Here is a 72,089-nt window from a genome sequence, read left to right on the forward strand (position 1 = left end):
ATTGTGCATCTAATCTTTGTTTCCATAAGAAACCTGATCTGCAAACAAAAAAATAACCATCCTGTCGGTAAAATGGTAGACAGTGATGATGAAAGAGAGGCAGTTAGATTAGCAACTGAACTCGCAGCAGCTGATGCTACCATGCAAGAAGCTGACCCGGATATAATACTCATCCCGGTCATTAAAAGGAAATCTATAACCATAAAACTTATAGAAAATGGACTGACACCTAGAGGTGGTACAGTCATATTCGTAATTGAGGCACACGAATATCGGCAGACAGAAGTATACTATTCATGGATAAACTTTCCAGCAGCAAATCCTGTAACAAAGTACTTCCACTATTACAAAATAGAGGAACCTCCTGAAACGTACACTCCTTTCGAGGAGGTGGAAGTACCACTCAAATTTCAAGAGCATTTGCTCTTATTTGATGGCGCCCTAAAACATAATAATCACATCACCAGGCTCGGTCCTTTAGGTAGACCAGGAGCAACGTGGCCGGTCCTAGCCGGATACACACCACATCCAGACATCGACGGGATGTCTGCAGCTAACCTGTTAACACAGCTAAAACAATTAATAAAAATACATAGACAATTAGTCCAGTATGTGATGCGGACTTCTACAATTCAACCAGCAATTAAAATTCCACAGCTGACGCCTCACCAGGGGAACACAAATAAAATTACACCACAGAATATACAATCCTGCCTAGGTAAAGTACCGGCTAAACGGGAACAAATACCATTCTGGCTAGCGCAGAAAATCACCCAAATAGAGGCGGTGTTTCCAGACACCACCCCGCTAGAAAAGCACAGGATTCTGACTATCTGTCTTCCAATGGGAATTGCACCACACATTGAGGACTGTGACACTTGGGGTACAGTCTTTGCTTCCATCTACACAAAAACGCACGGTGTTCCATCCATTTCGGTAATACCAGATGTGCTAAAACAAATTCAAGATGAATATGGTCCAGAACCCGCTTTAACTCTTGGTATGAAATTACTAAAAGACTTCAAGCAGGTCTCGGCTATATTGTTAGCCAACATAAAAGGAGAAGCAGCGAACGTGGCGATCCGCCAGAGGTTAAAGGAGACAGATATAGCAGACCAACCAGCTGAAATTGCCAGAATCATAGAAAAATCCTATGAGGAACTAGGTAGAGATAGTTTAGGTGGAATACCAGTAAAACCACAACTGATTGAAAGTCCTGAAAAAATATTTTTTAATAATAATTCAACATCACAGAAAAAGAGCTGGGATGGAAACAAACAATCCAATCCTAAAGAAAAGAAATTCCAGTCCAGAGGAAGGTCTCCTAGGCGAAGAGAGAAATCTCCGAACCAAAGACACAGGTCACCCCAGAGTGACCCCTCTGGGAAAAGATATAACCTTAGAAACAGGGATAATATAAAAAAGCCTGATAGATATCAAGACATTGATACACGTCCCTCTCAATCTTTTCAGACTTCCTCGCAGAAATCGGAAAGAAGAGGACGATCAGAACAAAGAGAAGAGCACGCCAAGTCCAAAGACAAGGAACCTGCTCAGCTAAAAAAGAAATTACAATTTCCAAAGAAGAAAGTAGCCAGCAATAAAATAGTTAACAATGCCGAGAATTCTGAGGACACAACTGAAAAACGGGGAATGGGCTCAGACAATGCTAGACAGCGCAGCAGAAGTGAGCATAGCTCGCAAATTCCTTATGAATCATCTGGAGACAGTGGACACGAATGAATATCTTCAAGTGGAAACTGCAGACACCAGAGTTAGCAAACCTCACAAAATATACGAAATAACATTGCGTATAGAGGGGGATAAGACTAGAAAAATAAGGGGACTATTTTGGGATAATCTCTCCAAGGGCTATGATATCCTTCTAGCTGAAAAAGACTGGCCACCAGAGTTTGTCAGGGATTGCCCTCATGGCGAAGAAGTAATTATGCCTGCCTTCTCAAATCATATCCCAATTCATAAAAAATACACACTTGCTAGAAAGTGGGCAGTGGCTCTAGCTCCTGCTTTATATAAAAATCACGTGGGATGGGATGAGGACTCTCCTCCTCACAAAATCCAGTTAAAATCACAACCTACTGCACAAAGGCAGTATCCAATTAAGCAAGAAGCTAAAAAACAGGTAAAAGAAATACTAGATCAGCTAGAATACCAGGGGGTGATTGAAACTTGCACCTCACAAATGAACAACCCTTTGTTTCCGGTCTCCAAACCAGACAATTCATATTGTCTAGTTTTGGATTACTGACACCTTAACACATGTTGCAAAACTTTTGCAGTACAAAATTCGCATAGTGCTGCACTAATGAATAACATAGTGCGCAAAAAATACAAAACAACCTTAGACATTTCTAATGGATTCTTTTGTCAAAACATAGCACCAGAGAGCAGATATTTGTCTGCATTCTCAATAAATGGCACTCAAAAACAATTCTGTCGGTTAGCCCAGGGGTACAAGAACAGCCCGGGAGTATTCTCAGCGAGAGTAACAGAATTACTACAAATATATGATGATGAAGCATTATCTTATGTCGACGACATTTACTTAACAGATGATGACTTGGAGACTCACTTGAAGAGAGTGAACACCATAATACTTGGGTTCGCAGCAGAGGGTTACAAATTCAACTTTAAAAAATCCAGAATTGCCCATCTGACAGTCCTGTTCTTAGGATATGAATTATCAAGTATAGCCTGGCTGACAATTTTCTAGAAAAATGTGCCGTACTCCAAAGAACTAGAAGAAATGGAAAATTTAGAATATGAAAGAACATTCCCTCTGCCAATCGACATTCTGCCTTTACGACATTACGCCTGTGTAATTTATACAGACGGACATGCTCAACCCCCCGTTTGGGGAGAACAGGCATACAACCCCACATGTGGGATTACAAAAGAAGTGTGGCGCGGAGGTAAACTAAAACCTCTATTAACAAAAACACACTCAGTAGAAACTAATTCGGAACAACAAACTGAAATACTAGCATTGAAAATGGCGCTAGATAATGCGGATCGCGAATTCCCGACACTTATAGTGTCAGATTCATATTACTGCGTCAAATCATATAACAAGGATTTGCAGACATGGATTCAAAACGGTTACAAAGATGACACAGATGCACCAATAAAGCAGAAACTGCTCTGGGAACAAATAGCTCTTTTACAAAAAGAACTACCAAAGACTCACGTGACACACTCACTGAGTCATCAGCGTGATGGCGTTCACGTTGCAGGGAATTCATTGGCTGAGACAGCCACAGCGGCAGCCACTAAATCGGCTCCCGTAGTTCGAAAAAAGCGTACATTAAAATACATTGACGGTGAAACAGTGCTGGCGGTGAAAACGTCATCAAAAGGCGACTGCTCAGCGCTACCGATCAACTATCCACTCAATTATACATACATAATCGATGCAAACTCCGTCCCTTTTGCTCGAATCCCTGGAGTGGGGGATAAAGTGATTCCAAACATGGACAGGAGAAACTTGTTAATCGCAGACGCACATATGGGCGAGGGTCTCAGACACCTCAAACTAAAAGATTCTCTGGAAGAATTACAATCACGGTACTGGTGGCCAGGCATGAGCCTGCGTCACACCATGTTTGTAAAAAACTGCCCAAACTGCAACAGAGATCGCAGTGGGGAGAGAAACAGTTTAATACCTCGTCGTTTTACTCCAGAAAAAATCAAGAGTAAAAAGGAAGGCTTGCGATTAACATATACAGGCTAGTTTCCACTTATAATGTAGACCACCAGCACTCGGCTGACGTCTGGACTGTTATACAAAGATTTGCGAGTCTAAGTGGCATATACGCTAAGAGCATGCTACGTTTGACCATTGTTTTCACTCTAGCCCTCCAGCCTGATGGGAAACATGGCCAAATGAGCATAGCACAGCGGGAATCTTCTCACTTCCTTCCTGAGGGATACGGGATTGTGTAAAGAAAAAACCAAGGCATAAAGCAATCTATAACAGAAAGGATATTAGGTTCGGGAGCTGGGTGGGTCAAACATCTAATAAGTGTCCAACGTAGTCTAAATAACTTGCCAAGAAATTCTCTGAAGGGATTCAGTGCGTACGAATTATTATTTGGAACTAGGATGTTGATCTCTGCCATTGATAGTCAGACTTCAGTGGTGAAAGAAAAAAGCTTTGATATCAAAGACCGTTTGGCTATTTTGCAGGACTTAAACAAAACAAGAAAAGACCTGAGCAACATAAAGTTGAAACAACAGCCAACAACCACTGAAGAACCACCACCTGTCCCAGCAAGACCTGTCTGGATTCCAAAAGTCGGGGATCTAGTCAGAGAAAAGATCGCGGTAAAGAAGGAATTTGGGCCTTCTTACAGAAAAGCAGTTCCTGTCTTGTCTGTCAACGGGACAAGATTAGTTGTACTACCGCCGCTTGCTGGTAAAAAGGAGAACCGAGTTGTATCCATCGACCTGGTAAAACCACAATCATGTGGCCGATAACCAATAGTAGGCCAAGTGGACTCCCCAATAAGTAGCCGAACACCAAGGTTTGCTACCAGTACAGAGGTCCTAACGAAGAGGCTCATCACATTCGAAACGCCTACAGAAGAACAACAAGGACTATGCAACAATGCAATAGAACTCAGACCTCTGAAAACCCAAATAAAAACATTTAGCAGAGACACACCAATCTATAATGAAGTACCAAGCGAAAATGCAAGAAACAGTAATCCTGAAGCAATTGGAACAATTGACAGAACTGCATCTGGCTACTTCATAAACTTCGATGATTCATCTGAAGGCTTCAGTGAATCAAAGACACAACCATCATCAAAAACCTTTAAAGATAAAGCAAAAGAACTTTTGAAACAACTAAAAGAAACATATCTGATTTCTCCATGGATCGAATTTTGGGTGGGTTTTGGTGCATTTATCCTCATACTTTGGCTCATCATGGTACTTACTTTGGGACGCTTCATTGAGGGAAAATATGCTAAAATGGACACAGCAAGTCAGAAAATCAACTTGATCCTCAAACCACACACATCTTCACACGTCGAGAAAAGAGAACTTTCTTCAGTCAACTTCACAGCCAATCCGATACCGGGTGGGGTAGCCTGGGACAACACTGACTATGAAATTTATGGTCCGGTCGAAATCCTGAAATATCCACACCAAATTAAGATCTCATTGAGTGACTTTGCAAAACCAAGCTCATTTGCTGATGATTGGGACTTCGAAAGCATTAATAATATGATGTCTGACTTAGTAATGTCTGCTAAATTTACCAAACATGATTATTTGCAGGGTTCTACAAATTATGATAGTATGTACTGTTATAACCACTATGGTAACCATTTTTTACATAGATATGCACAACCTAGAAATGTTTTAAATTATAATCAATGGGAACATTGTGCAACCCCTCCAAAAGGAAGCTCAAGAACCTTCTATGACAAATATTCATACTTTTCAGGTTTTAACACAAGTAATGCTGAAGCATTTTATTTCAAATTGTCAAACAAGACAGGAACTAAGACCATGATAACAAACACAAAATTGATATATTCAGACTCATTCTTTGAACAAATGAATACTTTTGGTTTAGATTATTGGGACAAAAATGTTGAATTGAAAAGTGTTTGGGGCACAAAAGAATGGCAAGTACAGGGTATATAATCTTTGTTTAGAGCCTGCATGATCCCAGAACAAATGATATTTTTAAACGACACTGTTCAACAAACTACCTGTCTTGGCCTAGCCAAAATCAAAGACTTAAATAAACCGTCTATTCCAAAACCAACAATGTACAGCAATACCTCTACAGATGAGGAGATAGACGTAAATTATGTATTAAACCAAAACAGAACACATCCTGATTGGAAACAGTGGTTGATCTGGCCCACAGATACTAATAACTGTCAAGACAGATTCCTGAACAAAACACAGGGGTTCAAAATGACCAGGCCAGACCCTAGATATCCTCAAAGACATCACCCAGGGATAATAACCACCTACAGTGTGGGCAAATTATGCCTTCAATGGCTACAAACTTCCACACTGACAGAAAGTAAGCAACACCTAACTTTACTTACTGATGGTGCTGACTTGCGTGATTTCATTATGGGACCGCGCAAACAGCGTCAAAAACGTTTCATAGCAGCCTCTGTATATGCAGCATACAATGAGGCCTGGAAGGTTACTCAAATTGAAACAACAGAGAGAATACGGGAAATTGACCGTATTCATTTGGAAAAATCACTTTCTGTAGTGGACAATGGGTTAATGACTCTGTCCTCCAGAATTTTTTCTTTGGACAGCATTGTGTCTTCAGCAATCGACATATTATCGCAAGACTTACTGTTATTACAACACGGTCAGTCTCAATTGCGTTCTATTGTACAGCTTGGCTGGACGTTACAAAATCTGCGTTCAGGCTATGTGCCTTGGCGTTTAATCAACACAACGTCACTATTCCAAATCTTTAACCTTACTGATAGACAAGTCAGTATGGCACAAAAGGGTGCTGATTATACAATCTTGAGCATTGAAAAACTCGAAAGATTACCAGTGACAATGTCAGAACGACCTGTCAGTGAATGGATAATACATGGGATAATAAATATTCCAATCTCAACCTTCAGGTTTCAATACTGCCAAAAATATATACAGGCTGGCATGTACGAGAAATTGGGAAAGGGGTACATTAAAACAACATGGAACCTGCCCTATTCACATGCATGTGTCAGTAATAAAGGACAGAAAGTGTTTCTTAGTGGCAATAATTGTGCGATGTCACTAAGCGGCACGCTTCTGTGTAACGGAATTAGTTTGCATGGAGCCTGTGAAGGGAATTCATACAACCTTTCATGTCACCAGCAAGGCGCACCTGCAACAGAGATAGAACCATTCTTTCAAAGACTCTACAATGGGAGTTACATTCTAAGTGTAGATCGCAGATGTTGTAGTCTTATGCCCGGGACTCCTTATCTCGTAACTACGACTGCGAAGGTCAAGTGCTGTGGACGCTCATTGTTCCCCAGCTCCTTTCCAGACAGGGAGGCAAGGGCATGGCCCAATTTGAAAATTACTTCTATTCGAATAGATACTTTAAGCAGAATGAAAACAGTGCTTCTACAGACGCCTACAAGGCTCACGTCATCAAAAGAAACGTATGATCTACAAGTCGCAAGGACGACTGCAGAGATACATTCATTGTTATCAACTAATTCCCCCATACATTTCGCAGAAATCCTGAATGAAATCTTAAATATTTCTGATACCAATGGGGTCTCAAAGGTATTTAAGACAGTATTTTCGATGGCATTAACACCATTCAAAGCCATACTGGGTATTTTTCCAGATTTCGTCCATTCGATTTTTGGCGGACTTCCCCTGATCTTGGGACTAATTGCAGGAATCCTATTCTTAGTCCTTATTTTTCGTTATGGCAACCCATGTCACAGACGAAACTCTTGCGACAAGGGAAGAAACAATCCTAGCCATTGGATACCGGGACCGGATATCAAAAATCCTGGGACTCTCCCGGCTTAGAGACCTGAACATGACTTGGTTTCTATCATTTCGACCAATGTGGCGAAGATGTGTTTTACCTGTATTAAGGTGTCTGCTATGCGGAGAAGAATGCGTGTTAGACACCTGTCTGACGCTACAATCGGATGCGCCAATGGATGCAGAAACATTGTTGAGCCCGATCAAGGTTCACGCTTTGTGCTGCCCTCAAAGGCTACCAATCCTGATGACGGCATTCGTGGAAGCTTCACCACTACGATTAAGGGGTAGTGAAGTTCAAGATGAAAGCAGCATCGAACAGGTACGACCTTCTGTCAGCAATGCGAATCAGAATGTCAATGGAGAAAATCATGCGCACGAATGCATGGTTACACCTTTTTCCGAGTTAGTGGAACTTTCCCAGGAAGCTGTTGACAGCTTTTTCGAAAGCCTAAATGATATGATGTTCTCACCAGAGCAGAAATAGAGACTTTTGAGCAAGCTCGCACACGGCGTTCCCTGAATTCGGCCTTCAACTTTAAAAATAAAGTCACATGAACAATTTCACCTCCAGTTCACGGACAGCAATTTTTCAGCAGCCCCAAAATATTTTTGCATATTTTTCGGGACACTATCTTCTGCTTAAAGTAAGAACTATTCTTAGAGAACTAAGGTTTCTAAATTTTAGATAGCTTATAGACATTAGCTGCCCGCTGGTATGTTCATAAATATTTTATTCTGTGATGGAATGGTCTCGAACTTTTTTTTCTGTATTAAGAGCCATTTCATGTGTAAATTATCATATACCAAATAGCAATAATGTATACAAATGCGTGATTACTTTGGCATTATTCTACAGCTTGAGTGCATACAATACATATGATTGCAATTCTTCCGTATATTTGAAAAATTTCAAAATGCATTTATGTATTTTGGGGTGGTACGGTATACACTATACTCTATAGTATGTTTTACTATGCATAGATTAGTAAATATGTCCATAGTTAGCGTGGAGTGGGTGTGATGTATTCCTATAGGTTCTGAATCGATCCCCCTATTCCTGACCCTATTCTGGTTAAACAAACCAACACGTTAACTAGCAGTCAGCCCATGAGGCAGAAAATCCCCATGATGCAGATACCGTTATCTGACGCAGTCACACTACGGCACAGGAACGTGTTATCTGATTAGGTCATAACGCTTGCGATCTAATTAGACAAGCGATATTCCTCCAGCCCCTGATAAGGCATACGGAGTTCTCATAACAAATCAAACCTATGACAACCTGGGCAAAACCCTGCGGCCATTGTTTTGATTTCACCGAGAACTTCAGCAAAAGAATGTGCTAACGAGCAAGTCGTATGACATCCTTATTGACGTATCTATGTCCATCCTTACGTCAATCTCGGCACCTTAAAGGTATAAATATTACCGATATTGCCCTATGCAAACACACGCGGTGGTGACGAGACGGAGCAGCCATACTTGCCGAAGCCCAGAGCAGAGCAGACCCCGCTGGCGCAGCCCCGCCTTCCTGACGCGCTGAAATCGAGCAGCTGCCCATTTCTCCTGCCGAGAAATCCAGCACCAGCGCTTCCGGGTAGCCCTCGCGGGCAGCCTGGAATATCGAGACCAGAGAGAGAGATACCATCCCTCATTCATCCTAACTTCCAGGTACAGAACTGAACAACCCCTCGCAGAGAATTCTTTAGTTATTCACTTGGCAAAAACAAACTTAACTTAAACTGTAACTTTCTATTCCCGCCCACGTATTAGGCTTAGGTCAGGTACACGGGGTAGGCGTATTTAGAAACACCAGTTGAGTACGTTTAGTCAAATGTATATGTGTATGTAATATATTTTATTCATTTTAAAACATCTTATGGCTTAGAAACCATATCAATGTTTTTACAGTATTATTTCATACTATTGCTTTTAATGTATGCACTTTACTTAACTATAAGTATTCCAATAATATCGATCCATTTCTCTTGTATGAGAAAAGAGACTGATCAATAAATAACACCTTTTTATTGAACACGCCCGTCTCTTCCTTTTCTCTACATTCTGATGAGACTAAGAATGCACGTACTGACTGAGTAAAATAAATTGCCTTTTGTTCACACGACTCTCGAGATACACTCTTGATTAGGGGAGAGCAAAGTTGTCATGTTCTATGGTTGTCAGAAACTCAATCCCTTCTTGTCTAATCAGGGAAGCTAATTCCTTCCTGAACATTCGAGAAAGTTTCTAGTGAACTCTGAGCTAGCTGGCAAACCCAAAACTTTAAGTCTAATATCGACAGTAGTAGACCTAGTTAACGTCTGGTCTAGGCCTTTACTATTGAAGGTATTATTCCAATGCGCAGAGCCTATTGGGATAATAGGAACTACACTACACTGGACTACATCTGCACAATGAGATACCTAACCAAAGGAAACACAAGTGATGTGATTGTGAAATGAGCAAAAGAAATTGCACGTTTTTCAAATACATTACCTGTGTTTCCTAACATTACGAATCACATTGTGCAGATGAAGTTTAGGCCTGTCCAGGGAAACAGAGGAGGTCTGAACTTTATTGGTAGGCCTGCACATGTATTATCTCCTCTGTACTCTTCAACAAGCCTAAATTTCATCTGCAACCCTGAGTAGGCCTCACCTGAAACCAACGTCTGGATAGGACACACCTTATTGCCATCCTGAAACAATCATTTAAAATGTTAGGAACAGTTTTATGATGATTGTGCACCTCTTTTTCGCTGCCATTGTGTCACTTTTGTGAGACAACAGCAGTGCAAAAGATGCACCATGTTCCAAGATAGGCCTCACTTCATCTGCATCAAGATACTGTTAGTTTAAAATGTATATCTTTATGACTGTGTAGGGGGCCTGGAGAAGCAGAGGCTTCTGTAAGTGTCAAAGTTGTTGAAAAACTGTTTGTCCTTCAATATTTTCCCTTGTCTTTTCTAATTTTTAAATACATGTTTTAATATTTTTCAAATGTGTGTTCTCTCTTTCACAGATTGAAAGTATAAAAATAACAAGTGACTAAGTTAACGACAATTATAAGGTAAATGTTTTGTACTCTTTTCATTACATTTCTATCACGTTTAACTACTATTAGTTCCACTGCTTCATTTCTTTAACCCTCACTTTCCTGCCTTTGCTACTTCCCTCATTCCTTTCTCTATTACTTACTTACTCTACTCCTTCCACTCTTTTTCTCAGTCCCTCTCTTCTCATAGTTCCTCACTCTTGTTCACTCACTCCGTCTCTATTACTCTCACTGTCTCTGACTGATCACTCTTTCACTACTTGTTCATTATGCTTTCTCTGTGTAGTTGAAGCACACTAAGGGGCATATTATGAACACAGCCAATAAAATTATTGCTGTTTTTATCGGCAGAAAACTGCTGCAAAAGCGGTTTTAGCGGCAGTTTTCTGCCGCAAAAGCGGCTTTAGCGACACATTTCTGCCGATAAAAGCTGCAAAACTTTTATTGCCTATGTTGATAATATGCCCCTGTTATTTACATTTCTTTGCTGTTTCAATTATTCCTTTTCTGTTACTTCTTCTTTTCTGCTTTCTGTTTTTTCTCTCTGTTATTCCACATGTTTTAATCTTATTTTGAACATTCACTCATATTCTCTAAGAAACTCTTCTTTGTTATTCTTCTACTCTCCTTTTTTTCTTTCACTTCCTTATCTATTTTGTTTTTCACAATTATACCCTCTTCCATCTTTTCTTCGGTAAAAAGATCTATTAAACAGTATCTCTGGTTTAGTCCCTATAGCTGTCTTTCTTTTAACATTACTCTCTGTTTACTTCCCTTATACTTACTCTTCTTTTTAAAAAAAAATTTTTTTTGGTTCTCTCCCGGTTCGCGTACCGGGGAGCGAACCGGGAAGTGAACCAAAAGAAATAGAGGTTGCCAGAGTGCTAAACATTCTAGCAATTTTTTTATAAAGGGGAGGTAGTTCTGAAAATAACTTTTTTTTTTAATGTTTTTGTTGTTTTATATTTATTTTTTATTTTTCTGAACATTTTTTGTATTTTTTTGTGTTTTTTGAACAATTTCATGTTTTTTTGGTTTTTTTGGGGGGAAACAACAAAAAACAGGCATCAGAAAGGGCTCAACAGGAGCAAAAAAAAAAATTTTTTTGGGGGGCGTTTTGAGCACTTGTGGTTTTCATATGCTCTGTTTATCAAATTAATACTCATATTGGCACATGAGAGTAGGTTACCACAATAAATACACACTATCTTCATGTGCACAAAATTTTCTTGAATGTTTGGCACTGTTTCCCGTGCCTCTGGCCCCGACAGAGTTACCTGTGCCGATGTCCTGGCCACAGGAGTTGGTGGGTTGTCTAGGAGGTCACGCATCTCTGCCCTGCTGTAATTTAGTGGATGCCACCTCTGCATATGACGATGCATAGTATAGTTGCCGTAACTATACTTCTTATCTGTGCCTCTAGATAAATCTTCTTTGCATATGAGGCATGTCACATAGCGAGCATTCACTTTTTTTTGTCCTTGAGGAAAAGAAAAAAACTGCCAAATAAAACTATTTTTGCGGTGAGATATCCGGGGCTCCTCACGTAAAAACTGTCTTGACTGTACTTCCTCTTCCTCTTCTTGGTCCTCTTCCTCCTCTGTGTTGGGAAGGAACTGTGGAGGTGGTCCTCTCTTACTTGGTGGTGGTGGTGGTGGTGGGGGTGCACCAGCTGCAGCTACTACTGAAGCCATTTTCTACTCAGCAAAATAGGTCTTCCTTTCACAAAGTTGAAAGTCAGAGTGAGAAAAAAGGTGGGGGCTTTCATCATTTTGGAAAAAAAAATAGTTCTAAACCAATGAAAAGTGTTATTTTTAGGTCACATGACCTAGCCTTACATCATTAGGAAACCAAAAGTGAAATGAACCAATGAAAAGTTTTATTAACAAGTCACATGACCTGTTACGCTTATGTTACGCGCTACGGGCCGCGCCCCGGATCGCTTCCAGGGAGCTGCGCTTCGCGCCTCGGTTCGCGCTCTGGAGCACTTCCGGGTGCGCTAACGCGGCGCGTCATAAGACGCATTACGCGGCAACGCGATACGTCGCGCTAACGCGACGCGCCCCGGATCGCTTCCGGGGAGCTGCGCTTCGCGCCTCGGTTCGCGTACCGGAGCACTTCCGGGTGCGCTAACGCGGCGCGTCATAAGACGCATTACGCGACAACGCGATACGTCGCGCTTCCGCGACGCGTCACGATGTTGATTTCTAACGCGGCAGTTGCGCAAACGGAACGTTTACCGGTTCGCGTACCGAGTCGCGGCACCAAATTGAGCTAACGGGAAGCTACCCGGTTCGCGAACCAGGAGCGAACCAAAACATAATAATAATAAAAAAATTATTAATAAACATATAAAATATATTTTTTGATTTAAAGAAGAATACATTTTACAGCTATAGATATTAGCTTTTAAAAAACCAATGAAATTCACTGAAAAAACCATAGGTTATAGACCATATATAGTTAGGAATTAGAATTTACAAAACCTTGAAAATTCACTGAAAAAACCATGGGTTATAGACCATATATAGTTAGGAATTAGCATTTACAAAACCTTATTTTACTCACACAAAACCATTGAAATTCCATATATAGTTAGTTGTACTAACTATATATCGCGCACCCGCAATCCACTGCTGATCATGTCACATATTACATCATTCATGACATGGTCAGTGACATCACTGATGACATCACTGATGACATCTCAAATGACATCACTGATGACATCACTGATGACATCTCAAATGACATCACTGATGACATCACTGATGACAACATCCAGTGACTGTGTGTTTCTGTAAAGTTTAAATATGTCTTACATATTGAAGAATGAGTGGATGTATAAGTGTCTTGATGAAGGATTTAGTAGGTGCATGACTGACTGTATGAGTGAGTGATTAAATGTGTGTCACTGAGTGCATGGGTTAGTGACTAAACTGTCTTAATTTGTGCATCATTATGTCTGTTGTTCTGTAAACTGCTACATGTGTTGATCAGTAGCTATATGAGTAACTATATGGGTTATTGATTGGTTGCCCAAGTATTTGTATGGGAGACTGAGTGTGTGTGTGGGTGGCTGGGAGGTGTATGACTCTGTGCATAGATGTGTGAGCAGTTGATTCACTAGATGTATGGGTTCAAAAGTGCATGTGGAAACAGCTGTATGGGCGGTTGACTGTGTGCATGAGTGCATTGGTGAGTGAATGGATATCTCAGTGCTACATGTCAAAGTAAGTACATATGTAAAACACAGTACATGTGAGAGTTGGCATATATAAATAACTGTGCATAAGAGCCAGTGAATGTGTGAGTGGCTGTATGGATCATTGTGAACTTGTATCAGGGATTGTAAAAGAGAGTAAATATGTGTTAGTATATGTTTGAATAAGTAAGGTGTGTATAACTGTATAGTTGAGGAAATGGAGGTGTGATTGATTCTTTGCATGACTGACTAGGTGTGTGAGTAACTCCATGGATGAGTGACAGTCTGTGAGTGTCTGTTTACACTGAGTGTATCTAAGGTTATATTAGAGTCTGAAGAGGTTCATCGTATTATCACATGAATGATGTCATCAGTGATGTGATCAGTAATGTCAAATGAGATGTCATCAGTGATGTCATCAGTGATGTCATTTGAGATGTCATCAGTGATGTCATCAGTGATGTCATTTGAGATGTCATCAGTGATGGCATCAGTGATGTCATTTGAGATGTCATCAGTGATGTCATCAGTGATGTCACTGACCATGTCATGAATGATGTAATATGTGACATGATCAGCAGTGGATTGCGGGTGCGCGATATATAGTTAGTACAACTAACTATATATGGAATTTCAATGGTTTTGTGTGAGTAAAATAAGGTTTTGTAAATGCTAATTCCTAACTATATATGGTCTATAACCCATGGTTTTTTCAGTGAATTTTCAAGGTTTTGTAAATGCTAATTCCTAACTATATATGGTCTATAACCTATGGTTTTTTCAGTGAATATATATATATATGAATATATATGCATTTATATATATATATATATATATATATATATATATATATTACCTACTGGCAGTCGCCAGTAGGTATATATTGTTAGGATTTTTTTCCTATGGGATTTTTGAAAATTCTATGTCGAATAACTTTGGCGTTTGAGGACGGAATTGGCTGAAATTTTCAGGAAAATTGAACATTTTGTTTCTGAGCAGCCCCTAAAAATTTGGGGGGGCTTCGTCAAGGGGGGGCCGAGAAAAAAGGGGGGTCCCAAAACGCGTTTTTCCCATGCAATTTTCCATAGGGCGGTTGGACTCACTTTGAGCTCGAACGGCTGAATGGATTTCCACGAAACTTGGCAAAATTGTAGATATTGTTTGCCCGATGTGCCTTTGCTAGGTCTCAATATATGTGTTCCAGTGGATTTTGATAAATTAACGTTCAAAAAAATATATATATCTGTAACAGCACTCCGGTTAGCGCCCCGGTTCGCGTACCTGACGCGTAACGGAACTTCGCGAAGCGAAGCTGTTTGGCTCTGCGGTGTCTGTCAACATTCTAAACAGTCCGGAGCGGCCGCCATCTTGTCTCTCGGTAGGATCGAGAGACAAGAGGTGAAGAAAAACGAAGGGGGAAATTAATGAAAGGGGGCAAGGTAGACCCCTCCTGACCCCCTAGGATTGATGAGGATGCTATTAAAGGGTCCCGCGGGGCAAAAAAAAAAAATCTGTTTTTTCGCGGTAGAGGCGCTACCCGGTTCGCGTACCGGGAAGCTAACCGATAGCGTAACGGGAGTCCGCCATCTTGTGTTTCGGATGAATTTAGAAACAAGATGGAGGATAAAGAATGTTGGGAAAGGGTATAAGGGGGCACGGGAGACGTATCCTGACCCCCTAGGTTTTCTAAGGGTGGCTGAGGAGGCTCATATATGTCGAAAAAGAAAAACAAATTGAATTTTTCGCGAGGTTAGCTGCCGGTACGCGAACCGGGTAGCGAACCGGGAAGCGAACAAAAGTGAAAATTAGTGAAAAAAGGTACATTTGAAAGTTTTAAAGAGTAATCATAGTTAAGGTAGCTCTGAAAAGAGCTTTTGGGTTCTGTGTAAGTTCTAGGTACTTATAAGTAGGTAGCAATACATAGTCTTAAATTCAGGATGAAAACTCTGTTCCCCTCATCTGAGAAGTGAACTCCATCTCCTCTGTAGATATCTTGCATGTAGTAACGCAAGTTATTGTTGTAGATGGAGCCCATTCCATGGTCTCTCATGTAAGCTGAAACAGACTTATTTACATGCTTCCTCGATTTCTCAATTTGTGAACAAAATTGATTGGACCACCTCCATTTCTGTCTTTGGCATATATTTGAATATACCAAGGCAGTTTGAGGAAAAAGTGCCATCAATTGCTCAAAGGTGTCCTTTAAAAGCATTTCCAGATCTACCCCAGTGCCCAAGTCATTTCCTCCACAGTGCACAATTAACAGGTCAGGTTTTGGCAAATGCAAAAAGGTTTTCACCAATGGTATCAATTGGTGACATCTTAATCCTCTGTGGCCAATCCAGTTGATTTCCACATTTTGTAAATTGAGGTTGTGTAAATTTCTGTTATCAGCATACCTTTGAGCCCAGTGAATGTAACTATGTCCAACAATCCAGACAGAAAACATGGTGAGAGGAGGTTCTGCTGCAGTCAGATGAAGTGTGGGAATGAAATGGCAGTTGAAACAGTAGGAGTTTGTAATGAAAAAAACTGAGGAGTTTCTGTGCTAATGATTCAGTAGCAGTGATTGGTGGATTTTGATTGCTGAAAACAGAAAGTTAGGGTGCATGGATGAGTTCTTTGAAAGATGTAATTTGAATGGTCAAGAAAAAATCATTTTATGAAAGATTGCACTGGATACGCAGGTGTACTGAGGGTTCAGAGTTCAATTGAAACATTGTTGTGTGAACTTGTAAACATGAGAGGTCTTTCAGGAGGTGGTTGCTATGGAAAAAAGGCAGAAAGGGCAGAGGGGGGAAGGGTGTTGATTTGAAAAAAGTGAGGGAAGAGTTTTGATTGGGTGACTTGAGAGATATGTGTGATGAATTACAGCATTTCTGTGCCTTTGTTGGTTGCAGCCTCTGGAGTGCATACCCTTTGCTCTGCTAAAGACAAATTGGTGTGTGTCTGAGACTGTTTTGAAACTCAAAAAGTATTTGCTAAGGTGAGAAAAGATTCATTTAATTTAGATAGAGAATAGTATGCTTTAGGGAGAAAATTATGAAGAAAGTTGTGTATTTAAAATGTTGCTTTGTGTCAAGTGTTTTAAAAATAGATTTAGTTTCTTTGAGTTACATAGCCATGTTAAAAGTGATGCAAAAATGGTGCAAGGGCCTTAAAAATACGCTTTCATGTGTGTTAGGGCATTTTAAGTCACTTCCCCATGAATCTGGGTGATTAATTTGTTTACTTGATGTGTTTAAAAACGTTTCTTGAAGTCAATTAGGTTTCTTGATATGTACTGCTAGAGTTTCATAGGCTGCTTGGGGCATATTTACAAGGCCTTTGAGTCACTTTGACGTTATTTTCCCCATTTTAATTTAAGTCATTTCCCCGTGGTGCAAGGTCCTTGTAAATAAAATTATGAAGAAATTTGTGAATTTAAAATGTTGCTTTGTGTCAAGTGTTTTACAAATAGATTTTGTTTATTTGAGTTACATAGCCATGTTAAAAGTGACGCAAAAATGGTGCAAGGGCTTTAAAAATACGCTTTCATGTGTGTTAGGGCATTTTAAGTCACTTCCCCATGAATCTGGGTGATTAATTTGTTTACTTAATGTGTTTAAAAACGTTTCTTGAAGTCAATTAGGTTTCTTGATATGTACTGCTAGAGTTTCATAGGCTGCTTGGGGCATATTTACAAGGCCTTTGAGTCACTTTGACGTTATTTTCCCCATTTTAATTTAAGTCATTTCCCCGTGGTGCAAGGTCCTTGTAAATACGCCCCCATGTGTGCTTGGCAAATTTAAGTACTGACAGGGTGTACTTGTACATAGGAGCTGTGTTGTGTTTTCAAATTATGACCAGAAAATCGTCTTTTTTTAAAAAGAAATGATTTTTACATTTATAAGAAGGTCAATATGGTGTATGCTTCTTTAAATAAATATTTCATTTTCCACCATGAATATGGGAGAATAATTTTATTGTTTGCCGGTTTAAAAACACGTTTCTTGATGTCATTAAGGTTTCACAATATGTTCTGCAACAGTTTCATAGTCAACATGGGGGCAAATTTACAAAGCTTATGAGCCACATTCACGTCATTTTCCCCATGTTAAAAGTGACTTTAAAGGTGGTGCAAGGTCCTTGTAAATAAGCCCTCATGAGTGCTTGGTAAATTTAAGTCATTTCTCTGTGGTGCAAGGCTCTTGTAAATACGCCCCCATGTGTGCTTGGCAAATTTAAATACTGACAGGGTGTACTTGTACATAGGAGTTGTGCTGTGTTTTAAAATTATGACATGAAAATGGTTCATAAAGAAAAGGAATGCTTTTTACATTTATGTCAATGACAAAAAGGTGTCTGCTTCTTTAAATAAATATATCACTTCTCACCATCAATCTGGGAGAATATTTTAATTGTTTGTTGGTTAAGAAATCGTTACTTTAAGACATTTAGGATTCACAATATGTACTGCTAGAGTTTCATAGTCACTATGATGATATGATATACATTTAGAACTGTGTAGGAGGCATGGAGAAACTGAGGCTTCTGTAAGTGTCAAGGGAGGTGAGTAATGTACATTGCTCTGTTGCATACAGTCCTCACCTTCTGCGTACTCTTGGATATGCTAGACTGCATCTGCACAATGAGATACCTAAGCTGAGGAAAGACAGGTGATGTGATTGTGAAATGAGCAAAAATATTTGCACGTTTTTCAATTATATCACCTGTGTTTCCTAACATTACGAATCACATTTTGCAGATGAGGTTTAGGCCTGTCCAGGGAGACAGAGGAGGTCTGGCCTTTGTTCAAGAGTGTAGTGGACATGACTTACTTCGTTGGTAGGCCTGCACATGTATTATCTCCTCTGTACTCTTCAACAAGCCTAAATTTCATCTGCAACCCTGAGTAGGCCTCACCTGAAACAAACCTCTGGATAGGCCACACCTTATCGGCATCCTGAATCAATCATTTAAAATGTTAGGGGCAGATTTATGATGGCTGTGCGCCTCTTTTGCGCCGCAGTTGCGTCACTTTTGTGACGCAGCAGCGGTGCAAAAGATGCACCATTTTGCAAGATAGCCTCACTTCATCTGCAACAAGATACCGTCAGTTTAAACTGTATACATTTAGGACTGTGTAGGGGGCATGGAGAAGCTGAATCTTCTGTAAGTGTCAAAGTTGTTGCATACAGTCCTCACCTTCTGCGTTCTCTTTGATATGCTAGACTACATCTGCACAATGAGATACCTAAGCAAAGGAAACACAAGTGATGTGATTGTGAAATGAGCAAAAAAAATTGCACGTTTTTCAATTACATCACCTGTGTTTCCTAACATTACGAATCACATTGTGCAGATGAGGTTTAGGCCTGTCCGGGGAGACAGAGGACGTCTGGCCTTTGTTCAAGAGTGCAGTGGACATGACTCACTTCATTGGTAGGCCTGCACATGTATTATCTCCTCTGTACTCTTCAACAAGCTTAAATTTCATCTGTAACCCTGAGTAGGCCTCACCTCAAACAAACCTCTGGATAGGCCACACCTTATCGGCATCTTGAACCAATCATTTAAAATGTTAGGGGCAGATTTATGATGGCCCTGCGCCTCTTTTGCGCCGCTGTGCGTCACTTTTGTGACGCAGCGGCAGCGCAAAAGATGCGCTATGTTGCGACATACTTACAACTTGATGCATCTAGGCAGATGTGTCACGCTGTAAAGTCCTGCGCCACATGAAATCTGTGTCAGGTTTCATGTGGGCGTTTTGTTGCAGGGTGGGCATTCACTTGCATGAACGCCCTGTAAAACTAACACAGTGAAATTTACAAGATTTCACTGAGTCAGCTTTATGGCATTGCTGAATCAAATCCTTACGCCTGTTTGAAACAGGCATAAGGAGTGACGCACCATGCAATGTGTGGCTTGCCCCTGTGCATTGCAGTAGTCATGTCGCGCTTACGACGTGATTCCTGCAATGCGCTGCTTTTGCGGCACAGATGCGTGACGCATCTGTGCTGCTTTTGCTCCATGGTGCTCCGCATTGTAAATGCGGCACATCATGGGTGGCAGAGCAGCGGCGCACGTTAACTGGTGCATCCCTGGGGATGCGCTAGTTAACATAAATCTGCCCCTTTACATTTAAGTATGAGCAGGGGACACAGAGTCGGTGAGGCTTATCCAAGGTTAAGAAGAGATGAGTCCTGCTCACTGAAAACTTAGACATAGGCCTCACCTCCTCAGCATCGCTGGACATGGCTAAATAATATCTGCAAAATGTTACTCTTGTTAAACAATTTTACTATTATAGTCTCTGAGATTTGTCTCTTACTCTGCAACATCTCATTGTTGTTCTCTTTCTTTAAAGATAACGACAACATCAACCATGAGTGATAATGAGCAATCTGTTGATCTCGATCTTATCATTGAACTTGTCATTGAAACGTCAGTGGAAGTAGATCCCTTGGATGATTTATATCCTGTGGATGATGAAGAATATGATGAGGATGCTGATTTGTCAGAATTGTATGACATAGGGTGGGCAGCTGACCTGATGGAGCCTACTGAATTATAAAGACTTTTAAAAATAAATTTAATTAACTGGAAATGAAAAGTAACCATGTTAACCGTTTCATTTAAAATTAAATACAACTTCAAAAACAGCTTGTGAGAAAGTGTCTTTAATGAAATAGTGAAATATGCTAATAAAATTAGTACAGATTCACATATAAAAGAGCACAGGTCAAATGTGGAAGCATTCCATTTCTTTGCTACTATTTGTGAGTTTTAAATTTGTCAATGCACTAAAAATTATTGTATGTAGAATTGACAACTAGTGTGTTCATTTTTTGACGACTGTTATTGATTTACTGTTTGGTAATAGTGGTTAATAACATTTTTTATTATATTTTACCAAAGATTCAACTGCAGATCATTTCAAAATTAAAGTATGCCTTCGAGGCAAAGAAGGAGGAAGGCTACAAAACGTCAAACACAGCAGCTTACTACATGCTTGCAGCAGTCCTCTACAATAAAAACTCGTCAAGTCACCAAGAAAGCTCCGGGTAAGACAACGAAATCTTTCCTAAGAAATATTTCCAGAAAAAAAAGTATCACTACAGAACATGTTTTAGTCCAGAAGAAGAGAGCCAATTTAAACGGAAAGGAAAGGCCACTCAAAAATGTTACTGCTAGAGCAGGAGAAAACTCTGTGCATGGTAGTAGAAGGAAAAATCAGTTTAGGGACATTCGTAGACGAATGTTCCGCAACAGGATAATTGGCAATTTGTTAAAAAATATTAAGAAAGGTCAACAGAAAGTGGCTTTTTATAAGAGAAAGAAACACGTTGAGAAAATTATTGAGCAGGCATTCGAAATTAAGTGAAAGTTATTTATTTTGATAATCAATAGAATTAGGAAACTAAACAAGGCAATTTAAGATTTCAAAACAAATAGTAGATGGAAGAGAACAGTTAATCGTAGTAATTTTTGTGAAGTTTTTTCAGGAGAATGGATGCATAGTTCAAGTTGTGAGGCATTTTTTAATGAGGAGAGTTATTTCCAGGATAATGATTTGGTGCATGCAGTTGACATCAGTGGTCGAGCATATGAGGTGAAAGATGGTTGTCCGGTTAAAAAAGAAAAACTTGTGTCAACAGAGGCAGAAGAGGTGTTAGGTAATGAGGTTTTAGGAAGACGTCCTAAGGGACCAGTGTACACCTGGAAGTGTAGTAGTATTTGCAGTGTGCGACAGGATTCCATTAATTTGCTTTGTGATTTTGTACGGACATTTAATAAGAAAAGTTTAAAACAGAAAATGAAGTTGTTGCAAGAATTAGATCCTTGCAGAGTGAGAGAAGTGACAGGTTTGCATGGTCATTCATTGGCTTGTCTTTCCAGGAGAGTATGCCAGAGTGTTTTTCATCATTTCAGGATGCTAGCAGTGCATCATAATAAAGTGAGGAAATTAGTTAGAATGTTGTATTATGCTAAGAGTCCAGCAATTATGCTTAAGCAATTATGCACTGCTCTTTTGCATGGTTCAGAAGTAGATGTGAAGAATATTTGTACAGAAATTGAGTTTTGTTACTTTGCTAGTAAAGAGAACCATGTTGAAATTGACTCAGAAGAAGAAGGTAATGTGGAAGAGAGTGTACAGATTTTCAGTACAGATAATTTTCAGAAGGAAATTGCCACGTTTCAGATGAAATCAAGTGAGAGGCCTAATTTCACTTGTGTGTGTTGTCGACGCACTTATTATAAGAATCAGACTAAGTTAGTGGATTTATATGCAAAAAGTGAAAGGGAAAATAATAGTGAATGGAAGGATTTCTCAACATACTTGATGGTAGAAAATTGTTTTGATTTGGGATCGGATCAACGTGTGTGTACTTATTGTTGTAACAAATTAAATCAAAACCGGATGCTTGCTAGAGCGGTTCATAATAATCTGGAATTGGTTGACATTCCTTCTGAATTGAAGGATTTAAATACTTATGAATCTATTTTGATTCAAAGTGTCCATCCCTTTCAGGCTATTGTACGAATGGAGCCAAAGACAGGGAAATTGCCTCCATCAGATTTACAGAGAGGATTAAAGGGAAGAGTTGTTTATTTGCCTCTAGATTTGAAGAAAAACATTAATACAATTGGAGTAGAGAAAGTGGAAGAGGAACCTCTGGTTATCTTAGTTAATGGGGTTCCGACAAAGAGTAAGAAAATCTGGCAAGATTTAGTGGATGTTAGGAAAGTCAAAAAGGCAACATTGTATTTGATGAAAAACAATAAGCACTACAAGAATGTATGTGTTGCAGAAGAGGAAGTAAGTGAAGAAGAGGACAGCGATTTGTGTGCTGGACAAATTGAGAAAGTAGAAGCCTCTAAAAATGAAGAAATATATGAACATTATAGTGTTCATCCTTTGCATTCCAAGGAAGTCATGGGGGATGCTATTGAGTTGTTTCAAATGAAACAAGCGAAAGGGAGTCCCGTTAGTGTTTGGGAGGAAAGTTTGGAAGCTCGGTGTTTCCCACAGCTATTTTCAACAGGTCAAGGAGGAAGATATGATGAGCGACCTGATCAAATTCCTGCTTCTGAATACCGGACTTTACGATTGTATGCAGAAGATCCTAGGTTTCGTCAATGCATTCCCTATTTGTTTCATCTACTGTTTGAAAGCGATCTGTCTGGACTGTCATATGCAGTGAACCACATCTTGAAAAGTGGTGTACAGATGCAAAATATCTCGGCAAGGGACTTTATGGATAAAGTCAATGTGCAAGACAGTATTTTGGATTCCCACCTGATTAATCTCATGGCATGTCAGCGTGGTACTAATGAGTACTGGTACCGACGTCATGGTGATTTAAAATGTATGCTGAGGAACTTAGGAACTCCCACATGGTTCCTCACTCTCAGCTGTGCCGAGTATGGCTGGGAAGACTTACTTGAATTTCTACGAGAGGCAAATGGAAACATTAAAAATATCGAATTCAAGACACCCGGAGAACTGTGCTCTTTGGATCCAGTGAATGTATGCAGGTACTTCAATCATAGATTTGAGGCTATGATGTCTTTCATCATGAACAAGAAAAATCCACCTCTTGGAGAGGTGTTGGATTTCTTCTGGAGAAAGGAGTACCAAGCAAGAGGTGCTCCTCATATACATATGCTGCTATGGATCAAAGATGCACCCAAATTTGGAACAGATCCGGATGACTTAGTGATGAGTTTCATAGAACAGTATTCTACATGTGCTGTTCCAAAGACAAAGGAAGACAAAAGCCTAAGAGAACAAGTTTTACGCTTTCAAAGCCATCGTTGTGGAAAGTACTGTCGTCGTAAATTCAGAAACAAGGACAAGTTCTACACAAAATGTCGTTTCGGCTTTACACAACCGGTGATTTCTAAAGGAAGAGTGAACAGTTTGATGTCTTCGCTGCGACATAATGTGACGAGGAAATCACCCAAAAATACATACAATTTGAAAAGAAACGAAGAGTCCAAGTACATCAACGACTACAACCCAGTGATTTTGTCCATGTGGAATGCTAACATGGATATACAGTTTGTGGCTGATAACTGTATGGCTGTGGCTCGGTATGTGACATCTTACATCACCAAAAAAGAAAAGACAGAATTGAAGGATATGTGGGAGGACATTTCCCATGAAAAGAGCCTCAGTAAGAAGTTGTACAGTTTCAGTCTGAAGATGTTGTCGCATCGAGAAATCGGAGCTTACGAATGTTCTGACCGGTTATCTTCAGCAAGTCTCTATGCCAAATCTAGGAGTATCATTTGGGCGAGTCTTGGTCTTGCTGCAACGCGTAATCGAGTTTTGAAACCTGTACGGGAAATTGAGTATTTGGCGGAAAAGGAGCCAAACAGTACCGATATTTTGAAGACCTACATGTTGGATACATATTATCCAAATAGAAGCAGTCACCTCGAGAATGTTTGTCTGTATGAGGTTCTACAAAATTACATATTCAAGAGGAACATCAAAGAAGATATTGATAAATGAGTGTATGCTGTAATTGGAAGTGAGGGATGTCTGGTCAAGCAAAGAAAATGCCAATTGGTAAACCATCGAAAATTGAGTGGCGAATCTCCTGAAAGAAAACAGTTTTTCTATTTAGCTCTTTTGCAACTTTTCAAGCCTTGGCGTGCAGAATAGGAACTGCTTGGAGATTTCCTCTGTTACGAAGACTCTTTCAATGCCGCCAAGGAGACCATAGAATGTCCTGTTTTTCCCAAATATCTAGAAATGTTGAATACGGAAATCGAGCAGGAAGCAACGATTGCAGCCGAGATTGCTAGAGACAGTTCTCAGGACAGTCAGAGTTCTGTTTCATTGAGTCAGGATCCATTAGGAGGACCAGTTATCGAAAATGAAGCTGCCAATGCCATGATTGAAGTGGAAAGAGCCATGGCACATGCTCAGGAGGATGCGGTTAACTTAGAAGATTTGGAAAGACAACTCAACGTTGAGCAGAGGAAAATATATGACGTATTTACCAACGAAATTGATCATGGATTAAGTCATGAGAAGAAAGAGTGCTCATGTACGTCGTTGAAGCCTGTCCGACTGTACGTGAGTGGAGAACCAGGAACTGGAAAAAGTTTCCTCATTAAAGCAATTTCATGTTATTTGCAGAAAAGGACTGAGTCATCGCTGTCTTGTGTTGTCACCGCTCCAACTGGACTGGCAGCACATAACATTAAAGGTATTACTTTGCATCGTCTACTGATGCTGCCAGTGGAGCATGATAACAAATTACAATACCACAAGTTATCTGGAGATGCTTGTTGTGAACTTTCAAGAGTCTTGAGGAAAATGAAACTTGTTATCATTGACGAAGTAAGCATGGTTTCCAATGTCATGCTTGCCTTTGGGCATTTGAGAATGCAAGAAGTTCTTAAAACAGAGTATGATGTGTTATTTGGTGGAAAACACATCATTGTTTTCGGTGATCTTTTGCAGCTGACACCAGTGAAAGGACAACCAGTGTTTAAACTACTTACACATGAAGATACCAGGAAGTGCCTAGGGAGCATTGGCAACGTCAATATATGGTTAAACTTCAATTATGCTGAACTGCGTGAAAATATGCGTCAAGCGAAGGATGAAGATTATAAGAATATTCTACAAGATGTTAGAATCGGAAAAGTGACCGAGCATGGGAAAGAAGCTTTACATGCACGATTACAGTCAAATTTGTATCCAGAAGAAGACGTTCTGCCAGAGAATATTTTTCGGAAAATTACTGAGAAGAAATCTGGAATATGTTTGATGCCAACTCTTGCAGAATGTGCCATCTTCAACAACAAAATGTTGAATTTAGAAAACAAAGAGATTGTGAAACTGGAAGCTATTGACAGAATAGAGCATATGGGAGCAACAATTATTTTGTCTGAGAATTTGAAATCTAAATTGGATTCATTAGAGAAGACTATATCTAAAACTGCTGGTTTTGAAAAGATTCTGAATGTGTGCTTAAATTGCCGTATCATTTTGAGAAGGAATTTACATGTTGAAAGAGGTCTGGTAAATGGATCAATGGGTAATGTTGTTGATTTTGAGAAATACAGAAATAGAGATGGAATTGAATTTTTAAAAATTAAATTTGATGGCATTGAGGAAGTACAGCTAATTGGTCGTTGCTCTGCTAGGTTTTTGCTTGTAAAAGACTTATATGTTCGCTGTAAGCAGTTTCCTGTTTGCTTGGCATATGCGGTGACAATCCATAAATCGCAAGGTTTAAGTGTAGACAGTGCATTGGTGAATATTGGCAGTTCTGTGTTCAAGGAGGGTATGGCATATGTGGCATTGTCACGAGTCAGAACTTTATCGGGATTGTACTTGATTGAGTGTGATGTCACAAACATTTGTGCGGATCTAGATTGTGTTAAGGAATACAATAGGTTAAGAAGAGAGTATGCGCCACATTTGCCTCAATATCCTTTATTTGAGAAACGTGTGGTAGGCCGGAAACGAAGAAATGTGACCAATAGTAGGGAGGTTGTAGCAAAAAGACGAAAAGTCGATGAACCTGAAATTATAAGCAGAAAGAAAATGGATTCTGTTGAAGATGTTGTTGGTTTTCAATTTGAAAATAGTTCTGGTGTCAACTGCTATGCTAATGTAGTGGTTAATGTTGTCTTTTCTCTAGAAACTTTAAAAGAACAGATTGTGATCAATTCGGATCAAAGTTTTTGCTGTTTATTGAACTCTGTGTTAGAGAAATGTAGCACTGATAGAACAAAAATAGAAAGTTTGTCTGAAATTCGAAATCTGTTAGACAAATGTTCAGGTCAAACGCAATTCTCTCAAAATATTCAGCAAGATTGTCAGGAGTTTTTAATGTATATGCTTGATGTATTGCAAGATGAAGGTGTAGATGTAGATCATCTGTTTGGCCTTTCTTATCAATGGCAGCATGATTGCGAGAACTGTAGGGTATCAAGTACTACAAGTGTAGACTCAGAAAGATTTATATATTTAACTTTGCCAGACAGTAAATCAGTGTCCTTTAATAAGCTAGTAAAAGCAGCCGATCAAAACATGGAGTGTAGCCAATGTAAGTCTGCAATGCTGTCCACATTATTTATACGAACATATGGCCAGTATGTCATTTTAATGTTCCAACGATGTAGGCCTGATGGAACAAAATTGACAACTTTAATTAAAAATGTTGTGGCTTCGCAGTTGTCAATATCAGGAAGGACTTTTGTAACTGCAGCAATTATATATCATGATGGTCCTTCAACAACATCAGGACATTACACAGCTTATTTGAAGTCTGGAAACGGCTGGTCATTCTGCAATGATTCTGTTTTAACTTTCAAAAAAAGATTGCCTTTTGACCTTAAAAATTCTTAACTGGTGTTTTTACAACCAAAATTTTAGGGAAGGAATCACGGGATTTGCTCTGAAGAATTTCAAGAGGTTCTAATGGCTCCTACACTATTTGGCCTTGAGGATAAGTGTAGTACAGAGTGAAAAGTTATTTCTGAGATTTAAGTAGTTCCTGGAAAAAAAGAAGGTTTTCTTACAGAAAGTGGTGGGCACGGATTAGTTAAAGGACAAAAGAGTATTTCCCAAAGCAAATGGTGTTCTTACCATAACACTTGACGTCATGGAAAAATAACTGCACTTTGAATGAGTTCAGAAAAACTGTTTCTTTTAATAAGCTAATTCAAGCAGCCAATCAAAACATGGAGTAGAGGTAATGTAAGTCTGCAATGCTGTCCACAATATTTGTACAAACTTTTGGTTTTAATGTCATTTTAAAATTCCAACTATATAAACCTGATGAAAGTAAGTTTTCAACTTCAATTACAAATGTTGTGGCTACACAGTCGTTGATTTTAGGAAGAACATTTGTAACTGCAGCTATTATTTGACATTATGGTCCTTTGACAACATCCGCTTATTACACAGCTTATTTAAAATGTAAAAAAAAAGCTGGTGTTTCGGAAATGATTCCCATTTGACTATGAAACAATGTTGCCTTTTGACTTAAAATATTCTTATTTTGTGTTTTCAGAAGAGAGAATTTAGGGTAGGTAACTGGCCTATAATGATTCTAGGAGTTAATATAATTTTATGTACTGTTTTAAATTGCCTTGTGATTAGCAGTGATGAAGAGAATTAAATAATTGTAGTAGTCATAGAGGTAGTGTAAGTGTGCCTCATAGTAAGCAGTATCAGTGTCATAGGAAATGTGGAACATGAGTGAGCAAGAAGGGTGAGATATTACTAGTACAGGATTGTGAAAGTGATCTTGAACGTTTTCTTTCTGAAAGTTGCGGAAAAAGAAAATGACGGGATTTGCTTAGAAGAATTCCAAGACTTATAAATGGCTCTTACACTATTTGGCCTTGAGGAGAAGTGCGGTAGAGAGCGAGAAATCATTTATTGTATGTAATATATTTGTCAAAACGATGGAGCTTTTCTTTCAGAAAGTGGCGGGCAGAAAATAATAGCAGCACAACAGAGTATAAGCTGTTCATAGGACATCCTTTGACGTCATGGAAAGGAAGTTACTTTTGAGGAGTTCTGATTTCTGATTGGTTATGTTATATGGGTTTTTTAAACACAATCATTTTGATTGTGGTTTTTTTTCCCCCGCTGTTATATGATGAATACCTTCAACTCACTGTTTTTAGTGAAATTTGATACATTCTGAGAACAGCAAAAATAAACCATTTAACATGTATAATTAATTCTGTACTTTGTATAGTGAATTTTATTTTGTACTCGTCTTGTCTCATGCTCACTCATCTTTTACTACCTTCTATCAATCCTCTTTACATACTCACATTGCCTTTTCTTTTATTCTCTTTCACCCTTGCTCTCTAACGCCACTTATCTTTCAACCTTTGTTTCCCTATTCCAACTCTGCTTTTTTCTTTTCTCCCTTGCACCATTTTCCAGCTTTTAGGCCTTCTGCTTCGCTTGTCTTTTCCATCTTTCCTCCCTTTGTTTTCTAAATTAAATATTTTTGGGTTCTCCTTTTTTGGTGCAATCAGTTAGTATAACTCACCCTCACTCATTTATCTTTCTTTGTTGCCTCACTCAGTCTGTATCTGACACTCTTTCCTTCACTTCCTCTGTCTCCTCTCTCCCTCACTCTCTTTTCCTTATTCACCCTTTCCTTATATAGTTTACCTTACTCAATTTCTTTTAGTAGCTTACACAACTTCAATTTAGTTTTCTCTTCTATCCTTCTTTTCTGTCACTGAAAGTATCTTCCTTTTTTTCTCTTAGTAATTTACTCTATTACAATCTCTTTTTGTCTGTGACTGTCTATCACCGTTTCTTTCTCTTTTTTTCTGCATGTTTATCTCTAACTTTATTTCTTTGTAAAATTGGATGATTGTCAATCTTTTCCCTTGTCTTTTCTAATTTTTAAATACATGTTTTAATATTTTTCAATTTTTTGTTCTTTCTTTCACAGATTGAAAGTATAAAAATAACAAGTGACTAAGTTAACGACAATTATAAGGTAAGTGTTTTGTACTCTTTTCGTTACATTTCTATCACATTTAACTTCTATTAGTTCCATTGCTTCATTTCTTTAACCCTCAGTTTCCGGCCTTTGCTACTTCCCTCATTCCTTTTTCTATTACTTACTTACTCTACTCCTTCCACTCCTTTTCTCAGTCCCTCTGTTCTCATAGTTCCTCACTCCTGTTCACTCACTCCGTCTCTATTACTCTCACTCTTTCACTACTTGTTCATTATGCTTTCTCCCTGTATTTCAGGCACACTATGTTATTTACATTTCTTTGCTGTTTCAATCATTCCTTTTCAGTCACTTCTTCTTTTCTGCTTTCTGTTTTTTCTCTCTGTTATTTCACATGTTTTAACCTTAGTCACTGTCATACATCTTGTTTTATTCCTATTTACTTTCGCTCACTGTTTTCTTAACACTTTCCCTCAGGATTGTTCTTTTAGTCCGGTTCTATCCCTACCTCTCATTCCACATCCTTTACTGTATTTCTTCTTAATTTGAACATTCACTCACATTCTCTAAGAAACTCTTGTTTATTATTCTTCTACTCTCCTTTTTTCTTTCACTTCCTTATCTATTTTGTTTTTCACAATTATACCCTCTTACATCTTTTCTTCGGTAAATAGATCTATTAAACAGTATCTCTGTGTTACTCCCTCTAGCTGTCTTTCTTTTAACATTACTCTCTGTTTCCTTCCCTTATACTTACTCTTCTTTTTTTTTTTTTCTGGTTCGCTTCCGGTTCGCGTACCGGCGCGCGAACCGGGAAGCGAATCAAAAGAAATAGAGGTTGCCAGAGTGCTAAACATTCTAGAAATTTCTTATAAAGGGGAGGTAGTTCTGAAAAGAACTTTTTTTTAAATTATTTTTGTTGTTTTATATTTTTTTTATTATTTTTCTGAACATGTTTTTACTTTTTTTGTATTTTTTGAACGGTTTTATATTTTTTTGGGGGGGGAACGAAAATGATTCATTATAAAGGGCTCAACAGGAGCAACAAAAAAAAAGATAATTTATTTTCTAGGGCGTTTTGGACATTTGTGATTGTCAATAGCTGTGTTGATTAAATGTATGCTACTCTCCCTGTAGCAAATCAATTGGCCGCAAAAAATGCACACTTGCTTCACATTCCCAAACTTCAGCTGGATATTTGGGACCGTCTCCCTCGCCTCTGGTCCCGTCACTGCCTCTTCATTTGATGTACTGGCCACAGGAGGGGGGTTATCCTGCAGGTCACGTACCTGCGCAGCACTATAATTTATAGGGTGCCACCTCTCCATGTGCCGATGCATGGTGTAATTGCCATAGCTGTATTTCTTATCAGTCCCTCTGGACAGATCATTTTTGCCGATGAGACAGGTAACGTAGCGGGCATTTACTTTTTTTTGGCCCCGGGGAAATGAGTAAAATTGCCAGATGAAATTTTCTTTTACATGGGACCTCCTTGGCACCTCAGGCAAAAACTGCCTCCTCTCTTGCTCCTCTTCCTCTTCTTCCTCTTCTTCCTCCTCTTGCTGAAGGATAACCTGAGGAGGTGGTCCTCTCTTCCTAGGAGGTGGTGGTGGTGGTGGTGGTGGGGGTGCACCAGCTGCAGCTACTAATGAAGCCATTTCTTAGTAATCAAAATAGGTCTTCCTCTCACAAAGTTGAAAGTCAGAGTGAGAAAAAAGGTGGGGGCTTTCATCATTTGGGAAAAAAAAATGTTCTAAACCAATGAAAAGTGTTATTTTTAGCTCACATGACCTAGCCTTACATCATTAGGAAACTAAAAGTGAAATGAACCAATGAAAAGTTTTATTAACAAGTCACATGACCTGTTATGCTTATGTTACGCGCTCCGCGCCGCGCCCCGGATCGCTTCCGGGGTGCTGCGCTTCGCCCTCAGTTCGCGCTCCGGAGCACTTCCGGGTGCGCTAACGCGGCGCGTCATAAGACGCATTACGCGGCAACGCGATACGTCGCGCTTACGCGACGCGTCACGATGTTGTTTTCTAACGCGGCAGTTGCGCAAACGGAACGTTTACCGGTTCGCGGACCGAGTCGCGGCACCAAATTGAGCTAACGGGAAGCTACCCGGTTCGCGGACCGGTAGCCTAACAAAAAAAATAATTACAAAAAATACATAAAAAATTATATTAAAAACATATAAAATATATTTTTCGATTTAAAGAAGTATACATTGTAAACCTTCTGATATTTGCTATTAAAAAACCATTGAAATTCACTGAAAAAACCATAGGTTATAGACCATATATAGTTAGGAATTAGCATTTACAAAACCTTATTTTACTCACACAAAACCCTTGAAATTCGCATATATAGTTAGTTGCACTAACTATATATCGCGCACCCGCAATCCACTGCTGATCATGTCACATATTACATCATTCATGACATGGTCAGTGACATCACTGATGACATCACTGATGACATCTCAAATGACATCACTGATGACATCACTGATGACATCTCAAATGACATCACTGATGACATCACTGATGACTACATCCAGTGACTGTATGTTTCTGTAAAGTTAAAATATGTCTTACATATTGAAGAATGAGTGGATGTATAAGTGTCTGGATGAAGGATTTAGTAGGTGCATGACTGACTGTATGAGTGAGTGATTAAATGTGTCTCACTGAGTGCATGGGTTAGTGACTAAACTGTTTTAATTTGTGCATCATTATGTCTGTTGTTCTGTAAACTGCTGCATGTGTTGATCAGTAGCTATATGAGTAACTATATGGGTTATTGATTGGTTGCCCAAGTATTTGTATGGGAGACTGAGTGTGTGTGTGGGTGACTGGGAGGTGTATGACTCTGTACATAGATGTGTGAGCAGTCGATTCACTAGATGTATGGGTTCAAAAGTGCATGTGGAAACAGCTGTATGGGTGGTTGACTGTGTGCATGAGTGTATTGGTGAGTGAATGGATATCTCAGTGCTGCATGTCAAAGTAAGTACATATGTAAAACACAGTACATGTGAGAGTTGACATATATAAATAACTGTGCATAAGAGCCAGTGAATGTGTGAGTGGCTGTATGGATCATTGAGAGTAAATATGTGTTAGTATATGTGTTAGTATATGTTTGAATAAGTAAGGTGAGTATAACTGGATAGTTGAGAAAATGGAGGTGTGATTGATTCTTTGCATGACTGACTAGGTGTGTGTGTAACTTCATGGATAAGTGACAGTCTGTGAGTGTCTGTTTACACTGAATGTATCTAAGGTTATATTAGAGTCTGAAGAGGTTCATCGTATTACATGAATGATGTCATCAGTGATGTGCTCAGTAATGTCAAATGATATGTCATCAGTGATGTCATCAGTGATGTCATTTGAGATGTCATCAGTGATGTCATCAGTGATGTCATTTGAGATGTCATCAGTGATGTCATCAGTGATGTCACTGACCATGTCATGAATGATGTAATATGTGACATGATCAGCAGTGAATTGCGGGTGCGCGATATATAGTTAGTGCAACTAACTATATATGCGAATTTCAATGGTTTTGTGTGAGTAAAATAAGGTTTTGTAAATGCTAATTCCTAACTATATATGGTGTATAACCTATGGTTTTTTCAGTGAATATATATATATATATGTATGTGTATACATATATACACATAAATATATAAACATATATACAATCTGCATATCTATGTAAATACAAATGTAAATGCATGCTTACATATACATATACACATATGCATACATATGCATGTTATGTACATGAAAGTTTTAAAAACACTAATAAAAGCAAAGCTAAAAAGCCACCTAATTACAAACAGAATTGTTTTGACTTAAACGAGGGCAAGACCTATTGCCTTTTCAATGCTTGTTTATTTTGTTTCCATCAAGAAGGCATTCAGATGTGTCACACATTTGCCATAAATTCAGAATGTTGGCACTCTAGTTGCTCATTAGATCACTGTAGTAAAGGTTCTGCTCACCAGTGAAGTCTGCTGCTGGTATTCAAAGTGCATATTTCAGTCTCCATTTTAGGATTTATTATTGAAATAGAAGATGATATGAGAAGTCAAAATGGGCCCTAATTTTTCTTTCTGCAGCACTAACCATAATTTCTATGGCAAAACGAAGCCCCTCATTTTGTTCCTTTGCAAATTAAATGTTTTAAGTGTTACCACTTTATTCCAACATGGCTTCAGGTGTTCCATACTTTTGTCATAAGTAAGACTGTTAGAGCTCTAGTTGTTCTTTTGAACACTCTGGGACATTCTGTCATTGGGCTATATTTGGGCTACATCTGGGTGATATTTGTGCTACATTTGGGCTCTTTTGTCTCCGGCGGCCATCTTGGGAGACTTATTTGTTATGAAGTTTCCTCATTTACTACAGTCTCCTCGGTAGGAAATACTTTTAGTATTTTATACTCTAGTTGCTCATTAGATCACTGTAGTAAAGCTACTGCTCACCAGGGAAGTCTGCTGCTGGTTTTGAAAGTACATGTTTCAGTCTGCATGTCAGAATTTTTTTTAATGAAGTAGAAGAGGATTTGAGAAGTCACTCAAAATGTGCCCTAATTTTTCTTTCTGCAGCACTAATCGTACTTTCTATGGAAAAAGGAACCCCCTCATTTTGTTCCTTTTTAAATTAAGAGTTACCACTTTATTTCAATCAAGATGGCTTCAGTTGTGCTATACTTTTGTCATAAGTAAGGCTGTTAGCAGTCTAGTTGTTCTTTAGAACACTCTGGGAAGCTGCAGTAGAACACAAAGGAATCAACTGACAGTCTCAGCCTTTGTTGGATGTACATGTTTTACTGAGAATGTCCGACTTCATTCTCAAATGACTAAGAAAGATAATGTGAATTTACAGAAAATGTGCTCTCAGTTTAGCTTATAGATCACCTTCCAAACGTCTCTGGAAAAAGCATGAGAAAATAGTTTTCTCTCAAACATGATTGATGATATCCCAGCAGAAGGCTTTTTCACATGGTAAAATCACTTTAGAACACACCACAATTTCTAAAATTATTATTATTATTATTATTATTATTATATAAATTTGTATAACGCGCTACTAAGCCGCAGGGGCATCAAGGCGCCTAATCAAAAATCTAGCAAAGACAGGTAAGCGATTATTCCAAGTAGGCCTTGGTGAACAACCACGTCTTAAGCGCTTTTTTAAAAAGCAAGAAGGATGGCTGGGTTTTAATCATCAGAGGAAGGGAATTCCACAGTCTCGGGGCAACACTAGAGAATGCTCTACTGCCCCAACGGACCTTCCTAGTTCTAGGAACCACCAACAGATCTAGTTCCGATGATCTAAGGGATCTACAAGGTTTATGGCGAGTTAACAGGGAGCCCAGGGGGCTTGATGAATCATCAGAAAGAGCTCTAAAAGCCAAACACAGGATCTTAAAAGAGACCCTATGATGTATTGGAAGCCAATGGAGGCTTTTTCTGGCCATCGTGGCGGAGGATGCCTTGGGTAGGGCTAAAACAAAGCATGCAGCAGCGTTCTGAACCACCTGAAGGTGCTGCGTGAGCCCCTTGTTGATATCTGCATACAAAGCGTTGCAGTAGTCGAACCTGGAACCCACTAACGCAACTACTGTCTGGTTACGCGCTTGAGGAGCAAGATACTGCAGGATCTTTTTCAGAATCTTGATAACTCCCCAGCAAGTGGCCACTGTTCGATTAACCTGAAGAGTCATAGACAGAGAAGTATCAAACATAACGCCAAGGTTTCTGGCCGATTGGGAGGGAGAAGGACACGTTCCCAAAGATGGAGGCCACCACTCACTTGACCAGACATCCTGGTCCTTACCAAAGACCAGGATCTCGGTTTTATCACCGTTCAACCTTAGGGAGTTTTGAATCATCCACTCCGAGACTGTCTGCATACAGGACCTAAAGTTGGCGGCGGAAGTGGCAGCAGAGTGGGCCAGGGACACCATAATTTGCGTGTCATCGGCGTATGAAACCACCTCCATCCCCTGCGATTTTACTAGCCTAGCAAGGGGAGCCACGTAGATATTAAATAGGGTCAGGCTCAATGCCGACCCTTGTGGCACCCCATACTGAAGGGATTTAGGAGGGGAGAGGAACTCTCCAAGCATGGCTCTCTGCTCTCTAATGTGTAAAAAAGAGTGCAGAAGGCTCAATGCCGGCCCTGCGATCCCCGCCTCCCTCAAACGAGTTGTTAACGTGGAGGGAGACAGGGTATCAAACGCTGCTGTGAGGTCAAGTAATACCAACACAGTGGTTTGGCCTGAGTCCACCTTCATCCTGATGCTGGGAACTATCTAAGAACCCAGAAGAATTAATAAAGGCAGAGAGATGTGCGTTCAGGTGCGACTCGAGCATTTTTGCAGGGGCAGGCAACAGAGAAATAGGCCTGAAATTCTTGAGCTGTTCTGAGTCCAGAGTGGGTTTCTTCAAGAGGGGCTTCACTATTGCTTTTTTCCACACCAAGGGAAAAATACCTTGGGCCATGGCCCCATTTATCACTTCAAGAAGTGGCGGCAAGAGTGTAAGCCTACAATCTTTCAGAGTCTTCAGGGGGCATGGGTCCAAGGGAGAGGATGATTTCGTCCTCTCCAACAAGAGATCAAGCACCTCAAGAGAGAGAGGGGTAAACTGAGAAAATATCCGGGTCGGATCTCTAGAACAGACTTCTAGATTATCTAACGTCTGGACAGAGGGATCCCCTAACATATTCCTCTGTACCTCCAAGGCAACATAAATGTCCTCGATCTTTTTATGAAAGAACTCGGAGATATTGTTACACAATTCTTGCGAGCCCACAACCGGATCCGGCATTTGGAGGGAACATAGAGAATCCACGATTTTAAAAAGTTCTCTAGCTGAAGATACGGAGGTAGTCAAATTTGAGAAAAACTCCTGTTTTTTCTTAATTATACTCGCCTTGTATTCTTTCAACAGGCGCTTATGTGAGTCTCTTTCTAAAGGGTCCCCAGTCTTCCTCCATCTCCTCTCCTGTCTTCGGCAGCTCTGTATCAAGAGTCTCAACGGCTCAGTGAACCATGGGGCAGAGGGTTTACGCCTTGCTGAATACCTAAAGGATAGAGGAGCTAGTTCATCCACGGCCTTAGCGATGGAGTGGACAATCTCTTGAGCGGCATCGTTAACTCCACTCAAAGAGGAGTGACCGTAGGACTTTATATATGGGGCCAGGGCTTCATTAGTAATATTCTTATAGCACCTTTTTTGGCCTCCAATATGGACCGTCCGATCCCGCAGGTCAATAGCCCCAGATGCCAATTCAAGGGGTTCTGCGAGATGATCAGACCAGACTAAGGGCAAAGCAGAGCCCACCGAGAGTCTAGAATCATTAGAAAACACACCATCCAAAATGTGCCCGGCCCGATGAGTGGGACTATTAACCAATTGAATACAATCGCATGCTCCAAGAGTATCAATTAGCGTGACAGTGTCAGAGTCCCCTAAATTTTCTAAATGAAAATTCATATCTCCTAATATGGTCAGCTGAGATTTACCAAAATAGGGTTCAAGAATCCTCAGCAGGTCCCCACTAAAATTAGTCCTTGGGCCAGGTGGCCGATAGATGAGGATACCCGTGAAAGAAACCGAGGGCGCACACATAATAGAGAAATACAATGCCTCGAAAGGATCAGAGGCGACAGAGAGGGCTGTTATGGTACAGGGCAGCGTAGCTTTACATAAAATAGCTACCCCCCCCCTCTGCATTTAAGTCTGTCCTGCCTCAACAATTTAAAGCCCTCAGGAATGGCAAGAAGCAAGTCGTGCCCTGACGACTCATGGGCCCAGGTTTCCGTCACAAACACCCAATCGGGTTGTCTACTCGCCACGAATTCGTAAAAGGCGATATTATTTTTAACAAGGGACCTAGCATTAATCAGGAAACCCTTTCTAATGGGGAAGGGCGTAAGTAGAGTTGACAAGCTCTGAGAACAGCTCTCACTAGTGGATGGGGGCAAAAGAGCCAGTCTCCGGAGAGAATCTGTGATGACAGGACAGAGAAGGGGGTCTGAAAGCCAATAACTCCCGGAGAGTATAACTACACATTACCTGCAAAGGTTGACACGAGAGTCCAGCGTCCAGCTCGTCCTCAGCGCAGACGGGCGTAGACGGGCGCAGACGGGCTGAAATCTGGCGTAACTCCGGAGGAAGTCCGGCGTCCCCGCTGCGCGTAACCGCTGCGCGTCAGCATGACCTCCTTTTGAGGCGGCTAGCGTCCTTTTGACGACTAGAACGTCCGATCTTGTGAATGGCACCGGCAGGCGTGCAAACCTTCGCCCAATATGGCCACCACAAAAGCAAACCTGACCGGGAAGAGGGCCCGCCCAACAGCGGTGAGTATCACCAAATTATAGTGCAAGTGGGGGAGAGCGTTTTAAAAACAAGGTATAATACAAAAAGTAAAATAACTCAAATAACAAACTGGAAGTTTAAAATAGCGCAGATGGCCGCTTGTAAGTCAGGGACCACTCGAAAATCGCATGCAGTGTTCTATGTCTGCTAGAGAAGAATGAGCGCCTGATTTTCCCTCCTTTTGAGGCGGCTAGCGTCCTTTTGAGTATGGTACCATTCACAAATGATTTATAATGTAACTAAAGTCTAAAAACCTTCTATTAACTGCAATGCTTTTTAATGAGGTGCTATCATGTATATTGGTCTCAAGATAGCTGCCAACACTTCTTGGATGAAGTGCTGACAGACAATTAGATCTCACAATGAGATGTGTCGTTAGGCTCCCCCCAGATATGAAAGTAGTTGTTTCCTTTAATATCTAAAAAACTACTGAACAGATTTACACCATTTAACCAAAAGGCACAAGTGTGAACCAAGGACTATCTCTTTGCCAAATTTGGTGTAATTCCCTTCAGCAGTTTGGGCTGTAGCTGCGATTAAATGTTCCTATGGAAAATTGCATGGGGGAAAACACGTTTTGGGACCCCCCTTTTTTCTCAGCCCCCGCTTGACAAATCACACAAGACTTTCAGGATAGGAGCAGACCGGAGCGCCCCGGAGCGCCCCACCAGTTTTGATAGTTCAAACTTTTATTGATGTCCAAATTGCAAACAGGCAAGAGCGTAAGAACCAGCCTCAAAAGTTCATAACTTGGCCAGACGCCTATTGAGAAATTGTTCTCTTCTTATGTGGCAGCCTGTTAACAAAACGGTAATGCTTGCACTGATTTTAAAACCAACTTCCTGCCGCAGTGGGCGTGGCCACTTTGCATGGCCTTCTGGATGCTGTATTGCTTAGTAATTTTACTCATGTGAGTCCGTTGTAATGTTGACATTTAATATGACATCAATTGTACCCATGTGGGCAGAGGCAAAGTATCTCCGCACAATGTCTGTTCCACTTCGTGTTGGCGGTCGTGAACACTGCCTCCCCTTGGATGACACAACTTGGCCCCATCGCAGGCCCACGTTCAAGTGGTGAGCCTCTCTCGCGGCTGGGCTCAGCTGCTACAAATCCATCACAAAAGGTTGCCCCAATGAGAGAAGCCAGCCGGCAGATGATAGTTCAAACTTTTATTGACGTCCAAATCGCAAACCGGCAAGAGCGTAAGAACCAGCCTCAAAAGTTCATAACTTGGCCAGAGGTTTTTATGAGAAATTGTTCTCTTCTTATAATATATATATATATATATATATATATATATATATATATATATATATATATTACCTACTGGCGGTCGCCAGTAGGTATATATAGTTAGGATTTTTTCTCTATGGGATTTTTGAAAATTCTATGTCTAATAACTTTGCCGTTTGTGGACGGAATTGGCTTAAATTTTCAGGAAAATGGCACATTTTGTTTCTGAGCAGCCTTTGAAAATTTGGGGGGGGTTCGTCAAGGGGGGGCCGAGAAAAAAGGGGGGTCCCAAAACGCGTTTTTCCCATGTTAATTTCCATAGGGCGGTTGGCCTCACTTTTAGACCGAACGGCTGAATGGATTTGCACGAAACTTGGCAAAATTGTAGGGACTGGTAGCCCGATGTGCCTTTTTTTCTAGGTCTCAATATATGTGCTCCAGTGGATTTTGAGAAATTAACGTTTAAAAAAAGATATATATCTGTAAGCGCGGACCGGGCAGCGGCCTAGGACGCGTACTTTTCGCGCAACGGAGCTTTGTGAAGCGAAGCTGATTGGTTCTCCGGCGTCTGTCAACATTCCAAACAGTCCGTAGTGGCCGCAAACAGTCCGTAGTGGCCGCCATCTTGTCTCTCGGTAGGATCGAGAGACAAGAGGAGGCCAAAGCGAAGGGGTAAATGACCATAAGGGGGAATAGTAGATCCTCGCTGACCCCCTAGGTTTGATGTGGAGGTTTTAAAAGGGCCCCGCGGGGCAAAAAAAAAAAATTATAATAATAATCTTACGGCTGAATGGATTTGCACGAAACTTGGCAAAATTGTAGGGACTGGTAGCCCGATGTGCCTTTGCTAGGTCTCAATATATGTGCTTCAGTGGATTTTGAGAAATTAACGTTCAAAAAAAGATATATATCTGTAACAGCGCACCGCTTCGCGTACTTTTCGCGTTACGGAGCTTTGCGAAGCGAAGCTGATTGGCTCTCCGGTGTCTGTAAACATTCCAAACAGTCCGTAGCGGCCGCCATCTTGTCTCTCGGTAGGATCGAGAGACAAGAGGAGGCCAAAGCGAAGGGGCAAATGACCATAAGGGGGCATAGTAGATCCTCGCTGATCCCCTAGGTTTGATGTGGAGGTTTTAAAAGGGCCCCGCGGGGCAAAAAAAATAAATAATAATAATAATCGAACGGCTGAATGGATTTGCACGAAACTTGGTAAAATATTAGGGACTGGTAGCCCGATGTGCCTTTGCTAGGTCTCAATATATGTGCTTCAGTGCATTTTGAGAAATTAACGTTCAAAAACAAGATATATATCTGTAACAGCGCTCCGCTTCGCGGAGATAAAATTATATCTGTATTACCTAGCTGTTGCTAACACCAGTTAGCGACGGCTAGTAGGAGATAGCGACCATCTTGGGCCCCACTTTGCATGTGAGTGATATTTATCACTAATGACATGCAAAGTGGGCATGCCAAGATGTTAGCGACTGGAAACAGTCGCTAACATCGCTATCTCCTATTATCAACTTTTGGAAATATTCGAGATAAGCGCGAATATCTCCAAAAAGTAACAGCTGCCCTGAGCAGTTCTTAGCCATGTTATCCTATGGGAGGTGGATAACATGGCTAAGAGGATTAGCTCGGTAATGCATGAATATCGCTGAGTTTTCAGCGATATTAATGCATTGCGGTCGGTTTTTATCGTATTTGCGATAAACTTTGATAATAGCAAGGTTTATCTGCGATAATTTCTGACGGTAAAAAAATCTTTGCAATGCATCGTTAGGGATAAATATCGCTTAACTTTGGTAATATGCCCAACGTCTGTTAACGTTCGATTCGAAGGAAATCAGGAAGTGTTGAAAAACATTGTCTGCGCTATCTTGTCTTTTTTCAAATGCCACACTTTTGTCGTGCACGGCAGCCATTTTAGATGCCTTGACCAGACCCACTCTGTGCACGCTGTCGATCCTTAGCATGGCTCCCCACCCTCGCAAGCATCTCCCCCAGGCAGTGGTCACCCCCGCTCTCTGTCTTATGCATGGGTAATAAACCTCCCCCCATCTGCGCTGCTCTTTCCTGAGAATCACACCCTGTGCCCGCCCGACACCTCCCTTTCGCCCTATTCACTACTGCACCCTCTGACACTCCTTTTCCTCTGTGTCCGATTGTCCAGGCTGGTCCTAGGGTATCAGCTAGCCCTGCAGATGTAGTTTATGGCCACAGCTGTAAAGATTCACCCCTCTTCAAAGGAGTTATAGTAGATCAAGGCCCACACTCGATGAGATCCGTCACAGCAGAAGCGTTGCTATTATCTGAAAACCATCCTGTATTGTGATTGGGGAGGGGACCGAGCGTGAAGCGGAAGATTCCAGGGATGACTCTTTGTACATCAAAGTTTTTACAATTATGTGTCACATTAAAAATATATAGCACTCCGACAAAGTAGTAAGATTATAAAACTTTAATAATTTATAAATATATACAAGAAAACAAAAATAGTAATAACATATAAACATTTTTAGGGAAAAACAACGAAGTAGCGGTCGGCTGTGCGAATAGTCCCAACGCAGCACAACGTCCAGATTTCCGGCGTGGGGCGGGTCATCAGTAGCAAACTGTTGTGCGAATAGTTCCAAGGCAGCAGAACGCGCTGAAATCTAGATGACACGAAAGTGATGTCTAGTAAGTTGCCACCCAGCAAATAACGGCGTGGGGCGTCGCGGGGGGTGGGTCTTCAGTAGCAAACTGTTGTGCGAATAGTTCCAAGGCAGCAGAACGATGGCACCAAGGTGATGTCCAGTAAGTTGCCGCACTGGTTTTGGTATCCTACAATGCTGCTCCGAATAACGGCGTGGGGCGCCCCGGGGGAGGCGGCGTGAACGGGCCTCTCCAGGTGGAGTGTCATCTGTTGTAGTGGGGCGCCCCTTTACCGTTTCAGTTGCCATTCCGTCCGTTTTTGGTCCACTGTGTCAAAAGCCGCAATTCAGCTGAGTTGCGCCCACTCTTGCGGTGCAGCGATAGGCGGCTGTCACAGGACTCTCAAAATGGCGGCAGGCTCTTTCCTTTTTGGGCCTGGTCCACTGAAATGGCCCTGGGACACCTTGGAAATCGGACGCTTGTCTGCTAGGTCTTGGACCCCATTCTCGAAAGCGTCCCCTCCGCCTTGAGAATTCATCAAAAGTTTTGGGGGTCCCGACTCCTGCAGGCTTCTGGTGGGGAGCGGCTGCCATGATTGCTCGCGGAATGACTACGACGGAGCTACGAGATGGTGGTGCTCTCATGCTGACGCCAGCTTCAGTCTGAAACATCCAGAAACAAGGTGGGGCTTTCATCGTTTGGAAAAAAAAAAAGTTTTCATCCAATGAAAAGTGTTGTTTTTAGGTCATATGATCAAGCCTTCCATCATTAGGAAACCAAAAGTAAAATGAACCAATGAAAAGTTTTATAAACAAGTTACATGACCTGTTATGCGGCATAGGGTATAAAATGCGGAGAAAATACGTTGGCACGTGAGGCGGCGTCAGTAGCGGACCGATGTGCGAATAGGCCGAAGGCAGCACAACGCGCCAAGATCCGGATGGCACCGAGGTGGTGTCCAGCAAGTTGCAGCACTGGTGTGGCCATCCTACAATGTTGAAAGTCGGCGTGGGGCGCCCCGTTGGCCTGTGAGTTTGCGTCAGTAGCGGACCGATGTGCGAATAGGCCGAAGGCAGCACAACGCGCCAAGATCCGGATGGCACCGAGGTGGTGTCTAGTAAGTTGCCGCACTGGTGTGGCCATCCTACAATGCTGAAAGTCGGCGTGGGGCGCCCTGTTGGCCTGTGAGATGGTGTCAGTAGCGGACTGATGTGCGAATGGGGCCAAAGGCAGCGCAACAATATTTTCTGACGAGAAGACACCACAAGGCGCTGAGATGCCAAGATCCGGATGGCACCGAGGTGATGTCTAAGTTGCGGACTGATGTGCGAATGGGGCCAAAGGTAGCGTAACAATATTTTCTGTATGGAAGATACCACTAGGCGTTGAGATGCCAAGATTCGGATGGCACCGAGGTGATGTCTAGCAAGTTGGTGTGGTCATCCTACAATGCTGAAACTCAGCGTGGGTCGCCCCATTAGCCTGTGAGATGGCGTCAGTAGCGGACCGATGTGCGAATAGGCCGAAGGCAGCACAACGCGCCAAGATCCGGATGTCACAGTGGTGGTTTCATAGTTGAGAGGCACTTCATCTGCAGTGGGGCGCCGAGATCCGGATGGCACCGAGGTGATGTCTAGCAAGTTGCTGTACTGGTGTGGTCATCCTACAATGCTGAAAGTCGGCGTGGGGCGCCCCATTAGCCTGTGAGATGGCGTCAGTAGCGGACTGATGTGCGAATAGGCCGAAGGCAGCACAACGCGCCAAGATCCGGATGGCACCGAGGTGGTGTCCAGCAACTTGCCGCACTGGTGTGGCCATCCTACAATGCTGCGCCGAAAGTCGGCGTGGGGCGCCCCGTTGGCCTGTGAGTTCGCGTCAGTCAGTGGGGGCTGTTTGAGGATCTGACTGCATTGGAAAGCAATGTGATGCTGTGCGTCGCCCCCAAGATGGAGGTTCCTCGGCTGCAGTGGGGCGCCCCTTGGTGTTTCACTCGCTATGCAGCTGAGTTGCGTGCGCACTTGTGGCGAATAGGCCGAAGGCAGCACAACGCGCCGAGATCTGGATGGCACCGAGGTGGTGTCCAGCAATTTGCCGCACTGGTGTGGCCATCCTACAATGCTGCGCCGAAAGTCGGCGTGGGGTGCCCCGTTGGCCTGTGAGGTGGCGTCAGTAGCGGACCGATGTGTGAATAGGCCGGAACCAGCACAAGGCGCCAAGATCCGGATGGCACCGAGGTGGTGTCATAGTTGAGAGTTCTGAGCAGCGCTTGTAACACTGTCTGAAGCTTATTTGCACCTGCTGCAGCTTCACTATTGCCCTGGTGTGGCCTAAGATCGCCCATGACATAGGCGGCCACCTCCCGGGGTCCGGCGGAACTTTTTTCCTTTTCCTTTCTGCATCTTGTCCCAAATTCGTTTGACCTGAAGACACGACCAGGTCCCTGAATGTGTGCAGGGGGACGCTATTGATTGAATCAAAATGGCGGCTTCACACAAAGCTGACTCAAGCGTTTTCTGGTGGTTTCATAGTTGAGAGGCACTTCATCTGCAGTGGGGCGCCGAGATCCGGATGGCACCGAGGTGATGTCTAGCAAGTTGCTGTACTTGTGTGGTCATCCTACAATGCTGAAACTCGGCGTGGGTCGCCCCATTAGCCTGTGAGATAGCTGTTCTTTGGATTTGGGCCTGGTCCACTAAAATGGCCCTGGGACACCTAAGAACTCGAACGCTCGATTTTTTTTTCCTTTCCTGTACATGCAAAAAAAGGTAAATGCCCGGTATGTTACACGCTTCATCTGCCACGATGAACTCTCCAGAGGAAACGAAAAAATATATAGTTGTGGTAACTATACCATGCATCGTCATATGGAGAGGTGGCACCAATTAATTATAGTGCTGCATAAAAGAGAGATTTGGAGGAGAACCCCTGACCTGCTAGTACATTCATCAAAGAAGTGGCACTGAGAGCTTCAGAGGCAAGGGAAACGGTCCCAAATATTTAGAAGAACTTTGGAAAGATTAAAATGACATGTTTAGATTGTGGTAAATTAATTTCATGTGGGCAGATGAGTGTTACTCTAATAAATACAGCATATGAACATCATCATAGTCGATGGTTGGTAGAGACATTTTGACTATATCCTGGACCTGCCCGTCCTCGCCCAAAATGGCGCCGGAATAAATGGGACTCGTAACTCCTTGTTGTGTACTGGTTGCAGAACCTTGAAATCACGAGATACGTATGCAGTTTTGAAGCACATGGCGGGCGGGGACGAGAATTGATTGAATATTTCGACATCCCTATTGATATTAAGTTCTGATGTGTTATTGATTACTGTACTGTTGAAAGTTCGAATTAACGTCACCCATGGTACTTGCCCGCAAATGTATATCTAGATAATTTTATTGTAACTGGCCCTGTCGTATTTTAATTATAAAATGTACGTCCACCGATTCCATAACTGTTAGACACCTTAGTTCTTGCAACCTAATGGCCCGCCCGTTACGTTCCTCTACAGTGTAAATGTCTACTCATCACATACGATTACAGTTTGCTCCGTGGCCGGCCCACGTGGTTATAGGCTCGTATTTGTATAATGAAATTTTCACAATAAAGGTTTTTAAAAGAAAACATGGTAGTAGTATATACATTGGTAAAGTTTGTAATAATAGTCACTGTTTTAGAATCATTAAAAGGCAAGTGAAATAAAGCAGACCAATTACATGAAGGGTAAAAGGTATAATACGAAGGAACGCAGTAAAGATAAATGGTCAAGGGCTGTTGTGTTTTCTATTCCTGCAACATAAAGTGATCGATAAGAATCTCATATTCAGGCGTATCGGCGACTAAGACAGCAGGTCGACCCTCTTTTGCTCAACGGCTCCATCATGGGACGAAGAAACGCTCTTTTTCTCGAAAAAAGAATATATTTTACTTGCAGGACAGTTGTAAAATTTCCGGGAAAGTACATTAGCCTGGAACATTATAACATATATTTAAGAAAAAATAATGTTCGGAAGTAATGAAAAGCGTAATTTTTAGGTCATATGAGCAAGCCTTTCATCATTACAATAAGAAAAGTAAAATGAACCAATGAAAAGTTTTATTAACAAGTCACATGACTTGTTATGCTTACGTTACGCGCTGCGCGCCCCGGATGACTTCCGGATGCGCTAACGCGGCGCGTCATATGACGCATTACGCGACAACGCAGGTCCAGAATATAGTCAAAATGTCTCCACCAACCAGCGGTCGGAACACAACCCCTTTCAGCAGGCTAAATAGTTCTGTTAAATGAGAACAGAAGGGACAGGCAACAAGAACCATCAGTGAAAGAGGGGAGGGCTAGTTCTTCTCTACCGGGTTACATTGGGGCGCTACCGGAACTGATCGAATTGGTAGTCTACAGTGTTTCTGGATGTTTCAGACTGAAGCTGGGGTTAGCATGAGAGCAGCATCATTTCGTAGCTCCGTCGTGGCCATTCCGCAACCAATCATGGCAGCCGCTCTTTATCGTTATTTTGGGCGGGGTGGGTGGCGGAGCCGAGCTGTTTTGCAGCCATCATTGTGTGGAGTTCAGTTCATCTCACTAGTTTTGTATTTGTCATGAGGGGTTGTTCCTAATGTTTCTATTTTAGCGAGGTCAAAAAGAGATCCCATTAGTGGCCTACTGATTTTGCTCGATTCCTTTTCTTTTTTTTTACACGATTTTTCGTTATCTGCAAAGACTAAACAGAGTATTGCGACTCTGTGTTTGTTTGTAAATAGAGAATGAACCAAAGAGAACTAATTCTAAAACAGTAAATACTTGGATAACAATCAATCAAATGGAGAGAGAAGCAGGCACGACGGATTACAACGGGGGCAAAGGCCTGCGTTAACTACCTTTCACTATCTGCAAAGAGAGAGTACTCCTAATAGAAATGAGGGGGGGGGGGGCACCATTCAAAGCAGATCAGTGTGCATAAACACGAAAATGTTTTCACTTACCACGTACTTGACATTCGACAGCTTATGATATTTGCTATTAAAAAACCATTGAAATTCACTGAAAAAACCATAGGTTATAGACCATATATAGTTAGGAATTAGCATTTACAAAACCTTGAAAATTCACTGAAAAAACCATAGGTTATAGACCATATATAGTTAGGAATTAGCATTTAAAAAACCTTATTTTACTCACACAAAACCATTGAAATTACATATATAGTTAGTTGCACTAACTATATATCGCGCACCTGCAATCCACTGCTGATGATGTCACATATTACATCATTCATGACATGGTCAGTGACATCACTGATGACATCACTGATGACATCTCAAATGACATCACTGATGACATCACTGATGACAACATCCAGTGACTGTATGTTTCTGTAAAGTTAAAATGTGTCTTACATATTGAAGAATGAGTGGAAGTATAAGTGTCTGGACAAAGGATTTAGTAGGTGCATGACTGAATGCATGAGTGAGTGATTAAATGTGTCTCACTGAGTGCATGGGTTAGTGACTAAAGTGTCTTAATTTGTGCATCATTATGTCTGTTGTTCTGTAAACTGCTGCATGTTTTGATCAGTAGCTATATAATTAACTATATGGGTTACTGATTGATTGTCCAAGTATTTGTATGGGAGACTGAGTGTGTGTGTGGCTGGCTGGGAGGTGTGTGACTCTGTGCAGATCAATGTGTACTTGTATCAATGATTGTATAACAAGGTAAGTATGTGTTAGTATATGTTTGAAAATGTAAGGTGCTCTATGTTTAACTGTATAGACAAGAAAATGGAAGTGTCATTGATTCTTTACAGGACTGACTAGGTGTGTGAGTAACTCCATGGATGAGTGGCAGACTGTGAGTGTCTGTATAGGTGTATGAGTGCATATGATAGTGTTGTAAAGATGAGTGATTGTATGTATGAATGATAGTATGGGTGAATGAGTGAAGGTGTGTGTAGACGTAGGAATCAGTGAGTGCGTATGTAGTAACTAGTATTGGTGTGTCAATGGTTTCAAAAATTATATTCTGTATTTAACACTGGGTGAAACAGAGGTTATATTAAAATGTGAGGAGATGCATTGTATTGTCATATGAATGATATCATCAGTGATGTGGTCATTGATGTCAAATGAGATGTCATCAGTGATGTCATCAGTGATGTCATTTGAGATGTCATCAGTGATGTCATCAGTGATGTCACTGACCATGTCATGAATGATGTAATATGTGACATCATCAGCAGTGGATTGCAGGTGCGCGATATATAGTTAGTGCAACTAACTATATATGTAATTTCAATGGTTTTGTGTGAGTAAAATAAGGTTTTTTAAATGCTAATTCCTAACTATATATGGTCTATAACCTATGGTTTTTTCAGTGAATTTTCAAGGTTTTGTAAATGCTAATTCCTAACTATATATGGTCTATAACCTATGGTTTTTTCAGTGAATATATATATATATATATATATATATATATATATATATATATATATATAGATATATATATATATATATATATATATCTGCTATATATATAAAAACGAACGTATGTCTGTCTGTCTGTCTGTCCTTTATGCATTACTACACCATTCATCCGATCGCCATGAAACTTTGGGAAGTTGTTGAGTACACTCCCGCAAAGGTTTATGGCATACATTTTTTTTAAATATCGGCCCCAAGGGCCCTCATAATCTTTTGAATACTGATGTATGCACCAGAAGGAAAAACAACAAATCGTGTATTATCCACAAGCACTCGAATAAATAAATAGAATTAAAACACCATTCATCCGATCGCCATGAAACTTTGGGAAGTTGTTGAGTACACTCACGTGAAGGTTTCTGGCATAAACTTTTTTTAAATATCGGGCCCCCAGGGCCCTCATAATCTTTCGAATACTGATGTACGCACAAGACGGAAAAACAAAAAATCGCCATGAAACTTTGGGAAGTTGTTGAGTACACTCCCGCGAAGGTTTCTGGCATCATTTCTTTTAAATTTGGGCCCCCCAGGGCCCTCATAATCTTTCGAATACTTATGTACGCACAAGACTGAAAAACAAAAAATTGTGTATCCACAAGCACTCGAATAAATAAATAGAATTAAAACACCATTCATCCGATCGCCAGGAAACTTGGAAAAGTTGTTGAGTACACTCCCGCGAAGGTTTTTGGCATAACATTTTTTTAAATATCGGCCCCCCAGGGCCCTCATATTCTTTCCAATACTGATGTACACACCAAACGGAAGAACAAAAAATTGTGTTTCCACAAGCACTCGAGTAAATAAATAGAATTAAAACAACACCTTGAAATGTTTTCCATATTAAAATGAATAAGTTTCAATAAAAATTACACAATGTAAATTGAATGTTATCATAACGAGTTTCCTTGAATTTTCTTTCTTCGGAGATCGCAGTAATGCGCGACGGGTAAGCTAGTATATATATATAAATATATATATATATATATATATATATATATATATATATATATATATATATATATATATATATATATATATATATATTATTTAGTTATAGTTAGGACCTATTATGCATAGGAAATCCGCAACATTCTATTCCCAATATCATTGGCACTGATTGATGAATCTTTGCAAAATTTTCCAAACTTTTGGCCAGCTCTGGTCTACTCCTATCCTGAAATATTGAATTCGATTCGAGGAATCTACTCTTGCTGTGCCCCCCGCTGGAGTGACATCATCTGTATAACAAGTTGCACGCTGAGGAAGTGTGGATTTCGGTCTGTCGGCGTTGTAGCTGTGGGGCTAGCCGGTCGGTTGACTGGTAGGCAGCCCGGCACCGATTCCGGTAAGACACCTCCCCTTCCTTTTTTCCATGCATCTTTCCACCTGAAAACTCAGTCACAGCGGGTCACGGGATTTTGCCCTCATAAACTTGCCTGTAGCGATACATAACTTGTGGATGCAGAGTTCTTGGCACTAATTCAACCAAGTTTGATGTCTAAAGTGCATTTAATCTTTTTATTATGATAGCGAGCGACGCCCTCATAAACAGGGAAGCCACAGCTGATGCACGCTTTGACAGCCTTCCGATAAATACGTCTAATTCTGTTAATGTTGTACCTACTGCTGCAAACAACGATGTGAAAACACTTACAAAAACACTAGAGAAACTATTACGCGGCGCAATATCTAAGTGGTGGGAGAAAAAATCCCTCGAGAAATACAGAGACGCCGACAGAATACCACGAGGTCTGAGAGTGCTAATTGTTCCTACCTATGAGAACCCAGATCCCCAAATGCTCCAAGAATTGGCTGATAACAATCTAAAAAGCTCAATGAACATGATACACATACTAATTAAGTATGCAGAGTCAGATCGAGAAAAACTACTAGTTGAGATTGATCATGTTAACAGCCTTCTGGAAGCCTCGAGGGAAACCGACTTCATCACCAAGAGAAAAGCAGAAATTGACATTCGCATAAAGAAATTGGAAGAAACAATCATAGAGAGGAAGATCACAAAATTTGCACGGGACAAAAATGACTATGCCACTGGCAGAATATTTACTTTCTCCCGCAAATATGACAATCTTAAACGCAATGCTTTGTCAAATAGTGGTAACCCAATAGGCAATCAACCTACAACTTCCAGTACTGTCTTACAAACTGACAACAACAATAGTCTGTCAATCAACTCTTTAACCTCGAATAGTAATGAAGAAGGGGGGCCAGTGAGACCCATTCCAGGCATCAGTGGTCATGAAAACTTTTCTTTAATTGAGGAGCTGAATTTTGTCAGCGAGGACCGGCGTTACCACCTGCACCCCCGGAATCCTCAAGGCAATCAATCAGCCAGCGCAGGCGCTCAAGGAGGCGGATCTTCAAACGCAAGTACCTCGCAAGGGAAAACAAAAAAGAATTGGAGAAAATGACAAGCACCGTTGAAAATACTATCATTAATTTAACTGATCTCGTATTGACCAAAGCTGAACAACAGTTGCTTTCGCTGGTGCTCTCTTACTGTCCATCAAACAGGTTCTCCTACAATCAGACAAGAATAGATGTCTATAAATTTATCTGCAAAATTAAATTAATCAAATACTTTAAACTGGAATCCAAACGTAAAAAAACAATGACTGCGGAGATTTCTGAAGATTCAGGACCATCGCTTCAGGTACAAGACATCACTGGCTTGCAGAACCTGTTTGATTTGGCATATGACAATGACTCTCAACCTATTCCTAATGTGAGCCAAAGCATTGATGTCAGGCGTCCAGTCGCTACGCCTTTTCGTCCCAAGTCCACTTTCCTACCAATTATGCCACGCGATGCAGTGGACGTATTTAGTGATAGAGTCATTACGGAGTTGAAAGCATTGAATAGGAAAATTACGAATCAAAGGAAACGTGCTATGACAAACAAAAGATTATATCATCGAGGCGGAGAGACATTTATCTGACACCTCTTGTTATTTGTTGTCTACCCAATTTGCCATGACACAGAGTCATGAAAAAACACGCAAACAAATTCATTCATGGAAGAGACTAGGGTTATGGACAAAGGATGAATCCAGCTTCCTTAACAACGAGCATCCAGTCACGCCGAGTTTGTATTTCCTCCTTAAAATTCACAAAAAAACAACACCAACTCCGGGGCGCCCCATCATCGCTGCCATCGGAAGCATGAATGAAAATCTCTCCAAATATGTGGATTATATTTTGCAACCACATATGACAAATCTCCCATCCTACCTTAAGGATACAACAGACTTCCTCAATAAGGTCATGAATGTGAAATGGTGTGCCAATTATTTGTTCCTAGTGATGGATATTGAGTCACTGTACACTTCTATTAACCATCATCAAGGTATAAACGACTGTGAATACTATTTGAGCAAAAGGGACATTTGTTTTCGGGATCATAACAACATGTTAATTGAAATGATTAAGATCTGCCTTACTGCTAACTTTTTCCGTTTTCAGGGCCATGTGTATCAACAGTTGCGTGGTGTGGCGATGGGCTCGTGCTTCTCCCCCAGTTACTCGTGTTTGCATGTGGGCTGGTGGGAGGAGCACGAGCTCAGGACCACGCACCAACGTTGGTTACCTAACATTGTCAATCACTGGCGTTTCATTGACGACGTCTGTATAATTTGGAGAGGGACAGTTGAGGAGGCTAACGCATTTGTGAGGGATCTGAATGTCAATGAACTAAATCTCAAGTTCACATCTACTATAACAACCGATGTAGCAGAATTTCTTGATGTTCAAATCTTTGTAAAGAACAACAAAATTGAAACCCGTCTCCACCGCAAATCTGCAGCGGGCAATGCAATTTTGCATGCTCGGAGCGCTCATCCAGCTCACACCATCAGTAGTATCCCCTATGGGGAATTTGTACGCATTTGCAGAATTTGCAGTGACAAAGACTCATTAGATCTTTGTCTCAAAGAGTCCAAACAGCGCTTCCTGAATAGAGGCTATTCCAATTACACACTGGAACGGGCTCTTAAGAAAGCAAGCTCAATAGATCGCAAAACACTCCTTGCACCCAAGGTATCTAACATGCTAATCTCTGAATGTACTGTGAGACTTATTACTACCTTTAGTGCACAGGAGCGAAAGATCAGACATATTATATGTACAGGATGGCCGATTATACTAACGGATGTTATCCTTGGACCAGTGTTGTCAAGCACACCAACAATAACATTTAGAAGAGCGCCTTCCATGCGTAATGCATTGGATAGGCCGGCGCCTGAAAATCCACCCAAAAGAATCTTTGTTAACAAAGCAGGGTTCTTCAAATGCACCTCTTGTTGTGCTTGTACCTTCGCCAAAAACAGCACCCGCTATGTTACAGCATTTAGTGAGATGCTGATACCTATTCGTGAATATCTAACTTGCAGGTCCGAATTCGTTGTATACAAACTGAGATGCACTTGCAATCTTGAGTATATTGGGAGCACCAAGCTCCCGGTACATCAACGCATTCTCCAGCATATTCGCGCAATAATTAACAGTGATAACAACTATCCTGTAGCGAGGCATTTTCGGGCGGTGCATGATAAGAAACTAAAAGACTTTGAATACACTGTCTTGTGTTCGGAACCCCAGCCCGGCCGGGGTGGGGACCGCATGAAGCTACTTAGACAGAAAGAATCACATTTCATACTGTCTTTAGATACTAAGGCTCCAAATGGGCTTAATTTGACAGAAGATCTTAGTAATTTTCTATGAACCTGTTTTTCAAATTTTATTTAGTCCTTAATCCTCCTGAGGGTATTTTTTCCTGCAGACATCTTCTTTATTTTTCATTTCCTAGCTTGCTGCTTTGGTACAATCATTTACATTTAGTCGCCGGCTGGTGTCTATTGTAATTTTTGATTAATATAGAAATATTATTGGAATACACTGTTTTGTTTTGCCATTTCTACATTCTATTTGGATATATCTAGTACGGTTGTCATTATCGTGTTATCGAGTTTGCTGTGTGATTTTTTTAAATTTCTAAAAAATATATATATAATTTTTGTTTTGGGTCACAGCCTGAACAACTTTGGCCTTCTTTTCATATTATTTATCTTTGCACTCTTTTCTTGGTCACTGTCCATTTTGACAGCACACTCTTTTATTTAACGCAAGCATACACAAATTTTGAAATTATTGATCCATTTGGTGACTTTCCAACTTATCTGATGTTGTTTATTTCAGTGATAGTCTATTTGATACGCAATGCACAGTCTATGAATTGGATTTCAATATATATTTGGCATTTTGTCTTTTGACGTGTGTTTTTCTATCTATGTACTAGCTACTGAATATCTAGACACTATGTCGTAACATTCTGAACATGTTTTTCAATCAATTTTCATGGAAATTCTTGAAGCTTTCTATTGTCTGCCACTATGTCGTTACTTTTTGAAAGTCTCTGTTTTTCTACATGTTATTTATCTTACATGCATGTTGATGATTTAAGATCTAATTGGATTGTCACATTTGTTGATCAATTGCAAGCCTGTTTTGTAAATACCAGTCTGTTTGCGTGTTTATGCATCTATATAAGAGTTAGTCTGTCTATTATGTTTATCAGCAATGCAGAGAGGGCGTGCACTTTTTTGAATTGTCCCACTTTTATTTTTATTATAAATTGTCCCTGTGTTTTTGAGTGCGTTATGTGAACAAGCTCCCGAGTGGAGTGAAACGCGTCGTCTTTTCAGTGAATAAATACGTCATCCTGCAACTCACTTGAGGAGTGATTTTTCTTTTCTCTGTGATTACTACTCGCTACATTTGAAGAGGACAGTTGGAGGTCCATACCTGTTTGGTTCCGCCGAACATTGACGGAACAGGAGTGTTTCCTCATATATATATATATATATTCACTGAAAAAACCATAGGTTATAGACCATATATAGTTAGGAATTAGCATTTACAAAACCTTGAAAATTCACTGAAAAAACCATAGGTTATAGACCATATATAGTTAGGAATTAGCATTTACAAAACCTTGAAAATTCACTGAAAAAACCATAGGTTATAGACCATATATCGTTAGGAATTAGCATTTAAAAAACCTTATTTTACTCACACAAAACCATTGAAATTCCATATATAGTTAGTTGCACTAACTATATATCGCGCACCCGCAATCCACTGCTGATGATGTCACATATTACATCATTCATGACATGGTCAGTGACATCACTGATGACATCACTGATGACATCTCAAATGACATCACTGATGACATCACTGATGACATCTCATTTGACATCAATGACCACATCACTGATGATATCATTCATGTGACAATACAATGCATCTCCTCACATTTTAATATAACCTGTTTCACCCAGTGTTAAATACAGAATATAATTTTTGAAACCATTGACACACCAATACTAGTTACTACATACGCACTCACTGATTCCTACGTCTACACACACCTTCACTCATTCACCCATACAATCATTCATACATACAATCACTCATCTTTACAACACTATCATATGCAGTCATACACCTATATAGACACTCACAGTCTGCCACTCATCCATGGAGTTACTCACACACCTAGTCAGTCCTGTAAAGAATCAATGACACTTCCATTTTCTTGTCTATACAGTTAAACATAGAGCACCTTACATTTTCAAACATATACTAACACATACTTACCTTGTTATACAATCATTGATACAAGTACACATTGATCTGCACAGAGTCACACACCTCCCAGCCAGCCACACACACACTCAGTCTCCCATACAAATACTTGGACAATCAATCAGTAACCCATATAGTTAATCATATAGCTACTGATCAACACATGCAGCAGTTTACAGAACAACAGACATAATGATGCACAAATTAAGACACTTTAGTCACTAACCCATGCACTCAGTGAGACACATTTAATCACTCACTCATACATTCAGTCATGCACCTACTAAATCCTTTGTCCAGACACTTATACTTCCACTCATTCTTCAATATGTAAGACACATTTTAACTTTACAGAAACATACAGTCACTGGATGTTGTCATCAGTGATGTCATCAGTGATGTCATTTGAGATGTCATCAGTGATGTCATCAGTGATGTCACTGACCATGTCATGAATGATGTAATATGTGACATCATCAGCAGTTGATTGCGGGTGCGCGATATATAGTTAGTGCAACTAACTATATATGGAATTTCAATGGTTTTGTGTGAGTAAAATAAGGTTTTTTAAATGCTAATTCCTAACGATATATGGTCTATAACCTATGGTTTTTTCAGTGAATTTTCAAGGTTTTGTAAATGCTAATTCCTAACTATATATGGTCTATAACCTATGGTTTTTTCAGTGAATTTTCAAGGTTTTGTAAATGCTAATTCCTAACTATATATGGTCTATAACCTATGGTTTTTTCAGTGAATTTCAATGGTTTTTTAATAGCAAATATCATAAGCTGTCGAATGTCAAGTACGTGGTAAGTAAAAACATTTTCGTGTTTATGCACACTGATCTGCTTTGAATGCTGCCCCCCACCCCTCATTTCTATTAGGAGTACTCTCTCTTTGCAGATAGTGAAGGGTAGTTAACGCAGGCCTTTGCCCCCGTTGTAATCCGTCGTGCCTGCTTCTCTCTCCATTTGATTGATTGTTCTCTTTGGTTCATTCTCTATTTACAAACAAGCACAGAGTCGCAATACTCTGTTTAGTCTTTGCAGATAGCGAAAAATCGTGTAAAAAAACAAAAGGAATCGAGCAAAATCAGTAGGCCACTAATGGTATCTCTTTTTGACCTCGCTAAAATAGAAACATTAGGAACAACCTGTTGAAAATAGCAATGTGTATGTACATAAGCGGCGTTCATTTGTGTTCACAGTACCCCTTGTTGATTGTTTGAATCGAGCATTGAATTGTTCGAAGTTGGTTCTCTTAAGGATCTTCTCTGCCTGCAAACGAGGAAGAATAGGAATATTCTCTCTCCCTTTGCAGATAGTGAAGGGTAGGTAACGCAAGCCTTTAACACGTCGTACCTATTTCATTCCTCATTGATTGATTGATTGTCCGAACATTGACTGTTTGGGAATTAGTTCTTTTTTGAGGTATTCCCTGTTTGCAAATAAACGTAGGAAAATCTTTGCAAGTAGTGAAAGGGTACGTAATGCGGACCTTTCTCCCCCGTTGTAATCTGTTATGCCTATCTACTCCCCACTGATTGATGCACCTGTTTCACCCGGACCATTTACTAGAGATAGGTCATCTGGCCCGACCAGAGAGCACCCCTAGTGAAAAGGACATATGCAATAATAACGAAGTGATCACTGTATCCTGTTAACAGAAACTTTAGCATGAAACAACCTGGAAAGAAAAGAATAGGAAAACGAAAATCAGTAGGCCACTGATGAACTTTTTATTAAATAACAAACAAAGAAACGATAACAATACGTAATGATAAAACCTATTATTGTCCTAGAAACAAGAAACGTTAGAAGTAAGCCCGTAATAAGAAACCTGAAAACATCGCCCCTCACTGCCCCAAAACGTGTCTGTCCCACCGCCTGCCACGGCCAAATAACGGCAAACTGGGAAAGATAGAAGTCAGCAGACATCCGCCCCATTCTAGAAACTTCCAAAGGGCAACAGGTTTTCGGCTACGCCCAGCCGGAAGCAACACATATAAGGCGGGTCCTGCTGCCACGCCTCGGCCAGGAGATCATCACGTAGGGTGTAGCCGGAGGAGAGGCCGAGGCCAGCGGGACCCGGCCAGGGGGATTGACAACACTGGAGAGTTTCAGGGGGGGGAATGTCCGTGTCCTCGACCCTCCCCTCTCTCTCCCAGTCCGGCCGCGGTGGCCCTTGAGAGTTGCAGGTTGTCCCTCCACACTCTCTCCCGGTCCGGCCACCAACGGCCGGGGGCTGGGGCCGACGGGATCCGGCTGCAGCCGATGAGCCAAGGAACCCGTTCATGGGGCCAGAGCAAAGGGCGTCCGGCCGCCATCCACCGGAGGTCCGGCCCAAAGACGGACGGGACATTTCTTCTTTCTTGAATAATTGCTGCAACAACCCTGGGGGGGGGATGTCTTGCACATGCCTCCGACCCCCCCCCCTCTCGTCCTCATCGCCTGGTCCGGCCATAACAAATCTCAAGCGAGACGCCGTGGGGTGCACTGGGAGGGAGAGACGGTGCGAACAGGCCTCTCCCGCCTCCCCAGGTGGAGGCTTCCCAGCTGCACCCTCAGCGCTCCAGGCGCCCGGAAAAGGGTTCTTCCACTGTGGCGATGCTGCAACGTCTCGCCCGGCAGGGTGGAGCCCGTCCGCTCATTTGACCCCGCGATCGCCAGTAGCTACCGAACTCTCAAAATGGCGGTCGACCTGGCAAGAGCGGGCCCAGCATAAAGAAATGGCCCGGTCACTGGTTGACTCCACCACCGTAGTCCTCCACGAACTTGAAGATTCTAGAGGAGCCGCGGGCGTCCCCGACCCCCGCAGACACCCCCGATTGGGAATGACTGCCATGATCGCCCGTGGAGTGACGAAACTGTAGCCGCGGAACGTCGGCGCTCCCATGCTGGCGCCAGCCTCAGTTTGAATGACTAGAATCCTGCAGACCTCAGTTCCGGTGAAAGCACAGTGTGACCCGGTAGGAAAAATTGTTGCACCCCCTCCCCTTTTTGACTGATGGTTCAAACCACCGATCCTTTCCTTTGCCCTTTTAACGGAACTTTGGACTGCCTCCCCCCCCCCGCAAAAAACAACAAGTGCCTTCCCCCCCCCCGCGGCGCCCCACGCCGTTATTTGCTGGGCGGCAACTTACTAGACATCACCTTCGTGACATTCAGATTTCAGCGCGTTCTGCTGCCTTGGAACTATTCGCACAACAGACCGCTACTGACAACCCACCCCCCGGGACGCCCCACGCCGGATACCCAAATCAGTGCGGCACCCAGGCAACATCTTCTGAATTTTCATAATTTGAAAGAACTAGTAACATGTCCTCATCAGGAATTTCCTCTTCAATCATCTCATCAGGAATTTCCTCATGAAAAGTCTGCAATGATGATTCTTGTAACTCTATGGTCTCCAAACATTCGATAAATTCGCCATCAAGACATTGATCAAAAAAATCATTCAAGTCATCTCCTCCTTGTGAGAATATTTCATTATTGGTGCTGTCAATTTCAATAAATGTAGTGGATAATTCAAAAGAAATTGCCACGGTCTCTTCGTTGTTTAAATGTTTTTACTGTTTTTGTTTTGTTGTATATATTTATAAGTTATTAAAGTTTTATATTCCTACTACTTTGTTGGAGTGCTATATATTTTTAATGTGACAAATAATTGTAAAAACTTTGATGTACAAAGAGTCATCCCTGGAATCTTCCGCTTCAGGCTCGGTCCCCTCCCCAATCACAATAGAGGATGGTTTTCAGATAGTATGAACACGTGTGGTGTGACGGATCTCATCGGGTGTGGGCCTTGATCTACTATAACTCCTTTGAAGAGGGGTGATTCTTTACAGCTGGGGCCATAAACTACATCTGCAGGGCTAGCTGATAGCCTAGGACCGGCCTGGACAATCGGACACAGAGGAAGAGGAGTGTCAGAGGGTGCGGTAGTGAATAGGGCGAAAGGGAGGTGTCGGGCGGGCACAGAGTGTGATTATCAGGGAAGAGCAGCGCAGATGGGGGGAGGTTTATTGCCCATGCATAAGACAGAGAGCGGGGGTGAGCAGTGCCTGGGGAAGATGCTTGCGAGGGTGAGGAGCCATGCTACGAATCGACAGCGTGCAGAGAGTGGGTCTGGTCAAGGCATCTAAAATGGCTGCCGTGCACAACAAAAGTATGGCATTTCAAAAAAGGCAAGATGGCGCAGACAATGTTTTTCAACACTTCCTCATTTCCTTCGAATCGAACGTTAACAGACGTTGGTGCATATTGCCAAAGTTAAGCGATATTTATCGCTAACGATGCTTAGCAACGAATTTTTTACCGCTAAGCATCGTCAGAAATTATCGAAGATGAACCTTGCTATTATCAAGGTTTATCGCAAATGCGATAAAAAACGGCCGCAATGCATGAATATCGCTAAAAAGTCAGCGATATTCATGCATTACCGAGCTAATGCTCTTAGCCATGTTATCCACCTCCCATTGGATAACATGGCTAAGAACTGCTCAGGGCAGGTGTTAGTTTTTGGAGATATTCGCGCTTAGCGCGAATATCTCCAAAAGTTGGTAATAGGAGATAGATATCTTGCATGTTGTAATGCAAGTTATTGTGGTATATGGAACTCATACCATAATCTCTCAGGAAAGCAGAAACTGATCCTTTTGGGACCGCCTGAGAAGGCCTAGGGGGTGAGGGGTACTCTACTTTGCCCCCTTTTCACGTTCCGAACTATTTTATTTTACTCTCTTCTGTAATTACACAAAATGGCAGCGATAAGATGCATCAGAGACAGACAGTGAGAGAAAGGAGGCCGGAGATGAAGAAGAGATGTCAAATACACATTGGAGATAATATAGTGGGAGAAGGGAAGTAAATATGAGTAACCTTACCATGTAACATAAAAATGTTCCACTCTATACTATAAGTCTCATTTTATACTACAATCACTTCGCTACAACCTCATAAATTAAAAATAAAAATGAATAATGTCTCAAACAATTTTTGTATTTCTAAATATAAATTTATTCTTCTGAATTTTCAAAATTTGAAAGAACTAGTAACATGTCCTCATCAGGAATTTCCTCTTCAATCATCTCATCTGGAATCTCCTCATGAAAAGTCTGCAATGATGATTCTTGTAACTCTATGGTCTCCAAACATTCGATAAATTCGCCATCAAGAGATTGATCCAAAAAATCATTCAAGTCATCTCCTCCTTGTGAGAATACTTCATTATTGGCGCTGTCAATTTCAATAAATGTAGTGGATAATTCAAAAGAAATTGCCACGGTCTCTTCATTGTGAGCCATTTTATTTTGAAATTGCTTGCTGTAAATTGCAGAAAAAAATAATCACTTTCATTTATCGTTTTTAGTATTTAGTATAACAGAAGGACTGTAAATAAATAACAGAAAACATTTTTCAAATTATCTTAAAGTGTACAACATAGTTCCCCTTACAAATTAACAACTCACCTTTTTAAAAGTAGGAGAAGTGTTAGTACTGTGTAAACCAAACACCAGAAATTGAGCACCAAAAATTCCTCACAAATGTACCTCAGACAGTAGTATCACAAAATGGCTGTGGTTTCCTCTCATTTTAGATATATACATAACCAATTAACTTTCATCACACACAAATACAAAACCAAAGTAACATTTTAATTGGTTCTAAATTTCAACACTTTCAAATGTGTTTTCCCCATGCAATTTTCCATAGGACATTTAGATACGTCTACAGCCTGAATGGCTGAACGGAATTACACCAAACTTGGCAAAATGGTACATCAAACCTAAGAGGTCAGGGAGGATCTACTATGCCCCCTTATGGTCATTTGCCCCTTCGCTTTGGCCTCCTCTAGTCTCTCGATCCTACCGAGAGACAAGATGGCGGCCGCTACGGACTGTTTGGAATGTTTACAGATGCCGGAGAACCAATCACCTTCGCAAAGCTCCGTAACGCGAAAAGTACGCGAAGTGGAGCGCTCTTACAGATATATATCTTTTTTTGAACGTTAATTTCTCAAAATCCACTGGAGCACATATATTGAAACCTAGCAAAGGCACATCGGGCTACCAGTCCCTAATATTTTGCCAAGTTTCGTACAAATCCATTCAGCCGTTCGATTATTATTATTATTTTTTTTTTTGCCCCGCGGGGCCCTTTTAAAACCTCCACATCAAACCTAGTCAGCGAGGATCTACTATGCCCCTTTATGGTCATTTGCCCCTTCGCTTTGGCCTCCTCTTGTCTCTCGATCCTACCGAGAGACAAGATGGCGGCCGCTACGGACTGTTTGGAATGTTTACAGACGCCGGAGAACCAATCAGCTTCGCTTCACAAAGCTCCGTAACGCGAAAAGTACGCGAACTGGAGCGCTGCCCGGTCCGCTGTTACAGATATATATCTTTTTTTTAACGTTAATTTCTCAAAATCCACTGGAGCACATATATTGAGACCTAGCAAAGGCACATCGGGCTACCAGTCCCTACAATTTTGCCAAGTTTCGTGCATATCCATTCAGCCGTTCGGGCTAAAAGTGAGGCCAACCGCCCTATGGAAAACTCAATGTTAAAAACACGTTTTGGGACCCCCCTTTTTTCTCGGCCCCCCCTTGACGAACCCCCCCACATTTTCAGGGGCTGCTCAGAAACAAAATGTTCCATTTTCCTGAAAATTTCAGCCAATTCCGTCCACAAACGCCAAAGTTATTAGACATAGAATTTTCAGAAATCCCATAGAGAAAAAATCCTAACTATATATACCTACTGGCGACCGCCAGTAGGTAATATATATATATATATTACCTACTGGCGGTCGCCAGTAGGTATATATAGTTAGGATTTTTTCCCTATGGGATTTTTGAAAATTCTATGTCTAATAACTTTGGCGTTTGTGGACGGAATTGGCTGAAATTTTCAGGAAAATGGAACATTTTGTTTCTGAGCAGCCCCTGAAAATTTTGGGGGGGTTCGTCCAGGGGGGGCCGAGAAAAAAGGGGGGTCCCAAAACGTGTTTTTAACATTGAGTTTTCCATAGGGCGGTTAGCCTCACTTTTAGCCCGAACGGCTGAATGGATTTGCACGAAACTTGGCAAAATTGTAGGGACTGGTAGCCCGATGTGCCTTTTGTAGGTCTCAATATATGTGCTCCAGTGGATTTTGAGAAATTAACGTTTAAAAAAAGATATATATCTGTAAGCGCGCTCTGGGCAGCGCTCCGGTCCGCGGACCTTAAGCGTACCGGAACTTCGCGTAGCTAAGCTGATTGGCTCTCCGGTGTCTGTCAACATTCTAAACAGTCCGGAGCGGCCGCCATCTTGTCTCTCGGTAGGATTGAGAGACAAGAGGAGGCCAAAACAAAGGGGGAAATAACCATAAGGGGGCATACTAGCTCCTCCCTGACCCCCTAGGTTTGATGTGGAGGCTTTAAAGGGGCCCCGCTAAGCAAAAAAAAAAAATTTTTTTTTTATTTTTTTTCGTGGTTAGCGCCCGGTACGCGAACCGGGAAGCGTTCTGGGGAGCGTATCACAATGAAAAATGAATGATAGACTTTTCAAATGCTGTATGTTAATTGATTGTTGGTTTTGTTGATTATTTATTTTTTTTTTTTTAAGTTTTTTTTATTGTGTTTCATAATTTATTAAACTTTCTAACATTTCATTGTCAGAAATTTCATAATCATGGAATATAGATTGTAGTCTCTGAGGTTGTAAAATGTCCTCATTTGCAAGGAGGTTATCTACTGCTTGTACACATTGCAGTAGTTCTTGGTCCCAAGATTCATCCATAAATTCAATCTCATTTGGATCAATGATTTCTGTGTTGGACTCTGGAAGGACAATTTCAAATGAAATGTTTTGTTCACTTTCCATTTTTCCTGAAATTTGCATAAAAAAATATATATTAGTAGAGGTAGGGCACAGTTGGGATTAATTTTAGATAGGCAGTTTTTAACAGAGAATTTATCTTTGGGCAGTGTATAGTATCAGAGTGGAAGTAGGAATATAAAAAAGTGTATCTAAATTTATAAGTACTACAGAGGGATAGTATATAACTAACAGAAAAAGTTTGCCATATTAACTTAAAGTGCACAATATACTTCAGTTTTAAAAATAAAAACTTACCTTTAAAAAGAAGTTGAAGTTATTAATGAAAATTCTAATAGAAATGTACACCAGGAAGTAGTAGTCAAAATGGCTGTGTTTCCTTCTCTTCCTTTATATATATTCGGGTACATAACCAATTAAATGTCAGGTAAAAAAAGTAGAAAATGAAAGTAACATTTTAATTGGTTGTCAATTCCAACACTTCAGATGTGTTTTGTGAAGTAATTTACCTCACGGTATTTAGTGAGTTCTATAGGCTAAATGGCTAAATGGAATTCCAATCAAATTTGTGAAAATGGTAGGGATTGGTATGTAGTATGAGCTAATCTATATTTGGTGAAATTGTCTCAAGTGGCTTTTGTGTGAACTACTTTCCCACCTTTTTTGATGGTGCGCTTCCCAGGAAGCGACCCGGTACGCGAACCGGTGAGCGCCCTGGTACGCGAACCTTAAGCGTAACGGGAGTCCACCATTTTGTGTTTCGGTCGAATTATGATACAAGATGGAGGGCAAATAATGTTCAGAATAGGTAGAAGGGGGCATGGTAGACTTATCTTGACCCCCTAGGTTTTGTGAGGGTGGCTGAGGAGGCCCATATGTGCGAGAAAAAAAACATTTTTTTTTAAAATTTCGCGAGGTTAGCTCCCGGTACGCGTACCGGGTAGCGCCCCAGGGAGCGTACTTTGTTGAAAATTAGTAAAAAAAGTTAGAGTAAAATAATAATTGTGAGTGATTAGATGTAGGGTAGCTCTGAGAAGAGCTTTTGGGTTTATGGTACATTTTGGTACTTATAAGTAGGTACCAATGCACATTTTTAAATTCAGAGTGAAAACTCTGTTGCCCTCATCTGAGAAGTGAACTCCATCTCCTCTGTAGATATCTTGCATGTAGTAACGCAAGTTATTGTTGTACAGGGAGCCCATTCCATGGTCTCTCATGTAAGCTGAAACAGATTTGTTTACATGCTTCCTCGACTTCTCAATTTGTGGACAAAATTGGTTTGACCACCTCCATTTCTGTCTTTGGCATATATTTGAATATACCAAGGCAGTCTGAGGAAAAAGTGCCATTAATTGCTCAAAGGTGTCCTTTAAAAGCATTTCCAGACCTACACCAGTCAAAGTGCCCAAGTCATTACCTCCACAGTGCACAATTAACAGGTCAGGTTTGGGCAAATGCATAAAGGTTTTCACCAATGGTATCAATTGGTGACATTTTAATCCTCTGTGGCCAAACCACTTAATTTCCACATCTTGTAAATTGAGGTTAGGTAAATTCCTGCTTTCAACGTACCTTTGAGCCCAGTGAATATAACTATGACCAACAATCCAGACAGAAAACATGGTGAGAGAAGGTTCTCCTGCAGTCAGATGAAGTGTGGCAATGAAATGGCAGTTGAAAAAATGTGAGTTTGAAATGAAAAAAACTGTGGAGTTTCTGTGTTCATGAAGTAGTAACAGTGATTGGTGGATTTTGATTGATGAAAACAGAAAGTTAGGGTGTAGAGATGTGTTCTTTGAAAGATGTATTTTGAGTGGTCAATAAAAAATCATTAAATGAAAGAAAGCACTGGATATGCAGGTGCACTGAGAGTTCAGAGTTCAATTGCAACATTGTTGTGTGAATTTGCAAACACCAGAGTTTCTCCAAGAGGTGGTTGCTATGGAAAATAGGCAGAAAGGGCAGAGGGGGAAGGGTTTTCATTTGAAAAAAAGTGAGGGAAGAGTTTTGATTGGGTGACATGAGAAATATGTGTGAAGAATTACACCATTTCTGTGCTTTTCATAGCTGCAGACTCTGGAGTGCATACCTTTTGCTCTGCTGAAGACAAATTGGTGTGTTTCTGAGACTGTTTTCAAACTCAAAGTATTTGCTAAGGTGAGAAAATATTTCTTTACTTTAGATAGAGAATAGTGTGCTTTAAGGAGAAAATTATGATTTATGTGGCGCAAATTGCTTGTAAATATGCTCTCACATGTGCATGGAAAATTTAGATTTTGAATGTTTGTGTTAAATAGCTATGTTAAAAGTGACCAAACCATGCTGGGAAGGCAATCAAAAAACGCTTTCATGTGTTTTAATGACATTTTAAGTCATTTTCTGATGTGCAGTGTTTAGAAATTATGATTTTAAAATCGTTTTTGGGGAAAAGGAATTGTTTATAAAATCATGACAAGGACATAATGGTGTATGGTTCTTTATAAGGCAATTGACTGTTCCTGATGTTATTTTTCTCATTTTAGTGTAAGACCTTTCTCTGTGGCGCAAATTGCTTGTAAATATGCTCTTACATGTGCATGAAAATTTTAATTATCAATGTTTGTGTTACATAGCCATGATAAAAATGAATCAACAATGCAGGAAAACCAATCAAAAAATGCTTTAATGTGTTTCAATGACATTTTAAGTCATTTTCTCATGTGCAGTTTTTTGAAATTATGATTTGAAATTCGTTTTTGGGAAAAAGGAATTGTTTTTAAATGCATGAGAAGGACATAATGGTGTATGGTTTTTTATAAGGCAATTGACTGTCCCTGATGTTATTTTTGCCATTTTAATGTCAGACCTTTCTTTGTGGCGCAAATTGCTTGTAAATATGCTCCCACCTGTACATGGAAAATTTTGATTTTGAATGTTTATGTTACATAGCCATGTTAAAAGTGACCCTACCATGCAGGAAAGCCAATCAAAAAACGCTTTTATGTGTCTTAAGGACAATTTAAGTAAGGTTATGGATACATTTATGATGACTGGTGCAATGAAGTAGAAATCACTTACTTCATTGGTAGGCATTTACAATAAAATGTTCTCCTCTGTTTTGTTCATCAAGCGTAACTTTAATCTGCAATCCTGAGTAGGCCTCACCTTAAACAAACCTCTGGATAGGCCACATATTATTGTCATCCTGATTTAATCATTTATAATGCTAGGGATAGATTTATGATAGGTGTATACCTCTTTTGTGCCACTTAGAAAACATTCTCCATGGGGAAATGACTTAAAATGTCATTAAGACACATGAATGTTTTTTTTTTTTAAACGTTTGCAAATTTTTTGGGTCACTTTCAACATGGCTATGTGTCTGCAACAGTCAAAATCTAAATTTGCAATGTACAGGTGGGAGCATATTTACAAGGAATGTGCTTCATGGGGAAACGTTTGCAATTTTTTTGGGTCACTTTCAACATGGCTATGTGTCTGAAACAGTGAAAATCTAAATTTGCAATGCACAGGTGGGAGCATATTTACAAGGAATGTGCTTCATGGGGAAAGGTCTTATAATGTAATATGGGAAAAATGACATTAGAGATACTGAAATGCTTTATAGAGAAGCATACACCATTATGTAATTGTCATAATTTTGCAAACCATTACTTTTCCCCAAAAACGATTTTCAAATTATATTTTGAAAACACTGCACATGTGGAAATTACTTAAAATGTCATGTACATATGGTGGTTCATCTGTAACAAGATAAGAAGCTTAGGGATACATTTATGATGACTGGTGCAATAAAGTGGACATTACTTACTTCATTGGTAGGCCTTTACATGTATTATCTCCTCTGTATTCTTCATCAAGCGTAACTTTGATCTGCAACCCTGAGTAGGCCTCACCTTAAACAAAGCTCTGCATAGGCCACACCTTATCGTCATCCTGAATTAATCATTTAAAATGCTAGGGACAGATTTATGATAGGTGTATGCATCTTTTGCGCCACTGTGCGTCACTTTTGTGACGCAGTGGCGGTGCAAAAGATTTGCTATGAGGCGAGAAAATTACAAATTGATGCATTTAGGCAGATGTGTCATGGTGTAAAAAAAACGTGCCACATGAAACCGATGCAGCAGTGGATGTGCCAGTCATTTTGCGCCGCTGTTCCGCCACCCATGGTGTGCTGTATTTACAATGCGGCGCAGCATGGGGCAAAAATGGCACAGATGCGTGACGTATCTGTGCTGTAAAGGTGGCGCATTGCTGGAGTTGTATCGTAAGTGCGATGCAGCTCCAGCAAGGATCAGGGGTGCCCCATCTATACAATGCTGCGTCAAGACCTATGCAAGCTTCAAGCAGGCGCAGGGTTTTGAAGCAGCTTTCTCCTATCTGATTGTAAATGCGGCACACCATGGGTGGTAAAACAGTGGTGCACATTAACTGGTGCATGCCTGGGGATCTGCCATTTAATATAAATCTGCACTTTAACATTTGAGTATGTGCAGGGAACACAGAGTCGTTGAGGCTTATCCAAGGTTAAGAACAGATGAGTCCTGTTCAGTGAAAAATTAGACATAGGCTTCACCTGCTCAGCATCGCTGGACATGGTTAAATAATAGCTGCAAAATGTTACTCTTGTTAAATAATTTTACTATTATAATCTGTGAGATTTGTCTCTTACTCTGCAACATCTCATTGTTGTTATCTTTCTTTAAAGATAAAGACAACCTCAACATGAGCGACAATCTGCAATCAGTTGATTTTGACCTCATCATTGAACTTGTAATTGAAACATCAGTGGATGTTGATCCATTGGATGATTTAAATCCTGAGGATGAAGAAGAGCGTGATGAGGATGCAGATTTGTCTGAATTATATGATATCGGATGGGAAGCTGACTTGCTTCAGCCTTTGGAATTATAAACATTTATTTTTAAAATTTATAATCAATAAAAAGTAAAAAGGTAAACCGTTTAATTTAAAAATAAAAACACCTTCAAAAACAGGTTATGTGTAGTGTTTTCAATAAAATATTAAAATATGCTCATAAAATTAGATCAGATTCACATATAAAATAGCATAGGTAACATAAATATAAATGTCATTTCTTTTCTGGTATTTCTGTATTGTAAAAATGGCAATGACTAAAAAATCTTCAAAATAAAATGTCAAGTAGTGTGTTATATTTTTGATCACTATTAATGATTTACTGTTTGATAATAATGTTTAATAACATTTTTTAGTATCTTTTTCCTCAGATTCAACTGCAGATCATTTCAAGATGCCTACAAAAATAAGAGAGATGAAGGCTGCAAAACGTCAAAGACAGCAGGAGAAAAAAAAAATGCAGCAGTCCTCTAACAAAAAGATTTCTCAAGCCATGAAGAAAGCACCGGGTAAGAGCTCTAAATATTTCATAAGAAATATTTGTAATAAAAAAAATATTAGTACAGAAAATGTTTCAATCCATAAAATGACAAGTAAATCAAATGGAAAGAAAAGGACAAATGAAAATGTTACTGCTAGAGCAAGAGATAAATCTGTGCATGATAGTAGAAGGAAACAACAGTTTACGGAGATTCGTAAACGAATGTTCCGTAACAGGATAATTGGCAATTTGTTAAAAAATATTAAGAAAGGTCAACAGAAATTAGTTTTTTATAGGAGAAAAAAAAAAGTTGAGAAAGTTATTGATCAGGCTTTTGAAATTAAACGTAAGTTATTTATTTTGATAATCAATAGAATTAGGAAGCTAAACAAGGCAATTTTTGATTTCAAAAGAAATAGTAGATGGAAGAGAATAGTTAATCGTAGTAATTTTTGTGAAGTTTTTTCTGGAGAATGGATACATAGTTCAAGCTGTGAGGCATTTTTTAATGAAGAGAGTTATTTCCAGGATAATGATTTGGTGCATGCAGTTGACATCAGTGGTCGTGCTTATGAAGTGAAAGATGGTTGTCCAGTTGAAAAAGAAAAACTTGTGACAACAGAGGCAGAAGAGTTGTTAGGTAATGAGGTTTTAGGAAGACGTGCTAAGGGTCCTGTGTACACCTGGAAGTGTAGTAGTATTTGCAGTGTGCGACAGGATTCCATCAATTTGCTTTGTGATTTTGTACGGACATTTAACAAGAAAAGTTTGAAGCAGAAAATAAGGTTGTTGCAAGAATTAGATCCTTGCAGAGTGAGAGAAGTGACAGGTTTGCATGGTCATTCACTGGCTTGTCTTTCCAGGAGAGTATGCCAGAGTGTTTTTCATCATTTCAGGATGCTAGCAGTGCATCATAACAAAGTGAGGAAGTTAGTTAGACTGTTGTATTATGCTAAGAGTCCAGCAATTATGCTGAAACAATTATGCGCTGCTCTTTTGCATGGTTCTGAAATAGATGTGAAGAATATATGTGAAGAAATTGAGTTTTGTTACTTTGGAAGTAAAGAGGAGAATGTTGAAATTGAGCAAGAAGTAGAGGGTCATTTGGAAGATAGTGTACAGGTTTCCAGTACAGATAATTTCCAGAGGGAAATTGCGACGTTTGACATGAAATCAAGTGAGAGGCCTAATTTCACTTGTGTGTGTTGTAGACGCACTTATTATAAGAATCAGACTAAGTTAGTGGATTTATATGCAAAAAGTGAAAGGGAAAATAATAGTGAATGGAAGGATTTTGCAACATACTTGATGGTAGAAAATTGTTTTGATTTGGGATTGGATCAACGTGTGTGTACTTATTGTTGTAACAAATTAAAACAAAAACAGATGCCTGCTAGAGCAGTTCATAATAATCTGGAATTGGTTGAGATTCCTTCTGAATTGAAGGATTTAAATACTTATGAATCTATTTTGATTCAAAGTATCCATCCCTTTCAGGCTATTGTAAGAATGGAGCCAAAGACAGGGAAATTGCCTCCATCAGATTTACAGAGAGGATTAAAGGGAAGAGTTGTTTATTTGCCTCTAGATTTGAAGAAAAACATTAACACAATTGGAGTAGAAAAAGTGGAAGAGGAACCTCTGGTTATCTTAGTTAATGGGGTTCCGACAAAGAATAAGAAAATATGGCAAGATTTAGTAGATGTTAGGAAAGTTAAAAAGGCAACATTGTATTTGAAAAAAAATAATAAATACTATAAGAATGTATATGTTGCAGAAGAGGAAGTAAGTGAGGAAGAGGATAGCGATTTGTGTGCTGGTCAAATTGAGAAAGTAGAACCCTCTACTAGTGAGGAAATATATGAACATTATAGTGTTCATCCTTTGCATTCAAAGGAAGTCATGGGGAATGCTATTGAGTTGTTTCAAATGAAACAAGCCAAAGGGAGTCCCATTAGTGTTTGGGAGGAAAGTTTGGAAGCTCGGTGTTTCCCACAGCTTTTTCCAACAGGTCAGGGAGGAAGATATGATGAGCGACCTCATCAAATTCCTGCTTCTGAATACCGGACTTTGCGATTGTATGCAGGAGATGCTAGGTTTCGACAATGCATTCCTTATTTGTTTCATCTCCTGTTTGAAAGTGATCTGTCTGGACTGTCATATGCAGTGAACCACATCTTGAAAAGTGGTATACACATGCAAAACATCTCAGCAAGTGATTTTATGGATAAAGTGAATGTCCAAGATAGTATTTTGGAATCTCACCTGATTAATCTCATGGCGTGTCAGCGTGGTACTAATGAGTACTGGTACCGTCGTCATGGTGATTTAAAATGTATGCTGAGGAACTTAGGTACTCCCACATGGTTCCTCACTCTGAGCTGTGCCGAGTATGGCTGGGAAGACTTACTTCAATTTCTACGAGAGGCAAATGCTAACGTAGAAAACATCGAATTCAAGACACCCGGAGAACTGTGCTCTTTGGATCCAGTCAATGTATGTAGGTACTTCAATCATAGATTTGAAGCTATGATGTCTTTCATCATGAATAAGAAGAATCCACCTCTTGGAGAGGTGTTGGATTTCTTCTGGAGAAAGGAGTACCAAGCAAGAGGAGCTCCTCATATACATATGTTGCTGTGGATCAAGGATGCACCTAAATTTGGAACGGATCCAGAAGACTCAGTGATGAGTTTCATCCAACAGTATTCTACGTGTGCTGTTCCAAACGCAAAGGAGAAGAAAAGCCTAAGAGAAAAAGTTCTGCGTTTCCAAAGCCATCGATGTGGAAAGTACTGCCGTCGTAAATTCCGAAACAAAGACAAGTTCTACACCAAATGTCGTTTCGGCTTCCCACGACCGGTGATTTCTAAAGGAAGAGTAAACAGTTTGATGTCTTCGCTGCGACATAATGTGATGAAGAAATCACCTAAAAACACTTACAATTTGAAGAGGAACGAAGAGTCCAAGTATATCAACGACTACAACCCGGTGATTTTGTCCATGTGGAATGCTAACATGGATATACAGTTTGTGGCTGATAACTGTATGGCTGTGGCTCGGTATGTGACGTCGTATATCACCAAAAAAGAGAAGACAGAATTGAAGGATATGTGGGAGGACATTTCCCATGAAAAGAGCCTCAGCAAGAAGTTGTACAGTTTCAGTCTGAAGATGTTGTCGCATCGAGAAATCGGAGCGTACGAATGTTCTGACCGGTTGTCTTCAGCAAGTCTCTATGCCAAGTCCAGGAGTATCGTTTGGGCGAGTCTTGGTCTTGCTGCAACGCGTAATCGAGTTCTCAAACCTGTGCGGGAAATTGAGTATTTGGCGGAAAAGGAGCCAAACAGTACCGACATTTTGAAGACAAACATGTTGGATACATATTATCCAAATCGAAGCAGTCACCTAGAGAATGTTTGTCTGTATGAGGTTCTGCAAAATTACATGTTCAAGAGGAACATCAAAGAAGATACTGAGAAAGGAGTGTATGCTGTAATAGGAAGTGAGGGATGTCTGGTCAAGCAAAGAAAATGCCACTTGATAAACCATCGAAAATTGAGTGGCGAATCTCCTGAAAAAAAGGAGTTTTTCTATTTAGCACTTTTGCAACTTTTCAAGCCTTGGCGTGCAGAAGAGGAACTGCTTGGAGATTTCCTCTGTTACGAAGACTCTTTCAATGCCGCCAAGGAGACCATAGAATGTCCTGCTTTTCCCAAATATGTAGAAATGTTGAATGCGGAAATTGAGCAGGAAGCAACGATTGCAGCCGAGATTGCCAGAGACAGTTCTCAGGACAGTCAGAGTTCTGCTTCATTGAGTCAGGATCCACTAGGAGGACCTCTTATTGAAAATGAAGCTGCCACTGCTATGAATGAGGTGGAAAGAGCCATGGCACATGCTCAAGAGGATGCGGTTAACTTAGAAGAGTTGGAAAGGCAACTCAACGTTGAGCAGAGGAAAATATATGACGAAGTTACCATGCAAATTGATCATGGATTAAGTCATGATAAGAAAGAGTGCTCATGTACGTCGTTGAAGCCTGTCCGACTGTACGTTAGTGGAGAAGCGGGAACTGGAAAAAGTTTCCTCATTAAAGCAATTTCATGCTATTTGCAGGAAAGGACAGAGTCATCACTGTCTTGTGTTGTCACTGCTCCAACTGGACTGGCAGCACATAATATTAAAGGGATTACTTTACATCGTTTACTGATGCTGCCAGTGGAGCATGACAACAAATTAGAATATC

This window comes from Lissotriton helveticus, chromosome 8 (genome assembly GCF_964261635.1).
Source record: "Lissotriton helveticus chromosome 8, aLisHel1.1, whole genome shotgun sequence".
Classification (NCBI taxonomy): domain Eukaryota; kingdom Metazoa; phylum Chordata; class Amphibia; order Caudata; family Salamandridae; genus Lissotriton; species Lissotriton helveticus.